At 45.0% G+C, this 62,060-nt stretch overlaps 1 protein-coding gene and 1 non-coding gene across 3 annotated transcripts; both read right to left on the minus strand.

The window, feature by feature from the left end:
• Positions 1 to 23,893: 23,893 nt before the first annotated feature.
• LOC138441957 (U6 spliceosomal RNA) lies at positions 23,894 to 24,000 on the minus strand. The gene has a single exon (XR_011257515.1). It is a non-coding gene; the product is annotated as a U6 spliceosomal RNA (small nuclear RNA).
• A 21,769-nt stretch (positions 24,001 to 45,769) lies between these two features.
• On the minus strand, positions 45,770 to 60,135 carry SH3BP5L (SH3 binding domain protein 5 like). 2 transcript variants are annotated; one of them, XM_069589662.1, is made up of 7 exons: positions 60,033 to 60,135; positions 58,981 to 59,591; positions 52,280 to 52,342; positions 51,982 to 52,110; positions 50,138 to 50,299; positions 48,167 to 48,340; positions 45,770 to 47,634 (listed from the first exon to the last, which is right to left on the minus strand). In XM_069589662.1, the coding sequence occupies exons 2-7, from the start codon at positions 59,161 to 59,163 to the stop codon at positions 47,188 to 47,190; spliced, it is 1,158 nt and encodes a 385-aa protein (XP_069445763.1). In that variant the 5' UTR covers positions 59,164 to 59,591; positions 60,033 to 60,135; the 3' UTR covers positions 45,770 to 47,187. The 2 variants fall into 2 exon arrangements, with proteins under 2 accessions (XP_069445763.1, XP_069445764.1); XM_069589663.1 differs by having other exon boundaries at positions 60,043 to 60,133.
• Between the last annotated feature and the right edge of the window lie 1,925 nt (positions 60,136 to 62,060).

A 62,060-nucleotide genomic window follows, 5' to 3' on the forward strand; every position in this document is an offset into this window, starting at 1 on the left:
CCCAAAAAAAAGATGTCCTTTTTATTATAGGGGACTGGAATACAAAAGTAGGAAGTCAAGAAACACCTGGAGTAACAGGCAAATTTGGCCTTGGAGTACAGAATGAAGCAGGGCAAAGGCTAATAGAGTTTTGCAAAGAGAATGCACTGGTCACAGCAAACACCCTCTTCCAACAACACAAGAGAAGACTCTACACATGGACATCACCAGATGGTCAACACCAAAATCAGATTGATTATATCCTTTGCAGCCAAAGATGGAGAAGCTCTATACAGTCAGCAAAAACAAAACCGGGAACTGACTGCGGCTCAGATCATGAACTCCTTATTCCCAAATTCAGACTTAAATTGAAGAAAGTAGGGAAAACCACTAGACCATTCAGGTATGACCTAAATCAAATCCCTTATGACTATACAGTGGAAGTGAGAAATAGATTTAAGTGACTAGATCTGATAGACAGAGTACCTGATGAACTATGGACGGTGGTTCATGACATTGTACAGGAGACAGGGATCAAGACCATCCCCATGGAAAAGAAATGCAAAAAAGTGAAATGGCTGTCTAAGGAGGCCTTACAAATAGCTGTGAAAAAAAGAGGAGCAAAAAGCAAAAGGAGAAAAAGAAAGGTATTCACATTTGAATGCAGACTTCCAAAGACTAGCAAGGAGAGATAAGAAAGCCTTCCTCAATGATCAATGCAAAGAAAGAGAGGAAAATAATAGAACGGGAAAGACTAGAGCTCTCTTTAAGAAAATTAGATATCAAGGGAACATTCATGCAAAGATGGGCTCAATAAAGCACAGAAATGGTATGGACCTAACAGAAGCAGAAGATATTAAGAAGAGGTGGCACGAATACACAGAAGAACTGTACAAAAAAGATTTTCATGACAAAGATAATCACGATGGTGTGATCACTCACCTAGAGCCAGACATCCTGGAATGCGAAGTCAAGTGGGCCTTAGAAAGCATCATTACGAACAAAGCTAGTGGAGGTGATGGAATTCCAGTTGAGCTCTTTCAAATCCTGGAAGATGATGCTGTGAAAGTGCTGCACTCAATATGTCAGCAAATTTGGAAAACTCAGCAGTGGCCACAGGACTGGAAAAGGTCAGTTTTCATTCCAATTCCAAAGAAAGGCAATACCAAAGAATGCTCAAACTACCACACAATTGCACTCATCTCACATGCTAGTAAAGTAATGCTCAAAATTCTCCAAACCAGGCTTCAGCAATACGTGAACCGTGAACTTCCAGATATTCAAGCTGGTTTTAGAAAAGGCAGAGGAAGCAGAGATCAAATTGCCACATCCGCTGGATCATGGAAAAAGCAAGAGAGTTCCAGAAAAACCTCTATTTCTGCTTTATTGACTATGCCAAAGCCTTTGACTGTGTGGATCACAATAAACTGTGGAAAGTTCTCAGAGAGATGGGAATACCAAACCACCTTACCTGCCTTCTGAGAAACATATATGCAGGTCAAGAAGCAACAGTTAGAAATAGACATGGAACAACAGACTGGTTCCAAATTGGGAAAGGAGTGTCAAGACTGTATATTGTCACCCTGCTTATTTAACTTCTATGCAGAGTATATCATGAGAAACGCTGGGCTGGAAGAAGCACAAGCTGGAATCAAGATTGCAGGGAGAAATATCAATAACCTCTGATATGCAGATGACACCACCCTTATGGCAGAAAGCAAAGAGGAACTAAAGAGCCTCTTGAAGAAAGCGAAAGATGAGAGTGAAAAAGTTGGCTTAAAGCTCAACATTCAGAAAATGAAGATCATGGTATCTGGTCCCATCACTTCATGGGAAATAGATGGGGAAACAGTGGAAACAGTGTCTGACTTTATTTTGGGGGGCTCCAAAATCACTGCAGATGGCGACTGCAGCCATGAAATTAAAAGATGCTTGCTCCTTGGAAGAAAATCTACGACAACCCTAGACTGCATGTTAAAAAGCAGAGATGTTACTTTGCTGACAAAGGTCCGTATAGTCAAAGTTATAGTTTTCCCAGTAGTCATGTATGGATGTGAGAGTTGAACCATAAAGAAAGCTGAGTGCCAAAGAATTGATGCTTTTGAACTGTGGTGTTGGAGAAGACTCTTGAGAGTCCCTTGGACTGCAAGGAGATCCAACCAGTCCATCCTAAAGGAGATCAGTCCTGGGTGTTCATTGGAAGGACTGATGCTGAGGCTGAAATTCCAATACTTTGGCCACCTCATGCAAAGAGTTGACTCATTGGAAAAGACCCTGATGCTGGGAGGGATTAGGGCAGGAGAAGAAGGGGACGACAGAGGATGAGATGGCTGGATGGCATCACTGACTCGATGCACATGAGTCTGGGTGAACTCCAGTAATTGGTGATGGACAGGCAGGTCTGGTGTGCTGCAATTCATGGGGTCGCAAAGAGTCAGACACAACTGAGCAACTGAGCTGACTGTACTGACATATAATTATATATATTATTTATAATATATTATATGTTATATTATATATAGCATATATGTTATATAACATATGTTATATATATCATATCATTATATATTATAATATGTTATATATTATTTATAATATATTATATGTTATATTATGTATAATATATATGTTATATAATATATATGTTATATAATATATATGTTATATATTATATCATATATATTATATTATATGTATATTATATATAATATATATTATAACATATATATGTTATACATATTATAATATATAATTATATATATATATAAAATTCTACTCAGCCATTAAAAAGAAGGAAATCCTGCCATTTGTGTCGACATGAGTAGACATTGAGGGCACTGTGTAACTTTATTTGGTGTCTAGGACCACATACTTGGGAGGAGAAGGAGCTTACCCCTCCACCTTCTGACCTTGAACACAGTCTTTATCTGCCACACCAAAAAGCCCAGACACATTCCTGTCACAAGCTGTTTATATGTAGAGCTGAACAGGATGTAAGAGTCTCTTATGAGAGTGTTCCTGACTTAGGGTCTGTGTACTGTGAGGGGAGTATTCTCAACTGATACTGACAGATGATCTAAGACTCAGACTGGATTCTTTGGACAGAAATGAATAAAGGAGGTTTGGTCCCTGCCCACCCTCTAAAGTGTCCAGGGTAGAAGAATATCTGAGTTCAAAGAAACGACATGCTCCATTCCTGATCACTCAAGGATCCTTATCTCCAGATACGTCTCCCCACTGGGAGATGGGGAACCAGGTCCCTCTCTGCTCTGGTAGCAGCCAGTATGATGGGCCACAGCCAGAGAAGTATCCCTGGGACCTGTAACCCTTTCCACAACTCCACCCGGCCAACAGCGGGAGAGGCTCAGGATGGAGAATGGGGGCGCTCAGCCAACTGAGGCCTCTCCTGCCGTCCAAGGCTAGGCTCCTCACTGGAGCCTCTTACACTTGATTATTCTCTATGGCCAACACAGAACAGGTGTCTGGGATGACAAGCTTGGATTGGGTGACAGGGTAAGGTAGGATTGCGATGAGCTGGTGTGGCTGGATGAGTCATTGTGAATATGTGAGTGGGAAGAGGGAAGATGGGAGGGAGGGAGGAGGATATGTCGCACGTGTGTCTGAGTCACCTTTTATGATCTGGGTCTGGTAAGTATTTGGAAAACTCTCCCTACACCACCCTTTCGCACATATGTAACCACAAACAGGAAATGGTGGTTTAATTCTGAACTCACAAATAATCAGCGTGCCCTGGCACCAACAGGCTCTGGGTATTCCTGACACCAAATTAAAGTGGCATGTGGGTGAGAATTTCACTACTAGCACAACAGTGAGGAAAAAAAAAAAAAAAAAACAACCTGCAGACAAGTCAACTACTGAAAATTTTTAATGCCTCTGCAAATGGTCCTAAAGGGCATAGAGTCAATGCAGAAACAGTTATTCAAGAAAATATACTAAAATTCAGTAAAACCAGTTGAAACATTTTGAACCAAAATCCATGTTCGTCCCCTCTCCCAGCTCAGTAAGATGGAAACTTTGTTCATCTGTTACAGCCAAGAACACAGAGCTCCTTCTCACCCCTGCTGCAATCAGAGGACTGTCCTCCTGGAGGAGGCAGAAGTCAGCATTTCTCATCCTCCCTTGGCCTATTTCTGGCTGAGCACTGATGAATTGATGCTTTTGAATTGTGGTGCTGGAGAAGACTCCTGAGAATCCCTTGGACTGCAAGGAGATCAAACGAATCAATCCTAAAGGAAATCAACCCTGAGTATTCATTGGAAGGACTGATGGCTGAAGTTCCAATGCTTTGGCCACCTAATGTGAAGAGCTGACTCACTGGAAAAGAACCTGATGCTGGGAAAGATTGAAGGCAGGAAGAGAAGGTGGTGACAGAGAATGAGATGGATGACATCACCAACTCAATGGACAATGAGTTTGAGCAAACTCCAGGAGACAGTGAAGGACAGGGAAGCCTGGAGTGCTGCAATCCATGGAGTCGCAAAGAATCAGACACGACTGAGCAACTGAACAACAACAAAGTTCTGCCGGAGTGTGGCCGAAAAGTAGATGCTTCTTCTTCACAACCAACACTCCTGTGATGGAGGCCTACCTTGAGGAGACTCCAATACTGGGGCCCTGATCACTTCCTCCCCAACTCGTGGGGCAGGTTTCCATGGCAAGAGGGGTAAACTGAGAAGTTCTGAGACTGATGCCTACCATTCTGCTGAGCGCTCAGCTCCTAATGCAGGAGTGTCACTCAGAGAGAAGCCTGACATTGTCCCCACCCCTAGCACCAGAGTCATGGCTCAAAGATTTTTCCCAGTGGGGAGAATCACACCAGAGAACAAAGAAAGAGGCAGACCACAGAACAGACAGCTCCAAATGTCTCCCCAAAGAACTGACAAGGTGACTTCATTTGCAACAGAGTGAGAAATGTTTCAACCTAAGTATGTTCCAAACAGTGAAGGTTGTGGTGAAAGGCAACAGGAAAGCAACTGATGTATGTATTCATTGGAGATACAGGCTAAACTATAGATCCACTCGTTTACAGAGAGAACAGGAAAAGAGAAAACTGTGAAGAGCCCTTCTGGAGTCAGAATAAATTTGAGACTTTGAGAATGCTTTCTTCAAAGGAGACAGAATTTGGTTTGCAGGAAGAGATGTTTTGGAGGGTTTGGGTTTTTTAGGGGCATGAACCATCTCAAAGAATGCACTTTTAGTATTTCTAAGGGTTATTTCTAAGGACAATGATCTACAATGACTCACATCCAGAGTATCCTAAAGTATACAGGGACATGCCTTAACTAAGTAAACAAGAACACTCTGTAACTTGCATAGCATTTCCTGAGTGACCCTGGAGTGCTCTAAACAGAGAAAAACCTCTTGTTCTTTTGAATAATCTAATTTCTAATATTTGCTTAGCAAACCTTTAAAGATTCTAAATTGTAATGAAACTACTAAATATACACGTTTAACACATAAAATAGTGCAGAAAGTCTGAGGAGAGAGAGAGTTAAAAAAAAAAGATAGAGAGGGAGGGGTATAAGGACAGAGGGTGGAAGTGGTGAGGGAGATGGGAGGAAGAGGAAATGAGGGCCTCTAAAGAACTTTCCCATCTTTTAGACTTGTCCTTGGAGGTAGCTCTGATTTCAATTCTTTCATGGTCACTTCAATATCTTTTGGCTAGGTTAAGTCACTATTTTTTAATTAATTTTAGAATTGGTTATTTTTCTACTATAATAGATAAGAATGTAGGTCCTTTCTACTATAAGAGATAAGAATGTACTACCCCCAATATAGTTACATTGATATTTTAGCTGGGTTTTCAATTATATCTGACTGCAACAATAATCAACACACAACTTTCCACTAGCCATACACAAATCCTCTAGCTCCTCTTTAAGCAAGTGTAGGTATCTAAATCTTGCCCCTTGTCTTTCCACCTCTACTCTCTGTTCTCCCACAAAAGGAGCCTGAATTTCGTTGGATAAATCCATGAGGCAATGTATTCCCAAGACATTATTCAAGATAATAGAGTAATCAGCCTGCAGAGTATGATAGCTGGGCATAGTCATGGAAAAAGATAGTCACATAAAGACTGCTAAAACCACTGTCATCCCAGGGAGACTATGGCCATACATAAGGGGTATATACACAATGTCCCCTGAGGAGCATCCTTAGAGGCCTCCCCCTGTGGGGGTGGGGAAAAAAGAGGAGTAGCAGAAGTCATGAAAATAATCCAGCCAGTCACTACACAAGTAAGCAGGCAAATAAAAACAGTAAACCCCTGGAATCAGAGGGTGAGTGCTCAGAGTTGCTACTGTACATTATCTAAAATGTGCAATTTCAAAAAGAAATATGAGACTTGAAGAAACAGAAAAATATGATCCATGCACTGAAGAAAAAGCAGGCAACAAACTGCCTGTATATATGTCAGTCAGGGTTCTCCAGCAAAGCATAACCAATAGGTTCAGTTCAGTTCAGTCGCTCAGTCATGTCTGGTTCTTGGCGACCCCATGAACTGCAGCACGCTAGGCCTCCCTGTCCATCACCAACTCCCAGAGTCCACTCAAACCCATGTACATTGTGTCGGTGATGCCATCAAATTATCTCATCCTCTGTTGTCCCTTTCTCCTCCTGCCCTCAATCTTTCCCAGCATCTGGGTCTTTTCAAATGAGTCAGCTCTACACATCCGGTGGCCAAAGTACTAGAGTTTCAGCTTCTACATCAGTCCCTCCAATGAACACCCAGGACTGATCTCCTCCAGGATGGACTGGTTGGATCTCCTTGCAGTCCAAGGGACCCTCAAGAGTCTTCTCCAACACCACAGCTCAAAAGCATCAACTCTTTGGCACTCAGCTTTCTTTACAGTCCAACTCTCACATCCATACATAACTACTGGAAAAACCATAGCCTTGACTAGATGGACCTTTGTTGGCAAAGTAATGTCTCTGCTTTTTAATATGCTATCTAGGTTGGTCATAACTTTCCTTCCAAGGAGTAAGTGTCTTTTAATTTCATGGCTGCAATCACCATCTGCAGTGATTTTGGAGCCCAAAAAAATAAAGTCTGACACTGTTTCCACTGTTTCCCCACCTATTTCCCATGAAATGATGGGACCAGATGCCATGATCTTAGTTTTCTGAATGCTGAGCTTTAAGTCAACTTTTTCACTCTCCTCTTTCACTTTCATCAAGAGGCTCTTTAGTTCTTCACTTGCTGCCATAAGGGTGGTGTCATCTGCATATCAGAGGTTATTGATATTTCTCCTGGCAATCTTGATTCCAGCTTGTGCTTCTTCCAGACCAGTGTTTCTCATGATGTACTCTGCATAGAAGTTAAATAAGCAGGGTGATAAAATATACAGCCTTGATGTACTCCTTTTCCTATTTGGAACCAGTCTGTTGTTCCATGTCCAGTTCTAACTGTTGCTTCCTGACCTGCATATAGGTTTCTGAAGAGGCAGGTCAGATGGTCTGGTATTCCACAGTTGAAGAATTTTCCACAGTTTATTGTGATCCACACAGTCAAAGGCTTTGGCATAGTCAATAAAGCAGAAATAGAGGTTTTTCTGGAACTCTCTTGCTTTTTCCATGATCCAGCGGATGTGGCAATTTGATCTCTGGTTCCTCTGCCTTTTCTAAAACCAGCTTGAACATCTGGAAGTTCACAGTTCACATATTGTTGAAGCCTGGCTTAGAGAACTTTGAGCATTACTTTACTAGCATGTGAGATGAGTGCAATTGTGCAGTAGTTTGTGAGCATTCTTTGGCATTGCCTTTCTTTGGAATTGGAATGAAAATTGACGTTTTCCAGTTCATCAGGCACTCTGTCTATCAGATCTAGTCCCTTAAATCTATTTCTCACTTCTACTGCATAGTCATAAGGGATTTGATTTAGCTCATACCTGAATGGTCTAGTGGTTTTCCCTACTTTCTTCAATTTAAGTCTGAATTTGGGAATAAGGAGTTCATGATCTGAGCCACAGTCAGCTCCCAGTCTTGTTTTTGCTGACTGTAAAGAGCTACTCCATCTTTGGCTGCAAAGGATATAACCAATCTAATTTCAGTATTAACCACCTGGTGATGTCCATGTGTAGAGTCTTCTCTTGTGTTGTTGGAAGAGGGTGTTTGCTATGACCAGTGCGTTCTCTTAGCAGAACTCTATTAGCCTTTGCCCTGCTTCATTCTGTATTCCAAGGCCAAATTTGCCTGTTACTCCAGGTGTTTCTTGACTTCCTACTTTTGTATTCCAGTCCCCTATAATGAAAAGGACATCTTTTTGGGGTGTTAGTTCTAGAAGGTCTTTTTTAAAATAAATTTATTTATTTTAATTGGAGGTTAATTACTTTACATTATTGTATTGGTTTTGCCATACATCAACATGTATCCACCACAGGTATACACGTGTTCCCCATCCTGAACCCCCCTCTCTCCTCCCTCCCTGTACCATCCCTCTGGGTCGTCCCAGTGCACCAGTCCCAAGCATCCAGTATCATGCATTGAACCTGGGCTGGCGACTCGTTTCATATATGATATTATACATGTTTCAATGCCATTCTCCCAAATCATCCCACCCTCTCTCTCCCTCTCCCACAGAGTCCAAAATACTGTTCTATACATCTGTGTCTCTTTTGCTGTCTCGCATACAGGGTTATTGTTACCATCTTTCTAAATTCCATATATATGTGTTAGTATACTGTATTGGTGTAGAAGGTCTTGTCGGTCTTCATAGAACTGGTCAACTTCAGCTTCTTCAGCATTACTGGTCAGGGTATAGACTTGGATTACCATGATATTGAATGGTTTGCCTTGGAAATGAACAGAGATCATTCTGTCATTTTTGAGATTGCATTCAAGTACTGCATTTCGGACTCTTTTGTTGACCATGATGGCTACTCCATTTCTTCTAAGGGATTCCTGCCCACAGTAATAGATATGATGGTCATCTGGGTTAAATTCACCCTTTCCACTTCATCTTAGTTCGCTGATTCCTAGAATGTCGATGTTTACTCTTGCCATCTCCTATTTGACCACTTCCAATTTGCCTTCATTCATGGACCTAACATTCCAGGTTCTTATGCAATAATGCTCTTTACAGCATCGGACCTTGCTTCTATCTCCAGTCCCATCTACAACTGGGTATTGTTCTTGCTTTGGCTCCATCCCTTCATTCTTTCTGGAGTTATTTCTAGACTGATCTCCTGTAGCATATTGGGCACCTACCGACCTGGGGAGTTCCTCTTTCAGTATCCTATCATTTTGCCTTTTCATACTGTTCCTGGGGTTCTCAAGGCAAGAATACTGAAGTGGTTTGCCATTCCCTTCTCCAGTGGACCACATTCTGTCAGATCTCTTCACCATGACCCATCTGTCTTGGGTGGCCCCACACGGAATGGCTTTGTTTCACTGAGTTAGACAAGGTTGTGGCCCGGGTGATCAGACTGGCTAGCTGTCTGTGATTGTGGTTTCAGTCTGTCGGCCCTCTGATGCCTTCTCTCAGTGCCTACCATCTTACTTGGGTTTCTCTTACCTTGGACATGGAGTAGCTCCTCTCGGCCGCACTCATGCGCCATTGCAGCCTCCGAGCTCATGCACCGTTGCAGCCGCCAACCAATAGGTTGTATATATATAAAGATTTATTTTAAAGAATTGGCTCATGATTGTGGAGGTTTGGCAAGTCCAAAATCTTCAGAGAAGGCCACCAGCTGGAGGCCTAAGTTATAGTTGCAGTTCAGAATTCCCTCATCTTCTGAGAGGTTGTTTTTTTTTCTTAAAAGGCCTTCAACTATTGGATGAGATTCATCCACTTCGTGGTAGGTAATCTGTTTTACTCAGTCTGAAACTGAGCAGACCCTGTGGAACTCTCCCAGGTACAAGAGCCTTTCTGTGCTACCTGTTTCTTGTTTGTAGGGGAAAGGCTTCAGCCTCCTAGACCTTCTGTTAGTTACAATGGACATCTGCTAGTCACGGAAGGGAGGGGATGCAGAAAGGAGGAGCAGTCAAGGAACAATAGTACAGCAATAAAACAGGGTCCTGGTTCCTCCTAAACAGATATCATAACAATGTATCTTTGAGCTCTTCTATAGGTGCTAAAGCCCCCACCCAGGTTGAGGATGATAACTTCATACTGAGCATAGGATTCCTGGAACACTAGCCCTCACTCCAAATTCCACCTGTAAAAACACTTCCCTGAAAGTCATCAGGGAGTTTGGGTTTTTTGAGCATGAGCCACTTGTTCTTCTTGCTTGGTCCTGCCATAAACTTTTCTCTTCTCCAGGCTCCAATATTTCAATTGTTTGGCCTCACTGTGCATCAGGCACACAAATGTGCATTAGACAACAAATTTACTGATTTAAATGGGAGCGTTAGTCACTCAGTCATGTCCTACTCTTTGCAGCCTCATGGACTGCAGTCTGCCAGGCTCCTCTGTTCATGAGATTCGCTAAGCAGGACTACTGGAGTGGGTTGCCATTTCTTACTCCAGAGTTAAATGGTAATCTTACCCAAAAAAATACCTTCACAAAAACACCTAGAATGTTTGACCAAATATCTAGGTGGTCCAGGCAAGTCGACGCATAAAAATCAGACAGGGGCCTGATTCTTGAACAATAGCCTGGTAACAATAGGACAAGTGTTATTCCCCAATGTTATTCAATAGATAACAATAAACTGCTTCAAAGATTGTAAAATATGAACTCTGTAAGAAGCCTATGATAAGTCATAATGACCAATTTTATCATCCTGACTTAACATTGTATATATTTATTTTATTTTTAAAATTAATTTTTATCAGAATATAGTTGATTTACAATGTTCTTACACTAGTTTATGCTGTATAACAAAGTGTATCAGTTACACACATATATATATTTGCTCTTTTTTACATTCTTTTCCCATGTAGATCATTACAGAGTATTGAGGAGAGGTACCTGTGCTATACAGTAGGTCCTTATTAGTTGTGTATTTTATATAGAGTGGTGCATATTTGTCAATCCCAGTCTCCCAATTTATCCCTCCTCCAGCCTGACACACAAAATTAACCATCACATTTCTACCTATGGGAAGTGAAGTGAAAGCTAAAGTCACTCAGTCGTGTCCAACTCTTTGCAACCCCAAGGACTACACAGTCCATGAAATTCTCCAAGCCAGAATACTGGAGTGGGTAGCTGTTCCCTTCTCCAGGGGATCTTACCAACCCAGGGATTGAACCCAGGTCTCCTGCATTGCAGAAGGATTCTTTACCAGCTGAGCCACCATGGAAGCCCAAGAATACTGGAGTGGGTAGCTGTGGGAGAGAGCAAATTAGCCAAGATGGTGTGTTCAGGTTCTCTCACCCCCACGTCTTGTAAATGATAATCATGTAACAGTTGAGATCATTTATAACACTGCACATGCACGTCACAAGGTACTCACTTGGTCAGGAGTTACTTTGTGCTGTAGAGATATGTGAGCTCCACCTAGAAAGTGGCAGCATTACTGCTGTGTCACAGCTGTCTCTGCGGGGTCAGCTATGAGAGAAGGGAATGCGGGTGTCTGCTGCTACAGCTGCTGCACCAGCCAGGAGAGAATAAACATGTCTGCAGTTCCTATGGCTCCTTGAGTCTTCTTCCAGCCTCTTGGCTCACACCTTCCTACTCTGGGTTCAGTGAACAGTGTGAACAGCAAGACGATTGGTGTCACAAACAGGATCAGCAATACACTACCCCTTGACAACTTGGTACCCATACACATCTCCTTAAACCATACTACATCTCCAAATCAAGATGAACAAGGTCACACTTTGACCTAATACAACCATCTTACATACAACCAAAATCACCCTAACCCATTTTTCAGAAGAGGATGCAAAGTCCTTGGGCTATGTTTACTCTTCCCCTTGATATTCCACAACTTAAATACTATGACATAATGTTAGCAATACTTAAATACTATTATATAAAGCATCCTGTCTTATAAGAGGACAAGAAAGATAGGGAAGGAAACAAAGATATTTGTTTTAGGTAAATATGTAGAGAGTCACACACACATATTTATAACAAAATAAGGAAGAAATATTGATGACAATTACAGTCCTTGATTCTGTAACTGGTCAGTTAGTTACAGCTGGTATTTATAATTACCTTCTTCTATTACCCATTCAGTGTTCCCTTCGCCTTCACTGGGCACTTCAGCTGGTTTTAAGTCTTTACCTGGTAGAGTGACCCAAACTTCCATTTCTGAATGGTCTGGGCCATTAGTATTCCTGCCTGGTTTGACCTGTTGGATCTTCCACTGATACAAGGAAGAACTTAACCAAGGACGTGTTAATACTAAGAGATGCCCCAAGGGATTCCAGACATATTCTTTGCTATAGACTGAATATGTTCCCCCAAAGTGCATAGGTTAAAACCCTAATGTTACCCAAAAACTGGGTTCATCTTTTGGCAGGTGTTATGCCAAATAATAAAACCAAGACAGAGCATGGGACAAGGAAGGATTTATGGTTACTTGAAGCTGGAGAAAGCGTGACAACCCACTCCAGTGTCCTTGCCTGGAGAATCCCATGGACAGAGAAGTTTGGCACGCAACAGTCCATAGGGTCACAAAGAGTCAGATATGAGTGAAGTGACTTAACATGCACGCACACAGCAAATAAGAACACTAAGACTCTGGCAAAGCAGAATCTCCCCAAAGAGCATAATTGGGGAAGTTTTAAGCTAAGGATACGTGCATATTTATGAAGGGACTTAAAAGAGAATACAACATAGAATTGGGACAAAGGTCATCAGAGTCCAAGCTTTCGTTGATTGAAGTCTAGAGAGTCAGTGTCATTATACTATCCTTCACCTGAATGAGGGCCTTAGTTCCTGCAGAACTCAAAGATATATTATTATGTATACCCCGTAAAGAGGAACTAGGACTCTATCATTGCACTGTTGTTTGACTGCCTTTTCTCTGTTCCTGCATTCTTTTGTCCCCTTAAGATTGCTAATTACTGAGACCTGTTCACAGGCAAGCATTAGGCTTAAACCAAAATGGCTTAGGCTAACTTAGGTTCTCTTATGTCAAATTTGCTGGCATATTAGGTTCTCAATATGCCAGAAAATTTGTAAACCTCAGCAGTGGCCACAGGACTGGAAAAGGTCAATTTTCATTCCAACCCCAAAGAAGTGCAATGCCAAAGAATGTTCAAACTACCACACAATTGCATGCATCTTACATGCTAGCAAAGTAACGCTCAAAATTCTCCAAGTGAGGTTTCAACAGTATGTGAACCAAGAACTTCCAGATGTTCAAGCTGGACTTAGCAAAGGCAGAGTAGTCAGAGATCAAATTGCCAACAACCGTTGGATCATCAAAAAAGCAACAGAATTCCAGAAGAACATCTACTTTTGTTTCATTGAACTACGCCAAAGCCTTTGACTGTGATCCAACAAACTGTGATCCAAAAAAAAAAAAAACAAAACTGTGGAAAATTCTGAAAGAGGTGGGAATACCAAACCACCTGACCTGCCTCCTGAGAAATCTGTATGCAGGTCAAGAAGCAACAGTTAGAAATGGACATAGAACAATGGACTGGTTCCAAATTGGGAAAGGAGAACATCAAGGCTGTATATTGTCACCCTGCTTATTTAACTTACATGCAGAGTACATCATGAGAAATGCCAAGCTGGATAAAGCACAAGCTGGAATCAAGGTTGCAGGGAGAAATACCAATAATCTCAGATATGCAGATGACACCACCCTTATGGCAGAAAGCAAAGAGGAACTAAAGAGCCTCTTGAAGAAAGCGAAAGAGGAGAATGAAAAAGTTAGCTTAAAACTCAATATTTTAAAAAATGAAGATCATGGCATCTAGGCCCATCACTTCATGGGAAATAGATGGGGAAACAATGGAAACAGTGACAGACTATATTCTTGGGCTTCAAAATCACTGCAGATGGTGACTGCAGCCATGAAATCAAAAGATGCTTGCTCCTTGGAAGAAAATCTATGACAACCCTAGACAGCATGTTAAAAAGCAGCAACATTACTTTGCTGACAAAGGTCCGTATAGTCAAAGTTATGGTTTTCCCAGTAGTCATGTATGGATGTGAGAGTTGAACCATAAAGAAAGCTGAGCGCCAAAGAATTGATGCTTTTGAACTGTGGTGTTGCAGAAGACTCTTGAGAGTCCCTTGGACAACAAGGAGATCAAACCAGTCAATCCTAAAGGAAATCAACCCTGAATATTTATTGGAAGGACTGATGCTGAAGCTGAAGTTCCAATACTTTGGACACCTAATGCGAACAGTCAACTCATTAGAATGATACTGATGCTGGGAAAGATTGAAGGCTGGAGGAGAAGGGGGTGACAGAAGATGAGATGGTTATGTTAGGTAGTCAGAATAGGAAAAAGAAGTCCAGTATGGCAGTGGCTAAAAGATAAAGCAGGGAAAGCCTGCGAAAATAGAAAAAAGGAAGGTCTGAGGATTTCACAGGGCTGTAACACTGATTCATCCATCACTTCAAATTTTTGTTGTGACAAAACAGAACCAAGGAAATTACAAACTCCCCCAACATCTATGGTGCCATTTCTCGAATTTAACCTGGCTGAAACAACCTTGGCTCAGCTCCCAGAGGTGGAGGCCAAGCACAGCAGAAGCCCAACTTGGCAAAAGCTTCTGCAATGGAAGCAAAACACAAAGAAAACCCAGAGCAGGGGAAGTGACAAGAAGCCCAGCGTGCCAGAAACCAGGACAGCAAAAACAAACTCAGTAGAAAGCTCACACAGCTCAGTCTCAGATTTCCGAAGACCTCTGGTTAAGGCAGGAGGTCCTCACTCCTATGGCTGGAAGGCCATATGACTAACAAAATCTTAATTCCTTTACAATCTCTCATTTCTTGTTTCCTCGAACCCCCCATGAACAGGCGAGCGGCAGTGGGTGCAACTGAGGGACTCTGGCAGGGGCTCCTCCTTAGTGTGTCCCAAAGGCTCCACTATCTGCTGTGCCCTAGTAGCTGTTGCCCAAGCAGGTGGGGGTTCTTCTGCCCTTAATCTTCTTTGTGCCAAGGATCAGGCCAATGAAAACTGAGCACAGGGCAGTTTTTCATCTGCCAGCAGATCTTGTGGCAGATGATGAAGGGGATTCCTCGGCATGTTTTTCCCACTGCTTTTTCCTCCTGCCCTTCAGCTCCTCTCTCCCGGGACTTGAGCCTGGCCAAAACCCAAGGTGCCTGGCTTCAGGACCTCAAGAAGCTCAGGCTCGGATGTCTCATTGCAAACATTCAGTGAGAGACATGGTGATAGGTAAGAGGTGGATTTTCTCAGATTCAGAGAAGCACACTCCACAGGGTGAGGTCCATCACAAAGGAAGAGTCTGGTGGCCATGGAATGTGGTGCAGTTAGTTTTTGCGAGCTGGCTGATTTCATCTGCTAATGAGGGTGAGGATCATTCCAACAACTGGGGAACCATCCACTCCTCTGTCTTGTGACAGTGCCTCAGAAAGGTCCTGGCACCTCTGGGTGTGTCGTTTAGCTTACAGATTGGGGATCAAGGTTTAGTTGAATTTGACTTGTCATCTTGGACCCATTTGATTTTAATTGGTTTATGTTATGCTCCTGGGCTATGTCATTCTTTCAAAAGTTGTGCCCTGCCCCCTTCCCTCCTGTTTCATGCTCTTTTCCTGAGCCTCATCTGGGCCCACAAGGTTGCCTCTTCAATCTTCTGGGGGAACAACCAGAAAATAGCTGGCCTTTACGAGAGAAATGCTATATAATATCCAATCCCTCTAGATCTTCAGGCCTTCATCTTCCATGTTTCCTACATGTGCAACAACAGCGTCTCTCAGTGAACCTGCTAAGGCGGGTAACAGGCACACAATGCCTGCTAGAAGTTCGTCTGCTGGCATCCCTTCAAGGGCAATTCTGCTTCCAGGGATAATGTTTGCCACTTTGGGAGTTACCCCTGCAGGCCGTTTGGGCCCAAACCCTTGTCACCCTTCTCCTAAAGTTACAAACAAACCTCTGGGTCAAATCTCCACTCCACTTTCATGGAACATCTGGTCTATTGCTTCTTTTTTTTTTTTTTTTTTTATTTTATTTTTTTTTAATTTTAGTTTTTTATTTTTTAAATTTTAAAATCTTTAATTCTTACATGCATTCCCAAACATGAACCCCCCTCCCACCTCCCTCCCCATAACAACTTTCTGGGTCATCCCCATGCACCAGCCCCAAGCATGCTGCATCCTGCGTCAGACATAGACTGGCGATTCAATTCACATGATAGTATACATGTTAGAATGTCATTCTCCCAAATCATCCCACCCTCTCCCTCTCCCTCTGAGTCCAAAAGTCCGTTATACACATCTGTGTCTCTTTCCCTGTCTTGCATACAGGGTCGTCATTGCCATCTTCCTAAATTCCATATATATGTGTTAGTATACTGTATTGGTGTTTTTCTTTCTGGCTTACTTCTCTCTGTATAATCGGCTCCAGTTTCATCCATATTGCTTCTTATCAATTTGTTCTTAAGTCACTTACTAACTTCTACAACCAGGACCCTGCCCCCTTGTAGGCAACATCACTCCACCCAGCCTATTATTAAAATACTCTTAATGCCCTTAATGGGCTTCCCTTGTGTCTCAGCTGGTAAAGAATCCACCTGCAATGCGGGAGACCTGGTTTCGATCCCTGGGTTGGGAAGATCCCCTGGAGAACGGAAAGATTGCCCACTCCAATATTCTGGCCTGGAGCATTCCATGTTTCACTTTCAAGGGAAACAGTGGCAGACTTTATTTTTTTGAGCTCCAAAATCACTGCAGATCATGGCTGCAGCCATGAAATTAAAAGACGCTTACTCCTTGGAAAGAAAGTTATGACCAACCTAGACAGCATATTAAAAAGCAGAGACATTACTTTGCCAACAAAGGTCCATCTAGTCAAGGCTATGGTTTTTCCAGTAGTCACGTATGGATGTGAGAGTTGGACTATAAAGAGCTGAGCCCTGAAGAATTGATGCTTTTGAGCTGTGGTGTTGGAGAAGACTCTTGAGAGTCCCTTGGACTGCAAGGAGATCCAACAAGTCCATCCTAAAGGAGATCAGTCCTGAGTGTTCATTGGAAGGGCTGATGTTGAAGCTGAAACTCCAATACTCTGGCCACCTGATGCAAAGAGCTGACTCATTTGAAAAGACCCTGATGCTGAGAAAGTGTGAAGGCAGGAGGAGAAGGGGATGACAGAGGATGAGACGGTTGGATGGCATCACCGACGTGATGGACATGAGTTTGAGTAAGCTTCAGGAGATGGTGATGGACAGGGAGGCCTCCCGTGCTGCAGTCCATGGGATCACAGAGTCGGACATGACTGAGTGACTGAACTGAAGTGAACTGAGGGAAGGAAATCAGTAACTTACATTCTATCACAGAAATAAGAGGAGCCTCAGGGCACAGACTTGGATTGCTTTACATCATGGTATCTATTCCCCTCCTTGGTGGACAAACCAGCAATGAGTTAAGATTACAACCCCTTAATCATGGGCTTCCCTGATAGCTCAGTTGGTAAAGAATCTGCCTGCAAGGCAGATCGATTCCTGGGTTAGGAAGATTCCCTGGAGAAGGGAAAGGCTACCCACTCCAGTATTCTGACTTGGAGAATTTCATGGACTGTATAGTCCATGGGGTCACAAAGAGTAGGACGCAACTGAGCAACTTTCACTTAATCCTACCCAGCACTGGTCATGCTGGAGGCCTTGGGGACGCCCAACTCCAGCCTGGGGTCCCAGGAGGTCAACCTGCCTCAACCTGCCTAGGGATCTGGTCCTCGGAAGGTTGTCATGCCTCAACCTGCTCGGAGATCCGCCAGTCCAGGGGTCCTAGGAGGCCAACATGCCTCGACCTGCCCACGGATTCGATGTCCAGGAGACTGTCATGCCTCAGCCTGCCTGGGAATCTCCATCCTGACCCAGGGACACCAGGCTCTCAGGTTACAACAGTACTGGTAGGATAAGCTTCAGAAAGACTCACCCCTAAGGAAGTCCACCCATGGAAACAGAAAGAAGGCTATTACTTATGGGACTGTGCCCAGTCTCAGTAATAACTCAGGAGTCCAATGAGAACCCCACTGACTTTCTGGAAAGTCTAAAAGAGGCCCTCCAAAAGTGTGATTTTGAAGGACAAATTCCTGTCCCAATGTGCATCAGACATCAGGATAAAGTTACAACAGTTGCAGCAGCAGGACCCTGCTGCCTCTTTAGATCAGATGGTCCAGACAACCACTGATACATTTTATAACATAGAACAGGAGAGGGAGGCCAAGGCCCAGGAAAGGGAGAAAAGGAAAGAGACAAGGCATGCCCAGATGCTGGCCACCCTCCAGGGAAGTCCTATGGCAAACCCCGAGTCCTTGAAGGACAAGGCATGAGGCAAATGCCTAATCTGTAGACAGGTGGGACATTGGGCCAAAGAGGGTCCAAACCATGGCAAGTCTCCTAAAATGGCTTGCTACAAATGCCATCAATTGGGACATTTGGCTGCACTCTGCCCTTGGGACCCAAGAGCCTCAAGGTCAAGTGCCAAGCCCTCCCTCCTGATGGTTCAACAGGACTGAAGCAGCCCACTCCAGCCAGCCTGCCTCTCACAGATAACCATCACGGAGCTGGAGCCAAGGGTACAACTGGATGTGGCAGGTAGGTCCCAGAATTTCTTGGCTGACACAGGGGATACCTACTCTGTCCTGAACTCCTATTCCAGAGCATTCTCCCCCCAAACCTGTACAATTTGGGGTGCTACAGGAAAAACAACTATAAAAAGATTCACCCGAGCACTTCTTTGTTACTGGGATGGACAAATATTTTCCCACAAGTTTCTGGTGGTCCCTGACTGTCCTACTCCCTTATTGGGAAGAGATCTCTCCCTGCCTTCGAAATCTTGCAGCTATTGACATACTGATAGAAGATGCTTAAAAACTCTCTTTTGGGGGCAAACTATTTTTACCAGCCACCAAGTGAAGCAACTCCTAAATGAGAGAGGCCATTTATGGATGTCTGATCAAAGAATCCTCAGATATCAAGTAGTGCTGATGGAAAATCCAGGTCTGACTATATCCCCTTGTGAGGTTCTTAACCCTGCCACTCTCCTGCCTACCATCAAGGGCTCTCTCCCCTTTCACTCTTGCCTAGAAATTTTGGACCACTGGACAAAATCCCAAGAGGGATTGTCAGAAGATCCTCTGACCAATCCTGAGGAAATCTGGTACACTGATGGAAGCAGCTTTGTCTTTGATGGAAGAAGAGCTGGATATGCAGTAGTCTCCAATTTTGAGACCACGAGGCTAAAAATTTGCCACCAGGTACTTCAGTCCAATTAGTTGAGCTCATAGCTCTGATTTGAGCTTCAGAGCTGGGAAAAGGAAAAAGAGCAGCCATTTACACTGACTCCAAGCATGCCTTTCTGGTGCTACATGCACATGCTGCTATTTGCAAAGAAAGAAGCCACTTGACCACCTGAGGGTTCCCAATCAAATATGGTGATCAAATCCTTAGGCTCGTGGGAGGTGGGAGGGGGGTTCAGGATTGGGAGCTCATGTACACCCATGGTGGATTCATGTCAATGTATGGCAAAACCAATACAGTATTGTAAAGTAAAATAAAGTTTAAAAAAACTGAAAAAAATAAAAAGATAGAAAAGGCAAAAAAAAAAAAAAAAAAAAAACACCTTAGGCTCTTGGAGGCAGTCCATCTGCCCAGTTTCAGTCTCCCATTGTAAAGGATACCAAAAGGAGCACAGAAGTAGCATGAGGGAACCATGCAGCTGATCAGGTAGCTAAGAGAGCAGCCTTACTGAACATGCTGCAGTCCATGGGGTCACAAAGAGTCAGACATGACTGAGTGACTGAACAACACTGTGGCTGCATTTTTTATTTCAAATTCCAATTGTTCATTGTTAGTATATAAGAATGTAATTCTTTGGGGGGTTTCTCTGGTGGCTCAGATGGTAAAGAATCCACCTGCAATACAGGAGACCTGAGTTCGACCCCTGGGTCAGGAAGATCCCCTGGAGGAGGGCATGCAACCCACTCCAGTATTCTTGCCTGGAGAATCAGAGTCAGACACGACTGAGTGACTAAGCACACACACAATTCTTTTTAATATGCTTTGTCTTTATTATGTTTTGATTATGTCAAAATATATAACATAAAATTTACCAGCTTAATCATTTTCAAGTGTTAAATATATTCTCATTGTTGTGCAGCCAACCTCCAAAATTTTTCATCTTGAAAAACAAGCTCTGTACACTTAAGCAATACCCTCTCAATTTACTTTCTTCCAAGTCCTTAGTAACCACCATTCTATTTGCTGTTTTTATGATTTGACTGCCTAAGTACTACATATAAGTGGAATCACACAATATTTGTCTTGTTATGATTATTTCATTTAGCATAATATCCTCTACATTAGTAATTGACTTTTGTGTATTACCTTTAGTATCCTGTGATCTTGCAATATTTGCTTAGCTCCATGAATTGTTTTGTATCATTATACTTTTTTGGTATGTCAATTCTTTGGAATTTTATTTATAGACAATTATATCTTCTACAAGTAGTTTTAATTCTTTTTTTCTAATCTTTAACCTTTTGTTTCTTTTTATTTTGTTATTGCACTAGCTAGGATTTCCAGTACAACTTTGAAGAGGCATACTAAGAGAGGACACTCTTGCTTTCTTCAAATCTTCGGAAAGTATTCAATTTTCACCATTGTGTATGTTATTAGCTGCAAGTTTTCTGTATATTCTTTGTCAAACAAAAAAGTTTTACTCTATTACTAATTTGCTAAGAATTTCTATCAAGAATGAGTGTTGGATTTTATCTGGTTTTCTGCATCAATTAATATGATCATATGATTTTTTTTCTTCCTTAGTATGTTAATGTGATTAACTACACTGCTTGATTTTAAGATGTTGACTAAGACTTGCATATCTGGAATAAAGGGCTTCCTAGGTGGTGCTAGTGGTAAAGAACCTGCCTGCCAATGAAGCAGATGCCCGAGACCAGGTTCAGTCCCTGGGTCGGGAAGATCCCCTGGAGGAGGGCAGGGCAATCCTCTCCAGTATTCTTGCCTAGAGAATCCCATGCACAAAGGAGCTAGGTGGCCTACAATCCATAGGGTTACAAAGAGTCAGATACTGAAGTGACATAGCATTCACACATGCACCTGGAATAAATCTAATGTGGTTGTGGTGTATAATTTACATTGTTGGATTTGATTGGCTAATGTTTTGTTCAGGATTTTTTTAATTTATGTTCATGAGAAATATTGGTCTATTATTTTCCTTTCTTGTGATGTCTTTATTTGGTTTAATATTAGGATAAAGTTGGCCTCATAGAATATGTTTGGAAGTGTTCACAGTGCTGCTATTTTCTGGAAGTGAATATGGAGAATTGTTACATATTCTTTCTTAAATGTTTTTTAGAATTCACCAATGAAACCACCTGGGCCTGGTGCCTTTTTTTTTTTTTTTGAAGTTTAATAATTATTGTTCCATTTCTTTAATAGATATAGAACTATTAAGCTTATCAATCTCCCCTCTGTGAGATTTAGCAATTTGTATCTTTCAAGAAATTGGTTCTTTTCATTAAAATCATCTAATTTGTGAGCATGGAGTTGTTCATAGTATCTACTATCTTTCCAATGTCCATAGGATCATCAGTAATGTGTGGCTCCTCCCTTCTCTCCTTGGTTAACCTGATTTATCAATGTTACTGATCTTTTCCAACAACCAGGTTTGATTTCATTGATTTTTTCCTACTAGTTTCCCAGTTTAAAGTTTATAGCTTTTACACTAATGTTTATTATTCTTTTTGTTATGCTTGATTTAGGCTTTTGCTTGTCTGTCCCAGTTTCTTAAGGGAAAACCTTGAGTTAATGATTTTTTTCTAATATATACATTATATGCCGTAAATTTCCCTCCATGCACTACTTTCACTACATCTCACAAAACTTGACAAATTGTATTTCCATTTATTTCAAAATAATATTTTTGCTTGCCCTTTAGACTTCTTAATATTGTACACTATTTAAGTGCTTTATGGAAATGATTAAAAAAAAAATTGGCAGACCCCTACCTTATTACTATAGCTTTTTATTTTTTTATTTTTTTTAATTGGAGGATAGTTGTTTTACAACACTGTGTTGGTTTCTGCCATACATCAAGATGAATCAGCCACAGGTATACATATGTCGCCTCCCTCCTGAGCCCCCCACCCGTCTCCCTCCCCATCTCACCTCTCTAGGCTGTCACAGAGCACTGGGTTGATCTCCGTGTGTCACACATTGATACAGCCACTATGGAGAACAGTATGGAGATTCCTTAAAAGACTAAAAATAGAACTACCGTATGACCCAACAAACCCACTACTGGGCATATACCCTGAAAAAACCATAATTTAGAGAGAGCCATGTACCCCAATGTTTATTGCAACACTTTTTAGCTAGGCCATAGAAGCAACCTAGATGTCCATTGACAGATGAATGAATACAAAAACTGTGGTACATATATACAATGAAATATTACTCAGCTATAAAGAAGAATGCATTTGAGTCAGTCCTAATGAGGTAGATGAACCTAGTGCATGACATTAAAGTTACCATCTTAATGATTTGTGTGCAGTACAGTTCTGTTAAGCATATCCACATTTCTGTGCAACCAATCGCCAAAATTATTTCATACTGCAAAACTGAAACTCTGTACCTATTCAATAATAACTCCCTTTTTTCTCCTCTCTCCACCTCCTGGAAACTACCATTCTACTTTTTTTTTATAAATCTGTCTACTCTAGGTAACTCATATAAGCAGAATCATACAGTCTTTTTGTGACTGGTTTATTTTACTAACACAGTGTTCTGAAAGTTAATCTTTGTTGAAGCATGTGTCAGAATGTCCTTTTCAAGGTAGAATAATATTCCATTGTATGTATATACCACATTTTATCTATTCATCTGTCAATGGACATTTGTGTTGGTTCTACCTCTTAGCTATTGTGAAGAGTGCTGTTTTGAAAATAGATGTGCAATTATCTCTAAGATTCTACTTTCAGTTATTTTGGCCATATATCCAGTAGTAGAGTTGCTATTGATCAGTTGCTAAGTCATGTCCAACTCTTTGCAACCCCATGGACTGCAGGACACCAGGAGTCCCTGTCTTTCACTATCCCCAAGAGTTTGCTCAAACTCATGTCCATTGAATTGGTGATGTTATCCAATCATCTCATCTTCTGTCACCCCCTTCTCCTGTCCTCCATCTTTCCCAGCATCAGGGTCTTTTCCAAGGAGTTGGCTCTTTGCATCAGGTGGTCAAAGTACTGGAGCTTCAGCTTCAGCATCAGTCCTTCCAATGAATACTCAGTGTTGATTTCCTTTAGAATTGACTGTTTTGATCTCCTTGCTGTCGAAGGGACTCAAGAGTCTTCTCCAGCACAATTCCAAAGTATCAGTTCTTTGATGCTCAGCCTTATGGTCCAACATCCATACATGACTACTAGGAAAGTCACAGTTTTGACTATATGAATGTCAGCATAGTGATGTCTTTGGTTTTTAGTACAATGTCTATGTTTGTTATAGCTTTTCTTCCAAGGAGGAAGTGTATTTTAATTTCATGGAGTGGAGTCGAGGGGCAAGTAACTTTTATGACCCAGAAATGGTCTTTTTCACTGAATATTCCACCTAAGTTTGACATGCTATTGGATGGAGTATTTTAAAAACACCAATTAGATCTAGCTACTTCATAGTGCTATTCAAGTCAAATATATCTTTATTAATTTCCTGCTTGATTGATCTGTCACTTACTGAGAGCAGGTATTGGGCTCTCAACCATAACTGTGAATTTGCCTATTTATTTTAGTTCTATCACTTTTTATTTCACATATTTTTATACTACTTTGTGGTTTGTTTTTTTTTTTTTTAATATGGAACGCTTCACGAATTTGCATGTCATCCTTGTGCAGGGGCCATGCTAATCTTCTCTGTATCGTTCCAATTTTAGTATATGTGCTGCCGAAGCGAGCACACCACTTTGTAATATACATGTTTAAGACTGCTGTCTTCTTGAAGTACTGACTCCACTATCATTTTGTAGGAATCCTTTTATATTCTTGATAAATTTAATTATTCTTTGTCTAAAATTAACATAACTACCCAGCTTTCATTTGATTAGTGTTAGCAACCTATATCTCTCCCTCTTTCATTACTTTTAACTTATCAGGGTCTTTATATTTGAAGGGGTTTCTTGTAAGGGCATAATTGTGTGTGTGTTTTTTAATCCAAAAAACAATTTTGTCTTTTAATTAGTACACTAAGATCAGGGCTTCCCAGGTGGCACAGTGGTAAAGAAGTCACCTGCCAATGCAGTAGACACAAGAGATGCAGTTTTGATCCCTGGGTCAGAAAGATCCCCTGGAGAAGGAAATGCAATCCTCTCCAGTATTTTTGCCTGGAAAATTCCATGGACTGGTGGGCTACAGTCCATGGGGTTGAAAAATAATAGGACACAACTGAGCACACACACACACACACACACACACAAGAGCATTCACATCTAAAGTGATTATTGATATAACTGAATTAATGTCAACCATGTTTATAACTTTTTTCTATTCATTGTCAGAGGCTTCTTTATCTGCCCTCTCTGGTATAAACAGAGTATTCAAAATAATTCTATTTAATCTTCTCTCTCTTATTTCTGCTTCCTTAAGAAATTAGCTATAGAACTTACACAGTTTTAAATAATTTAACTCTATCTTCAAATAACACTATTCCACGTTATGCCTATTTCAGGAGCATGGATGACAGAGTTATCCGCTTGCTAAACCATCTGATATACTGTTACTACTTTATTATTTAAACATTTTATTTATTTATTTTTGGCTGCATCGAGTCAGCTGCAGCACATGGGATCTTTGGTGCAGCATGCAGGCTTCTCTCTACCTGTGGTTCATGGGCTCCAGGCATGTGGGTTTTGTAGTTGGCAGCACATAGGCTCTCCAGTTGAGGCACAAAGGCTCAGTAGTTGCAGCATACACAAGCTTAGTTGCCCTATGGCATGTGGGATCTTAATTCCCCAATGAAGGATCAAACCCATGTCCCTTGCATTGGAAGGCTGATTCTTAACCACTGGACCACCATGAAAGTCCCCTTATCTTATTATATTAAACAAATTAGCTTTTAGATAAATCACTACGAAAGATTTCTTTTTTGAAATATTCACTTATTTATATTTGCTGTGCTGGGTCCTGGTTGCGGCACACCAGACCTTCTAGTTGTGGTGTGCAAACTCTTAGTTGCGGCAAGTGAGTCTGAACAGGGACTGAACCCCAGACCCCTGCGTTGGGAGCACAGAGTCCTAGCCACTCACCTGCCAAGGAAGTCCCAGGTTTCTTTTCATTTAATATATTTCTCCTGCAGTGTTCTTGTTTTCTTCATGTAGATCCAAGTGTCATTATCCTTCATTATGCTTTATCATTTTCTTTCTACCTCAAGAAAATGCTTTTAACATACCTGTTGGTGAATCCTCTCAGTTTTCAGTTGTCTGAAAAAGTCTTCATCTGTCCTTCACTTTTTAAAAATAATTCTGTTGATACAGAATTCTAGTGTGGTTTTTTTTTTCAACACTTTAAATATTTCATGTCACTCGTTTGCATGCTTTCTGATGAGAGGTCTGCTGTAATTCTTTACCTTGTTTCGCTATAGTCAAGGTAGGTTGGTATGACTTTTGTTTTCTTTTTTCCTGACTTCTTTCAAGATTTTCTCCTCTTTGATTTTCTGCAGTTTGAATATGATGCCTAAGTGTACTTACTTTTGGTATTTATTCTGCTTAACGTTCTCTAAGATTCTTGGCCTTATGACTTAAGTTCTGCCATTAACTTTGGAAAATTTTTCATCATTATCACTTCAAATACTTATTTTGTTCTGGTCTCTTTTTCTTCTCTTTCTTCTGGTATTCCAAATATACATATATTAAATGCTTTGAAATTGTCCCACAGTTCTTTGGTGTTGGGTATATTTTCCAATTCTTTTTTCCTGTTGCATTTCAATTTGGTAAGTTCCTAATGATCTTTCTTCAAGATCATATTTCCTCAACCCTGTCAAGACTACTGATGAGCCATCTTCATTTCTGTTTCATCATTTTCCCTTTTTATTCTTCTGCTATATTTTCTGTTTCATCTAGCTTTTCCTTTTTATCCTTTCTTAAGTTCCACTCTTTTTTCTGCGTGATTCATCTGTTCCTGCATGATGTCTACCTTTTGCATGAGAACCCTTAACATGTTCATAACTGTTACTTTAAATTCTCTGATAATTTCAATGTATAGGTCAGGTTTTGATGTTCACTTTACCCCTTTAGACTACATTTTTCTCTTTTTGCCTTTTGGCATGAATGTGTAATATTTTTGTAGAAATCTTAAAATGCTTTATCTAGGACTAGGAACTGAGGTAAATCTTTTAATATGAGAATTTATATTAACCTGACCAAAATCACTGCAGATGGTGACTGCAGCCATGAAATTAAAAGACGCTTACTCCTTGGAAGAAAAGTTATGACCAACCTAGAAAGCATATTCAAAAGCAGAGACATTACTTTGCCGACTAAGGTCCGTCTAGTCAAGGCTATGGTTTTTCCAGTGGTCATGTATGGATGTGAGAGTTGGACTGTGAAGAAGGCTGAGCGCTGAAGAATTGATGCTTTTGAACTGTGGTGTTGGAGAAGACTCTTGAGAGTCCCTTGGACTGAAAGGAGATCCAACCAGTCCATTCTGAAGGAGATCAGCCCTGGGATTTCTTTGGAAGGAATGATGCTAAAGCTGAAACTCCAGTACTTTGGCCACCTCATGCGAAGAGTTGACTCACTGGAAGACTCTGATGCTGGGAGGAATTGGGGGCAGGAGGAGAAGGGGATGACAGAGGATGAGATGGCTGGATGGCATCACTGACTCGATGGATGTGAGTCTGAGTGAATTCCGGGAGTTGGTGATGGACAGGGAGGCCTGGCGTGCTGCAATTCATGGGGTCACAAAGAGTTGGACATGACCGAGCGACTGAACTGAACTGAACTGAACTGACTAGAATTTGGGCTTTGGAGTTAGGTTTGTTTAATGCATTCTAAATTTATAGGTACTAGAGACTTCAAATTCCACTAGTTTCCTTGATTTTGTAACCTTTATTACTTTGAGCTTCCCTAAGTATTCCTCCTCAGAGAGAGCAAGCCTTTGTGTTGTAGTTCTCTCAACTGTAATTCACGATTAGTATATTAGAACCACATTAGTGTTGTTGCAAGGTGTGAAAAAGAGAAGCATTCTATAATCTTCCAATCAAGTTTTAGTTTTTTAGTGAGCCTGTGGCCTTTACAAATATTTCTTTTAAAGCTTCAAAACCCTCCCTCCTTAGGTGAGTTAGGAAAACTACATAGAGCTGGGGTGGGAAAAATGCCCTTCCCCCTGTTAGGAAATTAAATAGTCTTGTTTAGGCTTCAGAGACAAAGCAGAGCAGGCCTCTGACCTTGCTTCTAACCTGCCTGGACACTGCCCTGTGAATAACTGTGAGTGACTATCTGCTGTGAGGGCAAGCCTTGCAGTACCTTAGATAAGATGGGGGAGGAATTTTGAGATTGTTGAGCCTCTGGAAGGTGTCTGGCCAACCAAAGCCCAGTTTTAACAACATTCCAAGCTTTCCACAACAAAACAAACAATATTAACATGAAACCAGAGCTCCAATTTGCTCACAGATTAATGTAGCTTGCTAGCATCCTGGGATTATAAACGGGAACCCTGAACTGCAGTTTTTGAAGTCTCACTCATGGAGTGGAAACACTGCCTGGGACCTTTTCCCAACTGAGACTCCAGATGTACTGTGTCACAGGACTTTCCACCACTGCTTAAGTCCTGATTTTGGTCAAAACCCAATTTGGTGATGTATCCTCTGCTGTTTTTATTTCTCTTTTCTTTTAATGTTAGTGCACTGAAAGTAAGATAAGTAATTTTTAATAAATATTGGTATTGTTTATTTGTATATAACAAGTAGCTTATTTTGTTAACAAATCCTTCGAACCTGAGACGAAAGTGAAAACTTTCTGCAAAACACCCACTGATGGAATAAACCCTGGTAATGTCTTTTGCAAACCTCTTGGGATTTCTGGAGATGACACCTTGCAAGAGTAAGGGGTCCCCTAAGATTGTGACCCCAGGAGTTTCTCAGTCTCATACTGATCCACACTCAAATTCCAGCAATTCGTCAAAATGACTATAAGTATTCCTACCAGGTGATGGCTCCAGTGCCTTCTAGATTAACAGACCTTGGCTATGTTCTCTGTTTGCCTGTCTCTCCAGATTCCAGGTTGGAAATTTTCTCTGACGAGTCTAAGAAGAGCCACTGATTTTCAGTTTGTCCAGCTTTTTCTTGATATATGGGTAAGAGTGTAAGGACTCCAAGTTCTTTACAAGTCTGAATTAAAATTAAAAGTCTTCTAGGATAGAGATCTTAATAATCGTACATTACTATATGTTCAAGAAATTGGTTTTTTACTTATTTAATGACTCAATATGGTTCAAGAATTTTATTAATATATCAATTTGTTTTGCAGTATTTTAGGCTTCTAAATCAAAATATAACTACTAGAAGAACAAACCTCTGATATGTATTTTCTTCAACACCACTAAGGAATTAACTCAGTTCTGACACTATCGACCCGAAGACAGCATCAGATCCCACAGGCTAAGGGCTCAGTCCTGCAAAACTGCCCTCACCTCCTCTTCAGACACCAATCCTAAGTCCAGGTTGTCACCCATGCTTTTGAACTACCAGCTGTAGATGGGTTTCCATGGTCCTCCTTGGGCTCAATTAATTTGTTAGAGTAGCTCACAGAACCCAGATAAATACTTTATGTACTGGATCAGAAAAAGCTGTAACTCAGGAAATGCCAGATGGAAGAGATGCATGGGACAAGGCATGTGGGAAGGGGTGCAGAGCTCCCATGCTCTCTGGAATCTTCATTCTCCCCCAGACTCCACATGTCCACCAATTAGGGAGTTCTCCGAACGTTGTTTGCTTTTTATGGGAGCTTCATTACGTAGGCATGGTTGGCCACTGATGATTGAATTCAATCTCCAGACCCTTGAACTCAATCTCCAGACCCTTTCTCCTAGGTTTGGCGGGGGTGGACCAAAATTTCCAACTCTCTAATCGCATGGTTGGTTCCCCTGGCAAACAGTCTCCAGCCTTAGGTTACCTAGGGGCTTTCCAAGAGTCACCTCATCAATATAACAAAAGACACCTTTATAGTTCATATCATTTAGGAAATTCCAAGAGTTTTAGGAGCTCTGTGCCAGGAATAGGAGGAAGACCAATGTATAGATAGATAGATAGATAGATAGATATCACAATATCACAAAAACCAAAATCAATATGTCAACTGAAAAAAATGCACAGCCTAAAAGCTGAGCATTATGATTTATTCAGTAGACTTACTGAGGACTTTAAGTTCAAGATATAGCCCCTCAGACAGCTCTGAGGAACTGTTCCAAAGAAGTAAGAAAGGAGTCAGGATACATAGAAGTTTTTGCTGGGGGCGGGGGGCGGGGGGGAAATGTAGGCTGACATCCAAAAATTACTGCTAATAGCAAAAAAAATAGACATCTCAAGTTAATGTTTTTACTGCTTTTCTATGTATGGGAAGATGCAAGAGCCTGGGTTCATTGAAAGTATTCCTTTGATATGCACCTTAACTATCTGGGGTCATTATCCTGTTTTCCTCCAGTTCCCTTCAGTGTGCACCTTTGGGGCAACTGTGGTGGCTGATGGTTTTGTGGTCACAACATCTTTTGTTTTTTGTCGATGAGTTGCTCAGTTGTGTCTGACTGTGACCCCATGGACTGCAGCATGCCAGCCTTCCCTGTCCTTCACTATCTCCTGGAGTTTGCTCAAACTTATGTTTGAGTCAAGGATGTCCACTGAATCAAGGATGTCCATTGAGTTAATGATGCCATCCAACCATCTCATCCTCTGTCACCCTCTTCTCCTCCTGCCCTCAACCGCTCCCTGAAAAGCATCAGGGTCTTTTCCAATGAGTTGGCTCTTCGCATCAGGTGGCCGAAGTATTGGAGCTTCAGCTTCAGCATCAGTCCTTCCAATGAATATTCAGGACTGATTTCCTTTAGGATTCACTGGTTTGATCTCCTTACTGTCCAAGGGACTCTCTGAAATGGTATTCTTTGTCCACAAATACATTTTCCAGAACTGGGTCTTTTAAATAACATAAACTATGCAGTACAGTTAGGTGGAAGTACCTTGCTAGCAGCAACTTTGTTGCACACATTGCAGTGGGGTTCTGGAGAGGATGTAAGGACTCATCCTCCAAGTGTGCACAGATGCTTAGGGATCCTGGCTCCAGATCTACTAAGTCAGAATCTGTGTTGTTGACAAAAAGTTAATCAGTCAATCTACAAAAGAATATAGCAACAGCATCTCAAAAAGTTCCAAGAACTGTTCTGCCCAATAGAAGTCAAAGCACATTTATTTAAGTTTTTTGAGACAGAGGGCTGCACATCAAATGATGTAGTACCGACAATTTACACAATTCAAATCCACAAGTATAAAGTAGTGGGCCATGTGACCCCTTACAAAATCAACAAGTTAGTCTTTTTTTTAAAATAATATTTAGGGTTTTTTTGGCTGTGCTGGGTCTTTGTTGCTGCACGGGCCTTTCTCTAGTTGCAGCCAGCAGGGGCTACTCTCTAGTTGCGGTGCACCAACTTCTCATTGCAGTGGCTTTTCCTGTTGTGGAGCGCAGGCTCCAGGATGTGAGGGCTTCAGGAGTTGTGATACATTGGCTCAGTAGTTGTGGCTCATGGGCTTAGTTGCTCCGTGGCGAGTAGAATCTTCCCAGACCAGGGATCAAATCTGTGTCTCCTGCATTGGCAGGCAGATTCTCTAACACTGAGCCACCAGGGAAGCCTGGTAGTTTATCTTTTAAACAGTTGTCTTGTTGATGCTAAGAGAATGGTTGCTCTTTAGGGTTGAGCAGGTATTTCTGCGGATGGGAGAGTTTGGTTGAGGTATAAATCAGATACACAATCCACAGTGATGGGAGCCATAAAATAGAAATTTTATTTCACAGTGTGTTAATACTGTCCCCACTTGATCCATGGAAATGACAACCTCGGACACATAGACCACACTAAAGCCACTTAACATCCCCAATGCAATGTTTGGACCCTGCAGACCACCCACTAATTTGGCCTAATTAGTGTTTCCCTAACTGCCTCATAAATGCCCCACTTAAAATAAATGCCTCTGCCGTTTTTTCTTAATAAATTGGTCTCTGTCTCCTCCCACTTACTCACTCAATGCTTCCAGAATACCTTCTAGGTGGAAGATACTGCAGCAGCTCTGAGGATCCAGTGATGGGTGATGAACAGCTTTGCCCACAGGAGAGACAGACGTGATAAGACATAATGTTTCAAGCATAGCATATGGCAGAAGGGATGCTGGGACCACTTTAGGGGAGTTCAGTTGGAGAAGTCTGCAGAGAAGGAAAACCATTTGCCCTGGGTCTTGCAAGATACATGAGTGGGACTATGCCAGCCAGGTGAGTGGTGAAGGTCATTTCCAGGGGAGGAAACACCTTCTCTACTTGTCTCTGATGGTATCATAAGACATATGGCTATATAAGCGCTTTGTAAAACAGCAAATGAAGAAGGTTACTGACAAGCTAACCAGGGTGCCTCTGAATTTGCAAGAACCCTCTGATCCCTTCTTTGGGACTCACCACCATATCTGAGCTATTCTATTAACAATACTATCCTGAAGCTTTATGCCTAGGACTAGGCAGCCTTCCCTGGCTGAGAGATGCCAGTCAAAGGGATCTGTTTGCTTTTGTTTGTTTATTTTTTTAAATTGAAGTATGCTTTTGTTGTTCAGTTGCTAAGTCATGTCCAGCTCTTTGGAATCCCATGGACTGGAGCACACCAGGTTTCCCTGTCCTTTACTATCTCCTGGAGTTTGTTCAGATTCATGTCCATTGAGTTCCTGATGCCATTCAACCATCCGATCCTTTGTTCCCCTTTCTCCTCTCGCCCTCAGTCTTTCCCAGCATCAGGGTCTTTTCCAATGAATCGACTCTTTGCATCAGGTGGCCAAAGTATTGGAACTTCAGCTTTAGCATCAGTTCTTCCAGTGAATATTCAGGGTTGATTTCTTTTAGAATTGACTTGTTTGCTCTCCAGGAGATACTCAAGAGTCTTCTCGAGCACCACAATTCCAAAGCATCAATTCTTTGGTGTTCAATCTTCTTTATTGTCCAACTCTCAATACTACTTGTTCCCACGGCTTGGTCAGTGGGCTCAGAGGTATTGAGAAGGATGCTTAGGGCTCAATGGTTCCCAGCATGGGCTCCTCCATGACAACCCAGGTTTCTGGAATGGCAGTAACAGGAGCTGAAAACTCTTTCTCAAGTGTGGAGACAATCATACCCTGACTCAGAAGGCCTCCTGGAGCACTCAGCATCAACCAATTTTTCTCCGGTTGTCACTGTGTCCATTCTGTGTGGCAGCTCCCAGGACCTCAGTCCCATCAGAAGCCCCAACATCCATTTTCCTGTATTTTGATGACTGAAGTCACCCAGTTAAATGACCGAGCTGGGATTCAAGGCAGATGTGTCTGTCTTTGTGGCATTTATGGGGTCACATTTCCCAGAAGCTTCAGGAGAGACAGCATCCCTGAAAGCCCACCAAAGTGGGTGGGGTATTTCAGCTTATTTGGCCAGGATGGGGAAGAGGTGGGATGGAGGAGCCAGCCAGATGCCACAGACATCTCAGGTCAAATGAAGCCTGATTCCTTCTCAGCTTGATTTCACCTAGAACTGGAAAACAGATGGGTCCAAGCTGCCTAGGGTCTGAGGGCCAGGCTGCAATCCTTTTGTTCTGAGGGCCTGGGGCTGGAGTCTGTGTGAAAGTGAAAGTGAAATTGCTCAGTCGTGTCCGACTCTTTGCAACCCCATGGACTGTAGCCTACCACACTCCTGGGATTTTCCATGGGATTTTCCAGGCAAGAGTACTGGAGTGGGTTGCCATTTCCTTCTCCAGGGGATCTTCCCGACCCAGGGATCGAACCTGGGCCTCCCGCATTGTAGGCAGATGCTTTACCATCTGAGCCACCAGGGAAGTCCAGGAAACACCAAAGCTCTAGCATGGACCTTCTGACTTAGAAAAGAATTCAACTGTGGGGCTAAAGGGCTCATCCTTTCGGAAGGCAGCAGACCCAGAGAGACCCAGGGCAAATCCGGGAAGATAAGGCAGATGTCAACAGATACCTTGTTAACAGTGTAGCTACTTGCCAGAAGAGATAGCCAGGAAGATAAACAAGGGGCAAGGAACGGTGCCTAATGGACTTAATGCTCATTCAACAGGGAAGACTCATCCCTTTGCAATGTTGAGCAGTGGTGCTGTTTGGAAGAGAGGCTGGGCTCTGTAGAAATGAATCTGTTTACCACAAACCTGCCCCTTTCCCTCCTGTTACAGAAATGTCCTGCGAAGGAACGAGCATGGGGCTCAGTTCACTGAGTCTTACAATATGTATGTTGAGTGACTTGGGCATTTATTCATTCACTACCACACTAACAGGGGAACAAGTAGTCCTGGTTTGCCCAGGACTAGGCTATTTTCTGGGATGTGGGACTTCCAGTGCTCCCAGGACTGTATTTGGCACACTAGGGTTAGCTGGTCCCCTACTTCCTGAGAACCCATGATGGACCAGGCCCTGGGCCCCCATGGAGCTCTGTTCTTTTTTTAATATTTTTTAAATATATTTCATTTACAGTTGACTTAACAATGTTGTGTTACGTTTCTGGCATACTGCAAAGTGATTCAGTAATACATGCATGTATAATAGTTTGTACCTACTAATCCCAAACTCCTAAGCCATCCCTTCCCCTCCTCTCCTTCCCCTTGGAAATCACAAGTCTGTTCTGTATGTCTGTGAACCTGTTTCTGCTCCGTCAATAAGTTCATTTGTGCTATGATTCCACATACAAATGTATAATACGGTATCTGTCTTTCTGACTGACTTCCCTTAGTATGATTAATCTCTAGGTTGCTGCAAGTGGCATTATTTAAAACATTTTTTATAGCTAAGTAGTATTCCATTATATATATATATGTACACCACATCTTCTTTACCCATTCATCTGTCAGTGGACACTTATGTTGTTTCCATGTCTTGGTTCTTGTAAATACTACTACTGTGAACATAGTGGTGCATGTATCTTTTTGAATTATAGTTTTATCTGGGTATATGCCCAGGAGTGGGATTGCTGAATGATATAACTCTATTTTTAGTATTTTGAGGAATCGCCATCCTACATTCCATAGTGGCTGAACCCATTTATATTCCCACCAACAGTGTAGGAAGGTTCCCTCATTTGTTATTTATAGACTTTTTAATGATGGCCATTCTGCCTAGTGTTAGGTGGTACCTTGTAATTTTGATTTGCCTTTTTTTTTTAAATAATTAGCAATGTTGAGCATCTTTTCATGTGCCTGTTGGCCATCTGTATTATCTTCTTTGGGCTTCCCTGGTAGCTTAGCTGGTAAGAATCTGCCTGCAATGCAGGAGACCTCAGTTCAATTCCTGGGTTGGGAAGTTCCCCTGGAAAAGGGATATATATTTAGTTGTTCTATTTTTTGCTTGCATTTGTTGTTGTTATTGTTGTTGCTGTTGAGTTGTGTGAGTTGTTTGTATATTTTGGAAATTAAGCCTTTGTCAGTCTCATCGTTTGCAAATATTTTCTCCTAGTCCATAGGCTGACTTTTCCTTTTATTTATAACTTCATTAGGTCCCATTTGTTTATTTTTTGCTTTTATTTCCATTGCCTTGGGAGACTGACCTAAGAAAAAATTGCTACAATTTATGTCTAGAGAATGTTTTGTCTATGCTCTCTTCTAGTTTTGTGGTGTTGTGTCTTTAATTTAATTCTTTAAGCCATTTTGCGTTACTTTCGGGTATGGTGTGAAAGTATGCTCTAACTTCATTGATTTGCATCCCGCTGTCTAGCTTTCCCAACACCACTTGCTAAAGAGACTGTTTTTTCTCCATTGCATATTCTTGCCTTCTTTGTCAAATATTAACTGCCCATAGCTGTGTGGGGTTATTTATGGGCTCTCTGTTCTGTTTCATTGATCCATATGTCTGCTCTTATGTCAATACCACACTGTTGCTGTTTTTAAAAATGTATTTATCTATTTGTTATTTTTGGCTGTGCTGGATCTATACTGCTGCCTGCAGGCCTTCTCTAGTTGCAGTGAGCAGGGGCTACTCTTCATTGCAGTGCACAGGTTTCTCATTGCAGTGGCTTTTCTTGTTGCAGAGCACAGGGTCTAGGCATGCAGGCATCAGTAATTGTGGTGCATGGGCTTAGTTGCTCCGAGCACATGTGGGATCTTCCCAGACCAGGAATCAAACCCATGTCCCCTGCATTGGCAGGTGGATTCTTAACCACTGAACCACAAGGGAAATCCCAATACCACACTGTTTTGATTACTGTAACTTTGTTGTATTATCTGAAGTCTGGGAGGGTTATGCCTCCTATTTTGTTCTTTTCTTCAGGATTCCATTGGAAATTCTGGGTCTTTTATGGTTCCATATAAGTTTTAGGATTATTTGTTCCAGTTCTGTGAAAAATATCCTGGGTAATTTGCAAAGATCATATCAAATTTGTAGATTGCTTTGGGTTAGTTCAGTCACTCAGTCATGTCTGACTCTTTGCGACCCCATGGACTGCAGCATGCCAGGCCTCCCTGTCCATCACCAACTCCTGGAGCTTACTCAAACTCATGTCCATCACGTTGGTGACGCCATCCAACCATCTCATCCTCTGTCGTCCCCTCTCCTCCCGCCCTCCATCTTTCCCAGCGTCAGGGTCTTTTCCAATGAGTCGGTTTTTTGCATCAGGTGCAAAGATCAAAGTATTGATCTTCAGCATCAGTCCTTCCAATTAATATTCAGGACCCATTTCCTTTAGGATTGACTGGTTGGATCTCCTTGCAGTCCAAGGGACTCTCAAGAGTCTTCTCCAACACCAATTCAAAAGCATCAGTTCTTTGGCACTCAGCTTTCTTTACAGTCCAATTCTCACATCCATACATGACTACTGGAAAAAACACAGCTTTGACTAGATGGACCTTTGTTGCTTTGGGTAGTATGACCATTTTAAGAATATTAATTCTTCCAATCTTGGGGCCCCTTTCTACCTGCTAGATGAGACGCTGAGTGATTCACAAATCATTCAACAAGGCCAATTAGATCTTGGAAATTTACCCAGTTGAATTTTTGTTATTTAACACTATCCATGACTCTTGAGAGTCCCTTGGACTGCAAGGAGATCCAACCAGTCCATTCTGAAGGAGATCAGCCCTGGGATTTCTTTGGAAGGAATGATGCTAAAGCTGAAACTCCAGTACTTTGGCCACCTCATGCGAAGAGTTGACTCACTGGAAAAGATTCTGATGCTGGGAGGAATTGGGGGCAGGAGGAGAAGGGGACGACAGAGGATGAGATGGCTAGATGGCATCATTGACTCGATAGACGTTGAGTCTGAGTGAACTCCAGGAGTTGGTGATGGACAGGGAGGCCTGGCGTGCTGCAATTCATGGGGTCGCAAAGAGTCGGACACCACTGAGCAACTGAACTGAACTGATGGCCTAAAATGGGCTTCCCAGTTGGTGCCAGTGGTAAAGAACCCATCTGCCAATCCAGGTAGACATGAGAGACACAGGTTTGATCCCTGGGTCGGGAAGATCCCCTGGAGGAGGGCATGGCAACCCATTCCAGTATTCTTGCCTGGAGAATCCCATGAACAGAGGAGCCTGGCAGACTATGGCCCATACAATCACAAAGAGTAGGATACAACTGAAGCAATTTAGCACACACCCACACATGGCCTAAAACACCCAGAACTCCCACTTCCAGGGCACACTGTAAGTTGTACTTCCCACGCCTTTAAAGTTAGGCCAAGTTAGTCATTTTGGCAAATAAAAGGTAAATGAAGTGCAAACCTTAGGACCCCCATATGCATTTACCACATCCCCTATTCCTGCCTATTCTCAGGCTCCAGTGAGCGCCAGAATCGTGTGGAGGGCTTGTTTAGCAGGTCCTGGTGCCACCCCCAGAATTTCTGATTCAGTATGTCTGGAATGCTGGGGCCTGAAAACATGCATTTCTAACAAGTTCCAGGTGATATTTATGCTACTGGTCTGACAAACCTACTTTAGGAACCAGGGTTCTAGAAGAATCCTCTTTGGGCCAGAGTCTCTGGGTAATATCTCCCTACTGAGTCATGTTTAAGATGAAGGACAGGTGAGAAGAGAATATTTTTTCTGTTCTCAGTGCACTGACATTTTCATGCACAAAATTCTTAAATCCCATAAGAACTCAGGAAAACAACACTGTTTTGATTAAAAAGTGGCTTGTTCAGCTTTGGCTGGGTTCCAGCATACAAATCCTCAGGCAATTAAATCCTCTTGGTGCAGAACTGCCAAGAGGTCCTTAGGCATGTCCTAAGGAACATCCCCCTTGGTCCTCTTCTGGTAATAGGATAGCTACTTCCAAGAAAGAATTCAATAATTTCCTGGGATGGCAGCCTCTCTCCTCTATGTCTTCCATGGGCTCTGCCTATGTCTTGAATTCACCCTGTGGATAGCAAGAAAACAGCCCCAAAATGTAGTCACTTATCCTAAGCCTCATGGACTTAATGCTTAAGGTAATTATAGTTTCAACCTCTCCCAGGAATGGAATTTTAAACCAGTCAACCAGGAATTATCTGGTCATCACTAGTGACATAATCTGCATGGTGAACTTCTACAGCCCCCTAAAGGAAGGGCTTCCCTTGTAGCTCAGTCAGTAAAGAATTTGCCTGCAGTGCAGGAGACCAGGGTTTGATCCCTGGGTTGGGAAGATCCTCTGGAGAAGGAAATGGCAACCCACTCCAGTATCCTGGCCTGGAGAATCTCACGGACAGAGGAACCTGGTGGACTGCAGTCCATGGGGTCACAAAGAGTCGGGCACGACTGAGCGACTAACACACACACAAGAAGGTGATCTTGCTACAACCAGTCCATGTTTGCCAGTATGTCTTCCCTTTCCCTGCTCCCTTCTGCCTATAAATGTCTTTTATTTGTACAGCTCCTTGGAGCCCCTTTCCATCCACTAGGTAGAATACCACCTCATTCATGAATCATTGAATAAAGCCAATGAGATCTTTAAAATTTACTCAGTTGAATGTTGCTTTTTCACAGCTCACAGGATCTGCTTTTCCATTACTGGATATCAAACAATGCTGGAGCCAATGGAGGGCAGGGCATGTCTAAGACAAGATTTATCAGTGATTTCCCTAACATCAGAGCCATAAATCTGGCCAGCAGACGGTTGCAGAAAATGTACAGAGCTCCAGGAATGGTCCCACCCCTATAAAGCTCAGGCCAAGTCAAGATAAGGGAGGCTATAAATCTGACTTGGCTCAATTAGTGTCCAGGCACCTCTGAGCACCATCTCTGCTACCAGCTCTGTCACCTGGGGGTGTTGCCCTCTTCTTATCTCTGAGGTCCTTCCCTCCAGCTGAGTGCACACACGTATCTTTGTCCTGCTTCCTCTCTTCTATTCCACTTCTTTCACTTTCTCCAATTCTTGTGGTTTCTCTAGTGGCAGTGTTTCCTCTTACCTCTCTCCATGTATGTGTTCAGATCAGTTTGCGATCTTTCAGATTCTGCCTTTTTACCCGTCATAGTCTCTCTGCATGCATCTTTAAAATATGTGTGTATATTTATATATAAATCAATTCAGAAAAAAATAAATAGTATACTGAAGATGACAAGTTAACTAAATACCTGGCTGCAATTTTAACCTTGAGTTTGGTTTTTGCTGGTGCTGTGAACACACAGCTTTGCTCTCTAACGGTGACCATCCTAAGGCCTCATGCCTTTCTTGACAGGTCCCTTCCAACTGGATAGCCACAGTCTATGCTAAGCGCAACCATTTGAGAGAGAAGCAGTGGCTTGTAATTAGAAGTTTGGGAAATCCTGTCCAACATGAAAGCAGGGGTTGAGTAAGGATCAGCTGGAAGAAGGCCAAATGGGAGGAGAGCAGGAGTGCACGCTCCCACCCAGGGGTTTGGTCTTCAGGTGGCGCTAGTGGTAAAGAACCCACCTGCCAATGCAGGAGATGCTGAAGACAAGGGTTTGATCCCTGTGTCAGGAAGATCCCCTGGAGGAGGGCATGACAACCCACTCCAGTACTCTTGACTGGAGAATCCCATGGACAGAGAAGCCTGGTGGGCTATGGTCCACAGCATTGAAAAGAGTTGAACACAACTGAAGCAACTCAGCATGCATACACACACCCAAGGGTAAAGGGGCAGGTGGGCTTCTGGCTTCTCTCTCCAAGAAGAGTGGGAGGCTGAAACCACAGCAGCAACACTGAGGTTAGAAGGAGGGAGAGGTGATGTTAGGTGAGGGTCTCTCATTTTCTCCCTAGATAGCATCAAGTCCTAAAAGCCAGGAAGACTTTCAGGCCAGGAGCCTGAATCAACTCCACAATCAACTCCTCTCGCAGCCCCACAATACTTATAAGAATTCCTGCACCACCTCTGGAGAAGACAAGAATGAAATTCCCTCCTGTTGAATATGGAGAGGACCCTGCCCTTCTAATGTTATCATGGAAATCATAAGGAGAAAAGAAAAGCGACAGGGTGGCACAGGAAGCATGTGAGATGAAGCAGCAGCTGAGGAAAGAAGAGTTTGCCTTGTCTTACCAAACTGCACAGCTCTGACCTTTATCCCATCCTAGATCACAATGCTCCTCTGTCCTAAATGGGGGGAAAAAAAACTCATTTTTCAACCCTCTCTTCTGAACTATATCAATGAATAAGCTGATTCATCCCTGTTGGGCTGCAACCGCCACCTGCCTCACATGGGGAAGGATAAACCACTGCCCACCATTCCAAGTTCCTTGAACACAATGGACAGTCATCACCTCATACCCAAAACAGAAACGTCCAGCATCTTTCCACTAACTCTGGATTAGGCCCTAATCAACCCCAGTCTTGGAGTTCTCATGCTGACCCCAACACATTCACTATATCATATCCTCCACCAAAACACCTCTGATGGGCCCAGTCTCCACTGGCCATATAATTTCAGTGTTTTTGATAACCTCAGAGATTATTTACCCAGTTCAGAGCCACTTCTTGCAGACTGGAACACCAAACCCAGAGAAGCTAAGTTGCTCATGCAATGTGCACACAGCCCCTTCTGGCAAAGGCAAGCCAGTGGCAGCCCTCTGCGGACAGTGTGGTCAGTGCCTTTCAGTCTTGGGTTACATCTTCCCCCTTTCACACTCAAGTCTCCTTTTTTTTTTTTTTTTTGCCACGTGGCTTTCAGGATCTTAGTTCTCTGACCAGGAACGAAACCCGTGCCCCCTGCAGTGGAATCATGGAGTTCCAGCCCCTGGACTGCAGGTAATTCCCTCAAGTATCCCACTTTAGATCATACATGACATAGAGCCACTATATTAACATACAGTCACAATGTCTATTGTACTATGTTACGTACTGAATAAGACGGAGTCAGGAAAGACCCCAGGGGTGACATTGGACCAGTTCTGCATTAAGTCATAAGAGCCTTGCGGAACTTGGGTGGTGGGATTAATTCAGGCCTGGTTGGAAAGCTGGGAAATCAGAAAGGCCTTTGGTCAAAATTCCACATGAGCTGGGCCCCAAGCCACAGGCAGAAGTCTAATAAGTTAAGCAGGTGGAAATGCATGCACAGAGGAGCACGAGTATAAGCAAGCCTGTGGGGCAAACGTCTGGTGGAGAGTGCCATGAGCCAGGCCCTGAGAACACCGACATGGGGGTGACACAGGCCCTGGCTAGAAGAGCTCAGGCCAGATTCCAGAAGAGGGAAGCGTAGGGACAGGAGGACTGGAAGGTGGGGGCACGGGGGTGTGGTGGCTCTTCCTGATATCACCTCCAGCCAAAGGCCAGAGGCTGTTTCAGATCTTGAGTATCCTCAGCTCCACTAACCTCCCAGAGCCTTCTTGACTGCATCCCTCTTTAATGACCTATTTTTTACTGCCCTGCACCACCTATTAGCTAAGTACACCCCTGTATTCCTTACCTGGATGTCTGACCCACGGTATATTTTCTGTGTTCCTAGCAAGCCCTACCAGTGTTTGGCAATCTGAAAGATCCTGGTAAATACTTCTTGTGCTAAGTTGCTTTACTCGTGTCCAACTCTTTGCAATCCTATGGACTGTAGCCCACCAGGCTCTTCTGTCCATGGGATTCTCCAGGCAAGAATACTGGAGTGGGTTGCCATGCTCTTCTCCACAGGATTTTCCCAACCCAGGAACTGAACTTCCGTTTCTTACATCTCCTGCGTTGGCAGGTGGGTTCTTTACCACCAATGCCACCGGGGAAGCCCAAATATTTCTTAATAAACCACATGTACTTTCGCCAACCAGTGAAATGGTCCCCTTGTTCCCTTAGTTCAGGCTATGGCACAGTGTGGTGGGAGAAGTCAATGGGATTTCCCAAGAGGGTAATATGGAAAGAGAGTAAGGGAGGGAAAGGGACAGGACACTAGAAAGTAAAATAAAAGAAGTGAGCTCTGAGGTGAAACACTAGTATTTCAACAGGCACAGAACATGTGGTCTCAAACGACATGCCCCATAGCAGACTTGACCCAGCTTTCACCCAGTTGCTGATTCCAAGACAAGCCAGAAGGCAAGAGGCCCATGTGGGGACAGCTAGGGTTCAACTCGTGGGTATGGACCCCAGCCCACACCCCACTGCTCCCAGTCCCTGCTGCCCAGTGCCCAGGAGGCAAACGCTGTAAAGCTGCAGGACTAACCCAGTAATGCTGACAGAGCTGGAGACCCAAGAGCTCACTTTGCCGGCTTCCTGGTGGTTGCTGCCCCCTACTGACAAAGCAGGACTATAACAGCCCAAGAAGCCCATCTCCCCTCCACATGCAAGGCAGAGTAAGGCAGACTACGAAAATCATATCCAAATAGGGAAATCCAATGGCACCCCACTCCAGTACTCTTGCCTGGAAAATCCCATGGACGGAGGAGCGGGTAGGCTGCAGTCTGTGGGGTCGCAGAGAGTCGGATACGACTGAGCGACTTCTCTTTCACTTTTCACTTTTATGCATTGGAGAAGGAAATGGCAACCCACTCCAGTGTTCTTGCCTGGAGAATCCCAGGGACGGGGTAGCCTGGTGGGCTTCCGTCAATGGGGTCGCACAGAGTCAGACACGACTGAAGCGACTTAATAGCAACAGGGAAATCCAACCTTCAGTGGGATCTTTATAAAGGGCCTCCTGGTTTGGCACAAGATGGGAAGAGGGTTCCTTTTGTGAATTTCATTGCATTATGAAGCTTCAGAGAACTGCTAACATGGATCACTGACCTGGCATTGTGCTGAACACATCTAGATTTTCTCATTATACAGGTCATAAAACTGAAGCATAAATTTGAAAACTACCCCATGGAGATGAGGAGTTTCTAGGACTATAGATATAGATCCCTATCTCCTAACTGCAATATTAACAAAGTATAGATCTTCCTAGACCTACAATGGAGAATACATCCTGACAAACCCATAGTAAGTAGAAAATATCCTGTCAAAAATGCACTTAATACACTTTAACCTATTGAACATCATAGCTTAGCCTGCTGCTGCTGCTGCTAAGTCACTTCAGTCGTGTCTGACTCTGTGCGACCCCATAGACGGCAGCCCACCAGGCTCCGCCGCCCCTGGGACTCTCCAGGCAAGAACACTGGAGTACAATAGGGCAAAAACATCTAACACAAGACTGTTTTATAATAAAATGTTAAATACCTCACGTAGTTTATTGAATATGGCTGTTGTTTAGTCACTAAGTCGTGTCCAACTCTTTCCAACCCCATGGACTGTAGTCTGCCACTCTTCTATCCATGGATTCCCCCGGCAAGGATACTGGAGTGGGTTTCCAGTTCCTTATCCAGGGGATCTTCCCGACCTAGGGACTGGACCCACATCTCCTGCACTGCAGGCGGATTCTTTACCACTGAGCCACCAGGGAAGCTCCTATTGAATACTGTACTGAAAGTGGAAAACAGCCTGGCTGTGTGAGTACAGAATGGTTCTATGTGTACCAGTTGTCCAGCCTCATGATCATGCAGCTGACTGGGAACTACAGCTTGCGGTCGCTGCCCAGCATCACAAGAGTATCATACCTCACACCACTAACCCCGGGGAAGAAAATCAACAGAATTCAAATTTTGAAGTACAGTTTCTACTGAATGTGTATAGCTTTCTCATCATTGTAGTCAAAAAATCAAATAAAATTATTGTAGGTCAGGGACCACCTATAACCTGGTATAGATTTGGATCACGGCTGCTGCTGCTGCTAAGTCATTTCAGTCCTGTCCGACTCTGTGCGACTCCATAGACAGCAGCCCACCAGGCTCCCCCATCCCTGTTCTCCAGGCAAGAACACTGGAGTGGGTTGCCATTTCCTTCTCCAATGCATGAAAGTGAAAAGTGAAAGTGAAGTTGCTCAGTCGTGTCCGACTCCTAGCGACCCCATGGACTGCAGCCCACCAGGCTCCTCCATCCATGGGATTTTCCAGGCAAGAGTACTGGAGTAGGGTGTCATTGCCTTCTCCATTGGATCCCGGCAGGGAGACACAAAAGCACATTTATTAGGTGCTGGTTGCCAGGGAGACTGAGGCCCCATTGCCCACTTGAAAAGGCCAGAACTCAAGAGTCATTATCACTATGACCATGAGGTAACATGGTACAAGAATGGAGAAGACTCCAGATCCCCATAACTTCATCTCTTGCTTACTTTAATATTCTTTGACCATCCTGATAGTTCTCAGGTTTTTCTCTTCACAGTAAAACTTCCTAAGAGCTGACTACACCTGCACCCTCCACTTTCTCACCTCTAGTTCCTTTTGGCACCTTCACTCAAAGGCTGAAGAGTTTGGACTCGACAGCAATGATCCCTAACCTTTTTGGCACCAGGAACCAGTTTCATGGAAGACAATTTTTCCACAGACTGTTGGAGAGGTGGATGGTTTGGGAATGATTCTAAGGAGTTGCCCAGCCTAGATCCCTCACAGGCACAGTTCACACTAGGGTTTGTGCTCCTGTGAGAATCTAATGCCACCACTGATCTGACAGGAGGCGAAACAAGCAGTAATGCGAGTGATGGGGAGCAGCTGTAAATACAGATGAAGCTTTGCTCATTCACCTGCTGCTCACTTCCTGCTGTGTGGCCTGGTTCCTAACAGACCACAGACCGGTACTGGCCCATGGCCCAGGGGCTGGGGACCCCTGCTCTAGAGTCCAGCTGCCTTCATTACCTTCTATAAGGCTAAGGGCAGACTGGGCACCCCTCCTATGCCTGTGTTCTCATCTATGAAAAGGCAATAGTAGTGATGTCTACCCCTTAATGTGGTTGTGGTGCTAAATGGGTCAGCGCATATGCCTGGTACGTGGGACACACAGTGCAATCCACTACTGGTACAACAGGGCTGGGGGCACATTTGCCCTGTTCAACCATTAGCGTTAACCCTCCTGTTCTTTTTCCGCTCTTGCCTCATCTGGTAGGTGATCTTGCATGGAAAAACTGGTAGGCATGGCCAGCCCTTCTTTTGGGGGCTCCTGTGAATGAGGAGCCTTACAGGTCCCACACTGCCATGGACTGCATAGGGAAGCATGACCCTGGACCCACTTGGCCAAGGACACAGGCCATATACTCAGAGCAGCTTTTCCAGTGATAAAGCAAGTATTTGGCACCCAGCTACCTTATCGCATTTCTCAATTAAGAAGTCAGGCCAGGAAAGGCAGTCTCACACCTGGACAGTCTTGTCAAAGGGTACATGGAGGCTCCTAATGGCCCATCTACCATCTGAGGGCACCAGGGTCACTCCTCTGCCCTCCTGTCCCTTTAACTGCTGGCCTTCACCTTGCCCTTAAAGGTCAAGATACCCATTTCCCACTCAGTCTCTCCCCTTCCTCCTCGTTAGCATCTTCTCCATCCCTCAGTTGACTTGCTCCTCAGCTGGCTATAAATGCAGGCTCACCTCTGGTAGGGCTCAGTTGAAAGCCTTCACTCCACCTCTGCACCTTTTGAAGTTCTTGTCTTTTCCCCAACCTGATTCCACTCCATGTTTCACAGGCTGCCGGTCCAAATGTACTCAAACTCTTCCTGACCCACAACAGGTCAAGCCCTGACTTGAGAGTCACCTTTTACCTATGTTAAATTTTAATTTCAGACAAATGACAATGTGTATGTCCTAAACACCGCAGGGAGGCAAAAATACTGTCTTATCTGGAACGCAAGTTTAACTGAGCATCCTGTATATTTGCTAAATGCCGCAACCCTACTTGTCCCTCCCCTTTATTTATGCTCATGTTCAGGACTCGCACCATCATCTCATCTGCACCACCGGTGGCTGACACACCCATACCACCCTGCAGAGAGCCCTTCCCGGCTAGCAGATCGGTGGTTGTTGGGGGGGTGGGGGAGAGTGTTTTCGGACACAACTGACCTGGTGCGCATTCACCCCAGCCCTGTGGCCATAAACCTTCCCTCCTCTCATGGCGGGAAGTTTGGTCCATCTCATCCTTCACCTCCCAAGAGACCTTCCCTGACTACTCCATCAAAACGCACCTCGCTTCACCCTGCTTCTCCCTTCTCTCCATCTTCACCCCTTTCTCCTCTTCCCTCCCCTGAAAGAGACAATAAACATTACTGTTACATAAACTATTTTATTTAAATAAAATCAGGGGCAGACCCTTTCCCCCCATACACACAGGCACATGCATGCACGCACGCACGCCCACATCCTCCTCCATTTTCCCTCCACCCATGGCCACCTCAAACCTGGCAGTTCTCATCATGACCATCCTGTTTTAACCCTGGGACAGAGAGACAACCTCTATTTGAAGGCCCTGCCCCAACCCACCCCAGCCCTCCTCGTTGATGGCAGCGGCACACAGGCCTAGGCACAAATTCTCCTGTCCAGAGTCCAGCTCTCAGCCCTCCTGGGGTGGGACAGGAGGATTGGTTCCCCAAGGCACCCAGATCCAGTGTAGCTTCCCTGCCTTTCCCCCACACAGCATGGGAGTGCCATCAGACACCTGAAACTGCTCCCTATGGAGGGTGGGTTCCCTCACTGCAGGCCAACCCTGCCCTGTATCAGCAGAGGCTCTGCAGCCAAACCTGAGCATCCCCCAAGGGATTCTGGACTAGGTATGGTTTGGTTTCAGGAAGAGTGAGGGAGAGCAATTGAGCACCAAATTCCCTAACTCCTCCCGACAGAAGAATGCCAAGATTTGGTTCAGCATCCTCTACCCAGAAAAAGTAAACAGACCTAACTCCACAGCAGAAATGGGAAGAGCTTCAGCCATCAGAACCTCACTACATCTCCACCCCCCAACATGGACCCACTAGCACCTTGGCAATGTTGGACACAGCCCAGCTGGGGAAACACAATGCAGACGGGCGCCCATTTGTAGTGTTGGTTGACAATGGGACTGGGCTTCACCTTCCGACACCAGTATCCCTCAGGTCCTGCTTTGAGGCACAGGTGGCTTCGGTCATACGGAGGGAGCACTAAAGGGATGGGTGGTGTCTTCCAGAGGCACACAGTCTGCAGCATTTCTTACATGTTACCCATGAGCAGGCTGGGACAGAGGATGGGCTGCTGGAGGGTTCCGCAACATCCCAGGAACCACCTGGGAGATGAGTAGGCAGGAGGGGGACCCATCCATTCACTCAAGCTGGGGGGACCAAGATGCTGGGACCCAGATCCAGTGCCCACCTTCTCTGATGGTTTCCCTGTGCTGCCCAGACAAATTTCCCTGAGGGGGAAAAACCAGACAGAAGTCAGAAAGAGGGCAGCAGACAGACAGACTGTGAAGGACCAACACGGGGAAAGGAGATGTCAGAGCCAAAGACAAGCCTTCTGAAAGGGTAAGGCAAAGAGAGCTGCCACCTGTGGGGGCAGGGCAAGGTGAGAAAGCCAGGACATATACAACAGACTCAAGACAGCCAACCTGACCTCTCTGGGGGAAGTAAGGACCCGAGGAGAGGGAGCTGGGAACCTGCAGGGCCCTCCTTGGGCCAGTGGTGGTATGAATGCATCAGCCACCCTGAGCACCGGGCTACAGGCTGATACTGCGCTGGTGGCGACCTCCACGACCCCCACTCCGGGGACCCAGCTCCTGGCCATCTAGACTGGTGTGGTCCGAGAGACCTCGCAGGTGCTCCACGGAATCGCACTTCTGCAGGTCCGAAGCCACAGTGCGCAGGCTCAGCAGGCTCAGCGTGTCAGTGTCTGGGGCGGCGCCAGGCCCCAGGCTGACGCCTTCCTCCAGCCCTCCACCCTCCGCCCCTTCGATGATCCCGCTGTCCGCATCCTCGCCACCATCAGGCCCAGCCTCCGCCCCCACTGGAGAGGAACGCCTCTGGCCCGGGGTATGAGCAGGCTGGCCCCGGCGCCGCGCATGAATCTGCTCGCTGATCTGCTCCAGGTTGCGCAAGGCGACTGAGTAACGGGTCTTGGCCTGGGCCACCTGCTGCTCCAGCTCTGTCACCTTGGCCTTGTGCTCCTGCAGAGGGAGGGTCAGAGTCAGGTGACCCTTGGGGCAACTGTCTGAGGCCCCTGGAGCTGCCAAGTCCTCTCAGACCCACTGAGATGTCCCTTCTCCAATCTTGGCTCTGCTCATCCCCAACCACTAATCTGCAGTGCAGAACCAGCCCTACCCAGCCCCTCTTCACTCCTCTTCTTCCTGGGATCCTCCTTCCCTAGCAATCTGCCCTGGTCCTACCTGGCATTCCAGGGTCTGCCTCCCAGGTCTTCATTCCCATCCACTGTTCCCATTCCCTATCTGGCCAATTCCTCTCCCCTTTCTCTCTGGTTTCCCCCAATTCTCACTTCTTCTCCTTTACATCCCTTCTCTGTCAGCATCCATTCCCCACCCCCACCTCCCATTCCTGTGGAATCATTCTGAGCATACTTGTCCCACGACACCGGCCTGGTGGATGGCCCAGAGAAAGAGACTAGTGGTGTCCCCTTCACCGGCCCTCCCTTTCTATGCCTGCTCCCTCTCATCTTCCGCCCCTCCCCCCACACTCAGCTACCTCCAGGATCTGGCTGAACTGGGCCTTGAGCTCAAAGTAGGGCCGGCTCTTGCCAATGGCGCGGCGGAGGGTCTTCTGCAGGGCCTGAACCCGAGCCTCGGCCTGCTGGCACAGCCGCGTCACGCGCTGGTGCTCCCGCTCACCACGAAGCCGCTCTTCCTCTGCTTCGTTCACCTGGGCCAGGTGGGGCGGAGCACACACACCACTGAACACGGACCCACACTCCTGCCCCTATAGCCTGCCCAGTCTGTCACTCCAAATGGTAAACTGTCTACAGAGCCCGGAGAAGGCACTGAGCTCCCAAGGCACAAGAGAACTGTGAGTCCTCGCGCCTGCCTGCCGTTACCTGCGCAACCCGCCACCTCTCAGCTTCGCTACTGCCAGGAGGGGCCGAGGTCCTCAGCCCACTCACGAGCGTGCGGGAAATGTCCATCCCTCTGTGACACATCTGCCACATCGTGGTCCTCAGAGCTCACCCTTGGGGGTTGGGGGGAGGGAGGAGCCTCACTGGGAGAGCCACAGCTCTGCACTGGGCTCCCCAGGTTTCCATGTCCAAGCAGCTAACAGGGAAGGGCTCCAGCCGCCACATCCACCAAGACCAAGGAGTCGACCTCACACACACACAGCTTCAGCAAGCAACCCCTCCCCCAGTGCTGTGTGAGCTCGAGAGAAGTGGAACTCCTGCTCTCATGTGACCCATGGGCCTGGACTAAGGAGCACACAAAAGAGCTTGCGAAATGACCACTCCTCAGGAGCCGACACTTACTCCTGCAGAATAAATGATTGTGTCATCTCAAGCATTTTTTTTTAGGTGTGCTTTTTTTTTTAATGTGGACCATTTTTAAAGTCTTTATTGAATTTGTTACATTGTTTTATCTTTTGTGTTTTTTTTGGCCACCAGCCATGTGGGATCTTAGCTCCCCCCACCAGGGATCAAACCCACACATTCTGCACTGGAAGGTGAAGTCTTAACCACCAGAGAAGTACAGCCCCCACCCTACCCCCACCCCCACCCCCCCAAAAAAATTCTTGTGTTGAAATCCTAACCTTAATGTGGGCCCTCTAAGAAGTGATTAGCTCAAGAGTGGGGAGCTCTCACGAATGAAATTATCTGCCTTATAAAGGAGGCTTCAGAGAGCTCCCCAGGTCCTTCAGCCATGTAATAATATAGTGAAAAGACAACTGGCCATATGGGAAGCAAGAAGCAGGCCCTCAGCAAACACCAAATCTGCCTGTGCCTTGATCTTGAAATATTCTAGCCTCCAGAATATAAACTTTTGATGTTTAACCCACCCAGTCTGTTATTTTGTAGTAAAGCCAATGGACTAAGACACTTGCTCTTTACAAGGTGAAGGTGGGAGACTAGAACTGATACCAGGGATCCTCCCACTCCCCAGCCCCCATAGAAGCGAAGCGAAAGTGTCTCAGTCACATCCGACTCCAGGCCAGAATACTGGAGTGGGTAGCCTTTCCCTTCTCCAGAGGATCTTCCCAGGTATCAAACCCAGGTCTCCCACATTGCAGGTGGATTTTTACCACCTGAGCCACAAGCGAATCCCATAGAAAAGACTGGAAATAATACACAAATTATAAAAGGCACGCTGGCAGAGCTCAAAACCAAGAAAGGAAGAATATTCAGAAAATAGAAACAAAGGATCACAGCTAAACATAACAGAGGAGAGTTGAATCCAGAACATTCAGGAATGAACTACTTGAGTCACTCCCACATCTGGAGGCAAAGATTCAAGAGCCGAGAAGGACCTTCTAAGTCAAAAGGAAGTATATATGGGACACAAGGAGGCCAAACAGGGCAGAGAGCTAGGACCAAACTTTTCCTAAAACATAATCAAAACTGAGGGAAGGCAGGAGCAGGAGAGAGACAGAAAGGAGTGAGGAAGGTGACAGGATTCAGGGAAAGCAAACGAAGTACCAGAACTGGCAGAAGGGACCAGTTGGCACTGCCTGGCTCACCTTGCAGGTGGCGTGGTTGAGCATCTCCTGCCATGTGGGGTCCAGCCGGTTCTTGTCAGCCATGACGCCCTGCTCAGCCACAAACACCATCTCCCGGGCAGCGTTGTGCATGCTCACAGCCCGCTCATACCGCAGTGCTGCCTTCTGTGTCTCCTGCTGGGCCTGGGAAGGAGGGTGGGGAAGGACCTCAGGAGACTGAGCTGCAAAGACCCCTAGCTGCCCATGGACACCCTCCCTGCGCAAGGACAAGAGAAGGAAAAAGGCCCACTGTAATGTTGGCTTCACCTCCCAAACTGCACTAAGGATAACTGCTGAGGAAGCAAAATTCTACAAAGAATATGTTCCAAGGGTAAGCTAAGAGAAGAAATACATGTAGAAATAGAAGGATACTGCCAGTGGAGGGCAAAGCGTAAAAAATCCAGCACTCTCCAAGGCTGCTGGACTTTTGCCCTAGGAAGAACAAAGAAAACTCCACACCTTTTAGTTGGAAGGTGGTTAGTTGATGGTTGAGACCATCAGCTCCAGTCCAGCAGATGAGCTGAATGAAATAACCAGACAACTGCCTGGAGACAGTCATCATAACATAGTTACCAAACAAAACACTAGAAACAAACCTAAGTTTTCAGTTATAGGAAACTGGTTAAACAAATAATAGTTCATCTAACATAAGAAAATCTTAAGTTCCTAAAAGCAATGTCATGGATGGGTAATTCTTGACATGGAATCATGTCTTCAAATAATAAAGAGATAAAAACAGTACATGTGTGATCCCATTTTGGCAGGATATATTTTTAAAAAAAATTTTTTTTTTTTAGTGATTATTTGTGCTGTATTAATCGCATTTCTATTTTCTATGTTTCATGATGTTTTGATATCTTGGAGGTCTTCCTGGCCCTTCTAGGGCTGCCTGACTTCTAGAGACAGTGAACTACTCTGTGAGCACACTTTGTATATGCAAATCCACCTATCTGAAGCCCATCACCTACTTTATCTAACTCTCTTAAGCCAGTATTTCCCCTGCTCTACTGGAGAAGGAAATGGCAACCCACTCCAGTATTCTTGCCTGGAGAATCCCATAGACAGAGAAGCTTGGTGGGCTACAATCCATGGGATCACAAAGAGTCGGACACAACTGAGTGACTTCACTCACTCACTCACTCCCCTGCTCTAAATCACTGAAAGGCTAGGTACCAGAAAACTAAAGACCTTCCCCATAGTCCAGAGCCTGCCTCTGTTATTCAAACTGGCCAATCCTAAATTTGCTCAAAGCTGCCTACCCTGTCTTACCCACTCCTTCCCGTGAAAACAGCGATAAAGGCTCTACAATAAAAGCTCTGAGATAAGCTTTCCCCTCACATTTTCTCCCTCCTCACCCACTCAGGTGCTTCCCCATGTAGTCCTGAATAATCTGACAGGGGGTGCCATTGCCTTCTCCGTCTATTCTCTTAGGAACTAAGTAATAAACTTTTTTAAGGCAGTTGTCTCTGTGTCTGTCACCTTACCATACTTGACTAAAACAACTTTCAGGTATAAAAATCACAAAACATGCATGTGGTTGGATCTGGAGAGATTCTGGTTCTCTTATCTTTTTTCATAGTTACAAGCTACACTTACAGCCTTCCAATAGTGACCCCATATTATTTATATAAAGAAAAATTTAAAAAGAAGGAAGTAGGGTAAAAGAGTGGAGAAGTAAGCAAAGAAAGCATGAACCAAAGGGGATAAAAGAGGAAAAGATAACTAGAAAAGGTGCTCTGTCTCAAACCCCATACAGAAACAGACAACTACAGGGCCAGGCTCTGCATGCAGCCCCCCACCCCAGAATGTGGGTCAGCTGGCCGTACCTCCTTAGCCAGCCGCCGAGCTTCATAGTAGGGCCTGGCCTTCTCGATGCAGCTCCCTAAGTGGGAGCCCTGCGTGTTGAGCTTCCTTGCTGACTCCTGCAGGATCCTCCGGTAGGTGGTCCTGGCCTCCTGGCAAAAGAATAGGGACACAGGCAGAGGGAGGCATGTGCATGGGTCCTAACCCCTCTTGTTTTTCACACATGCCCCTTCCCCTGCCACTGTACTGAAAGAGGACAGAAAATGATGAAAGCACCTCTGGAATCAGCCCAAGAGTGTGAGGAAAAGGAGCATCACTCACATCCAGCTGCAGCTCCACTTGGTTGATTTCCTCACTGGCCTGGTTCAGATGCTCCAGCTCCTCCTGCCACAGAGAGAGGCAGAAAGTTAGAGCAGCAGACAAAAGCAGCCTCATATGAACCAGGCAGGGCAGGAACATGGGTACAGAGGGAAAGCCCAGCCAAGTAGGGAAGGGAAGAAATGGAACAGGTCACTGTCAAATGGCTTCTTGTCAGAGATCTAATAACATACAGCCTCTTGTAATCCTCACAATTCCACCTCTATATCACGCAGTAAATCCCCATTTTAAGGACAAGAGAATTGAGGTTCAGTATGGAAAACTCCTACGCACACAACACAGTGGCAACAAGTCTGCTGCCATCAGACTGCACCACCACCTCCTCCTCCTCCTCCTCCAGCCAGGAGTCTCCTCAGAGCTAATGGTCTCTGTCCCAGGCAAGGAGAAACCTCTGGACCCTACTCACCCAGCACATTTTTACTACATACTTACACACTCAGCACCATGAAACCTAGAATTTAGAGCACAAATATGCAGCGACAGGCCCTTGGTCATGTGAGGAGCCATAGAGAGGAGGGCATGATAAGGGCTGGGAACCAACAGCAGAGCAGGTTGTCAGGAGAGAAGCCAGAGAGGCTGGGCACAGGGACAGGATACTCAGACTTCTCCCAATGGCAGGGGCAACCTCTCAAGAGCTTGATGCCCCCAGTGGTTTAGGAAGGCAGACTTGGGCAATGTAGGGAAAGCTTGGAGGGGCCAGAGAGACAAAAGTGGAGGCTGTCTCAAGTGGGACAGCCTTTCTCAGGTGGGAAAGGAGAGGGCAGATCCCTGGGAAATCCAGGATGCAAAATTATTAGGACTTCGTGAACAATTAAGGTCAAGATCAGGGAAGAACACATGGTTCTAACTGCTTGGGCGGTGGTGACAGAACCCCAGGTCCCCACACAGTAGATCCTATGGCAAGGAGGGAGAGCCTCAGGAAGAAGTTCACCAGACACACTGGCCTGAACTCCCCACTGGCCCCAAGCACTGGCAAAAGCAGCAAAAACCACCCGTGCGTTTCAGTGGCAGGGAGGCTGCTGGCCTGAGTATCCTCCCCTCCCCTTGGTCAAGTTCCTGGGGCCCAGGGAGCCAATGACATTCCCGAGGAAGAGCAGTGCCTAGAGAGATGCCTGGTGCTCAGCTATAGCTTCCTCCTCCAGAAGCCCTGGACAGGCCAGCCGTAGCCAGCCTGGTATCTGCCTGCTGCCCATGACCACGCCCTACACTCCACCTGCACCTGGAAGTGAGGAACGCTGCCATCACTGCTCCCGCATACTTCATTTGGCCCTTTCAAAAGCCCACTGTGTGATCCCCCTTTAGTCCTTTTATTTCTGTACCTCACCTCAAGCTCTAAAAGATTTGAGTCAGCAAGTAAGAATGCAAGAAATCAAGTTATGTGCTCTAATTACAGTGTAAGATAGAACACAGAGGAGGAAACATGCAACAAAACCAGGAACAATGATATGAAAATACGCATACTCCCAACAATGCAGACTCTGCCTCAGAGAGGACACAAACTTGTCTCTAAACTTTTCAGAACAGAGATATCTGACAGAAATAGAATGTGAGCCTTATACGGAATGTTTAGTTTTATAAAAGCCACATTTGTAAAAGAAAGAAAACCACCAAGATGAAATTTTAACAGTACATTTAACTCAATATATCTAAAATAATAACACAGTTTCAACCTGTTATCAACATAAAATAATAATTACCAATATTGTAACTTTTTATTTTAAACCATGGCTTTGATATCCACATGCATCTGACCTGAGAGCACAGCTTAAGGTGGATAGTTGGATGTGGCTCCTGTACTGGTCTGTGCAGATCTAGAAGCTAGTGCACAAGATCCACTGATTAGTCACACAACTCAGTGCTCACAAGGTAACAACTGGCCACTGTGGAAAACAGGCCGCTGGCATGGCTCAGAGGACCCCAGAGGAAGCCTGGGGCAGTGCCAACACCAGCCGACACACACACAGCTTTGAGTTTCACAGTGCCTTCCTGACAGGGACGTCCCCTTCAGCTAATGAGATCACCACAAAGAAACTGTCAGAAAAGACAATTCCTGTCTGGGTGAGAGGCAACCAGGCCCTCTTTGGGCTCTGCTTTCTGTGGCTGAACTTGGCCCACAGGGAGTTTCAGATAATCTAAGGGAGGAGGTGACCAGTCCTTTCAGCAGTTCCCACTGGAATACTCTCTAGCTCATCCCATTCACATTTGATAGATGGGGCAGGGGCAGGGAATCAGGGATGGAGTTGGGACCCAGGACTGGACCTATGATCTGGCTTTCCTGCTACTACTGATTACATTCCTAGGACTAATGATGTCCTTAGATGGATACCTCGAAGACAGGAGTACCACCACCTAAGGAAACCCACAGTCCTGGTAAGATAATAGTAATTTTGGGGGAGAAGAGAAAGAGGTGGGTAAAAGGCACCCTGTAATGTTCCTCTGAGCAAACCAAGGTCTCAGACAGGATTCCATTTGGTTCCACAGCCCAAAGCACTCCCAGACCCTGACAAGACCATCAGAGGAGTGAATGGCAAGTCATCGTCACTAGAAAGAAAACGAAAGACTTTGGCTCTTGGTCTACAGAAGCAGGCATGTATGTCTTTCTATACTGAAACTTGTACCCACGAAGCACCTCTAGCAATTTAAAAAGGCTTCCTATTGACTCTGAGGTCTGCTCCTCAGAGGCACAAAGCTCTAACAGGACAAGGAGACTGGGGAGAGAGCAGGCTGGAGGGCAAAGGGTTAGGGGATGGGGTAGCCAGGCTGAGGCAGACCGAGGGCAAAGCACAGCAGGAAGCCAACAAGCGCCCAAGGCTCTGCTTTGGACCACTGGCAACATATTCCATTTGGCCTGCTGCACCAGGGACTCCTGGCACCTGACTGAAATCGAATTCGAGGAGGATGAAGTCTGAGTCAGCATTCACCATCCATCAGCGAGCCTGCAGCCCGCAGGGAGGGTGACCTTCCCTGAGCACACCAGGCTGATGCCCAGGATGCCAGACCACTGAGTCAAAGGCAGTTAGGAGACAGATGCTCTTGCCCAACTTGTGCAAGCCATTAAAACACTCAAGGCCAAAATGAAGTATAATCTTATAAACTCTGTTGTACACCCGAAATTTATATAATATCCTAAATCAAATATTGGTATATCTTGATTTAAAAAAAAAAACCCAAGTCCACAGTCAGTCAGGAGGATTAGGGTGATACAGGACCTAAAGACTCAGAAATAAAGTAAAAATGACCTCCAGAGCAAGCTAAACTAAACATTTCAGACAATCCAGAGATTGCAAAGTCACTCTGAGGAGGAGGAGGTGAATGAAAGCATCTACTTACCTGAGGAAAGAAATGTGTCCATCACAAAGAGGGCTGAGAAAGGTGATAGGAGAGAAGACCCAGGCCCATCCCAGTACTACCCTCCTCTATTCCTTCCTGTCACTGGGACCCTACCTCTCAGAAAGCTAAGGCCCAGCCTGGATGCCTCAGAAAAACTGTGCTGAGGTCAAGGCACAGAGAGACATCCAGTGGACTTCCCTGGGGTGCAGCACACTTCAGGTAGGCCTACAGCTGGCAGCCACCTGGCTTCCCTCCAACTTCCAGAAGGATTCCAGACAACTTCCAGGCAAGAAGGCACAAGCTGTCTGTCTGCCAAGAATCCCCATTCCCCATGCCAGAAAGAGCCTGGGCCTAAGGGACCATTTCTGAGAGTTCCAGAAAATACCTGAATAGGGTCTCCATCCTTGGGCTATCCTTGGATCAGTGGATTCGCCCAGGCCACCAGTCATAACTTCTCACCCAAAACAAGAGGAGAATGAACATGTCTGGCCGAAGCTCAGGAACGAGTGTTTCTAAACTTCCCTGGGAGGTACTGATGGATTTGTGGGTAGAGACCCACTGAACGCACCAATCTATTTAAAGTGCTAAAATATAGGATCAGGATAACATGATCTTGCATACTGTCAACACTACAAAGAAACTCAAAAGACACATACCCAATGTCTTTCTCATCTAGAAGAGCCCAAACCCGGATCTGAAGGCCACCAGCCTTCACCATGAAAGGCGCTCCTCACATCAAGCTGCCTCTTCCACCCAGCAAAAAGACGCTGCATCTCTGCTGAGGCCAGAGCACTAGACCAGCCTCATCAGCGAGGAAGGCCTCTACAATAAGACCTTGTCTCCCTACGTAACCTACAACATTCCACAACGTGCCTCCTGGTTTAGCAACAGGGACTAGGGTCCTTCTGTCCGTCTTGCTTCATTAACACTTCAGGCTCACTCAAGGCAAGGTGAATCTTACTCTCGCTCAGTATTCTCTGACCCTCACTGCTGCTGCTGCTGCTAAGTCACTTCAGTCGTATCCGACTCTATGCGACCCCATAGACAGCAGCCCACTAGGATCCCCCGTCCCTGGGATTCTCCAGGCAAGAACACTGGAGTGGGTTGCCATTTCCTTCTCCAATGCATAAAAGTGAACAGTGAAAGTGAAGTCGCTCAGTCATGTCCGACTCTTCGTGACCCCATGGACTGCAGCCTACCAGGCTCCTCCGTCCATGGGATTTTCCAGGCAAGAGTATTGGAGTGGGGTGCCATCGCCTTCTCCGCTGACCCTCACAGAGTTCACCAAATACAACTGTTGATGATGATGGAAATGTTCTACATCTGCCCTGCCAGCAACACCTGAGGAACTCCATTTTTTCAATTGATTCTTAACTGAATGTAAGTATCCACATGCAGCTAGTGGCTACTTTATTGAACAGTGCAGCATTAAAGTTGCCCTTTAACACCACCACCTTTGCCTGTGTAGGCAATGGAAAAATACACAGGAGCAGAAGCGACTAAGCAAAGAAACCACAACTTATTCTCCTCTGCAGCTGAGCAAGGAATGATGCAAAGGGGAATATGAAGAATGTCAACAGGCCCTCCTCCCTGACAAAGAGATCTCTTTCTCAAAGCAAGACCTATAAACTTTCATCAAAGATAGGCAACAGAGTTTGTGAAAGAAAAGAATCACAGGACAGAGTTAGAGCAGAGCAGCAAAGAGCTGTGCAAATAAGCTACACCAAGCCTTTATCTTACAAATGAAGAAAAGGCGGCTCAAAAAGGTTATGTAACTTACATGAAAATCACAAATCATAGGGCTAGAGGATGCTTGAATCTCAGCCCAAGGCTTTTTTCACTACGACTTGTGTCCTAGGCAGACAATATATCTACATAGAACTAGCAGGAGAAATTGAGTTGTTTTCAATGCAATGCCCATGAAGCAGAGCAGAAATAAATTACTGACTCATGCCAGTAAACAAATGGCTCACCACTGCTACACTATCAGCACAGACAGTTTCCCCACACATGTCCCAGGAAACTCCACCAAGAGAAAGCAGGAAGGATGCTAGGACTAGCTTTGAAACCTTCCTGACTCACTAAAGTAACCTAATAAAGGTCTGTTGACAGAGAAGCCCAGGAATGAGAGCGCTGGGAGGCTCTTACTCACCTGCAGAGGTGTGAATCACTGCCACATCAGAATCTGGGGGATGCTATCATACCAAACAGCAGACTCAGGCCCCAAACATACAGGAACACCCTGGCTCTCACCTGTCTAAACAGCTTCTCCAGGGGACTCTTCCCTGCCACTGTTCAGAAACACAAAATCCAGCCTCAGCCAGTCATGTATCTACCACATGTGCTGCCTGTCCTCTCCTCCACTGCCTCCTTCACAAAGTTCTGCCCCTCTGCTGCTGCTGCTGCTGCTAAGTCGCTTCAGTCATGTCTGACTCTGTGCAACCCCAGAGACGGCAGCCCACCAGGCTCCCCCATCCCTGGCATTCTCCAGGCAAGAACTGGAGTGGGTTGCCATTTCCTTCTCCAATGCATGAAAGTGAAAAGTGAAAGTGAAGTTGCTCAGTCGTGTCCAACTCTTCGAGACCCCATGGACTGCAGCCCACCAGGCTCCTCCGTCCATGGGATTTTCCAGGCAAGAGTACTGGAGTGGGTTGGTATCTGCCCCTCTACCAACTAGTAAATGCTCCAAGGCAACAGATCAGCTCTTCCACTCGTTTGATTGACCCAGCATCCTCAAAGCAAGAAATGTGTACTATGAAGGACTGACCACACCTGATATAACTCTTTGCACACATCAGATTTCTTTACAGGCCTAAGCCTGGTGCCACCTTTATAAGACATGAAGAGTCTCACCTTTCACAAATAAGAATGTCCCTGGGAGGCACTGATAGGAAAGCAGGAGAGGGGAAAAGATTCAAAATTGCCTCCAATCTCAAAGCCATCTTCTCTCACATCCCATTTACACTGCATCTCTGAGTCAACGGCCCCTTAGCGTATTTGGAAAAGAAACAGCAGTTTTACTTTCTTTTGACCTAAAGTGTGCTTCCTACTGCCAATTTGTCACTTCAATTTATCAGTAAAGCCAGCAGCAACACATCCCAGGCACTCAGGCCCAGCCTCTCTCTGTACTCCCACCGTACACAACTCTTTCAGCACTGTGACACTACACTGCAATGATTTGTTGACAATCACTGTTTTCTTTTCCTGCCCCAGTGCACTGGGAAAAGAGTAAGTCTAACTCCTCACTTATCTGACAGTTCTTCAGGAAAGCTAGAATCTAATTTCCCTATCCTCCCCCAGCTCAGTCTCCTCACCTGTATTCTAGGATCCAGTTCTTCTTCTTCTCTTGGAGACAATTTGGATTCACTGCTGTTGCTTCCGCCTCCTCCAGGCTCCTCTGCAACTGGGCTCCGAGGGACTTCATCCTCTACAACCTCAGGCCGAAGCTCCCCCTGTGGGGTCTCCCGCCCCCCTGGAATCTGCCTGAGTTCAGCCATGCTGGCAGGGAGAAGGCACAGCCCTAAGCATAAAAGAGGACTGACATGCTGGGACCAGGGCCCCAGCTTGGGGCTTCTTGGGCTCTGGGTGGCAAGAAGGATTTCTCTTCTCAGAGAGTGGAAAACGAGGGCACAGGAAGAACCTCAGACTCGGTTAGAGGCCGAGATTCAAGTGGCCAGTGGGGTCCCAAGAGCTATAGCTTTGTATATGCAAAAGTCCTTCCCTCCCCGTCACAGGGAGTCCACCAGGAGAGACCCGGAGCAATAGCTCCGAGGCGGGGGGCAAAGGGGGCCTGGATCCTGGGCCGAGGCCTGCGAGGAGGAGCACCATTCGGGAGGGCGGAGGCAGGCGCCTCCAGGCTGTGGTGGCAACTGGAGAGAGAAGGCTGGGCCTGAGCAGAGGCTGCTGGCTAAGAGTCTCTGAGGAGCTGCAGGGGAAACAATGGCCAAGTACATAGTCAGCATTCGAACGTCGGTTACCAGCCTCTTTCCACCCTTCAGCCCCCCAAGGACTTTACTACCTTCCTCCCACACCTCCATATTCCGACCAACCCCCTCAACTCCTTTCCCGCGTCTCAGGATCTCTGGCCCCAGCCCCTCCCCCACCAGCGCCTTCCAGACTTTCCTCCGCATCCTAATCCTCTCCATCATTTCCCCCAACCCTTCCCCAGCCCGCGTCATTCCACCCCAGGAAGGCTTTGCAAATCACCTTTTAACCCCCAGCCCCACCCCACCTCCTCTTCTCTCTCCAATTCTGCGGACAACCCGAGCCTCGCATCTCCAACCCCCGCTCTTCCCAAATCACAAGGACCCTGGCCGCAAGCCTCCTACACAGCCAGGCGCAAAGCCCGCCCTCTGTTAGACTTTACCTCAGTTTACCTTCCCGTGCGCGGATCTCCGCTGCAAACAATCTTCCCCCGCCCTCCCCGCAACAAGCTGGTCCAACCAAATACAACGAGGCCGAAAGGAAGCGGAAATACATCATCCTGTTAAAAAAACGCCCTTCTTCCCTTCGCCCCTCCCTCTCATGCTCTCCTGCTAACCAGGTTACGTGTGGATTCCTCAACGCTCATCTCCGCCTGGCCTCCGGTTTCCGTACAAAATGGTGTCTCACGGCGCTGACTCTCACCTTACATTGCCTCCAGCCCATCCTCTACCACTGATAAATGAAACTGAAATATGGGAAGGTTGTGCCGAGAAAAACTACGGAGGATAATGAAAGTCGAGGGACCCTGGTGAGTAGGGAAAGGTTGGAAATAAAACAGAGATTAGACAATTGCCTCAAAAAGAGTGGTTGCCATCTTGCTTTACGGCGCCGGGTTCTTGCTGCACCCAAAGCCGTTTCCGGCCTCGCCCAGGAAGTCGAAAGTGGGCTTGTGGGCGTCCGGCAGTGGTGGCGCTTGTCTGAGTCCGGCTTCCTCGGACTGCGCTCCGCGGAAGAAGGGTTGTTTTTTCAAAAATGACTCCCCTTATTCAAGAGAAGCCCGTGGTTCCCTTAGTTAGTAACAAAGTCTAAATGGCAGCTCTGATATGTAAATCTCTTGCCGGCGTCCTTCCCCTGGCTCCCTCGCTGCACTTCGCCATCACCTCCCCGAGCCAGGCTCTGTCCCACTGAACATCGTTGCAGTGGTATCGCCGATTAATCCATGAGCACTGATTAGTAGTTTAGTTATCTGAATTCAGTGGTCTCGTGCACTCTGTTCAGAAGCCCACGAGGAAGAGGAGTTTGTTACATGGTTTTGTGTATCAATGAAAGGACCTGACCTAACGTCACCACTTCCAGTGTCACCAGGAGAGACCTGAAAGGAAGGCTTCAGGTTGGAAGGTTTACTTTTACTAAAGATTTAACGTCCTCTGAGGTGAAGAAGGCGAATTGGCTGAATTTTCCTTCTTCCCTTGTGCACCCCTCCCTCCATCCCCTCCCCCCATGAACAACCATGTTAAAAAAAAATTTTTTTAAGTAGACCCAAATATATTTTTTAAGTAATTTAAAAGTGATTTTCTTCCCCCAAAATTGGAAATATTAGTTTTTAAATTCCAGAATTGACTTTTCTGCAGTGAATCAGTGAGACCCTAAGTAGCAATTCTAATCTGATAGATAATAATGTCTCATATCATACTCCTTTTTGTTATTAAGGTGCCATACAAAAACCATGAAAATTACATACAGAAATCAGAAATTATTAATTGTCTGCTAGTTTCTTTAATTTTGTAAAACTGGAGTTTCACTGTAATAATTCAGTTTTACCTACCTACCATCTTTACTTACCATCTTCTGTGTGTACTATCCTGAATTTTCTGAACCTTTCCTATTCAGCACTGATATAATATCTATAATCTTTATATCTTGTCCCACAAATTCTTTTCCCTATGTGTTCATTCCTGAACAGTCATGAGTTTCAAGTCGTCATATATCTCTTGGGTTTGGTGGGAAAACACCTTGAACACACATAGTACCCAGACTGCCCCTAGATCACATCCTGAAGTTCAGGTGCTTCCCTGATGTCTCCACTGGCCTACCCTTGGGTTAACTCTCACTCACTGGGAGAAAAAGTGATATCATCATGTATACGTGCATGGTAAGTCACCTCTGACTCTTTGCTACCCTGTGGACCATAGCCCACCAGGCTCCTCAGTCAGTGGAATTCTCCAGGCAAGAATACTGGAGTGGATTGTCATGCCCTTCTCCAGAGGATCTTCCCAATCCAGGAATCGAACCAACCTCTCGTCTCCTACTTTGGCAGGCAGGTTCTTTACCCCTAGTGCCACCTGGGAAGCCCCTAATTGTGTATGGATTGTAGTGTAATCCGCAGAAGTTTTTCTGCTAGGTTTGGATAATGTTTCAGGTGGGAAGAGGTTAGGGAGCACTGTGCACGCTTGTTTTATTGAGGCCAGTA

This window comes from Ovis canadensis, chromosome 5 (assembly GCF_042477335.2).
Source record: "Ovis canadensis isolate MfBH-ARS-UI-01 breed Bighorn chromosome 5, ARS-UI_OviCan_v2, whole genome shotgun sequence".
Taxonomy (NCBI): domain Eukaryota; kingdom Metazoa; phylum Chordata; class Mammalia; order Artiodactyla; family Bovidae; genus Ovis; species Ovis canadensis.

Coding starts and splice junctions, on each gene's coding strand:
- SH3BP5L (XM_069589662.1), bottom strand. CDS start 59,163: ATGGCTGAACTCAGGCAGATTCCAGGGGGGCGGGAGACCCCACAGGGG. Junction 52,343..58,980: donor AACTGGATCCTAGAATACAG/GTGAGGAGACTG, acceptor TCTCTGTGGCAG/GAGGAGCTGGAGCATCTGAA. Junction 47,635..48,166: donor AGTTCAGCCAGATCCTGGAG/GTAGCTGAGTGT, acceptor CTCCCTCTGCAG/GAGCACAAGGCCAAGGTGAC.